Below are 62558 nucleotides of genomic sequence, written 5' to 3' on the forward strand. Positions count from 1 at the left end.
TGTACGCGGACAATGTTTGCTCTATCCGAGTGTGCGACAGCGGATCTATCTTTTTTCTACATACCGGTGGCCTCGTTAAAAATTAATTGGATGCTGAATCGGTAAATCGATTGGAATTAATTTCAGTCCGGCTCGTTAAATATCGTGCGGCTCTCCTGGCACCACTATATCGGCATCGGGACGCAGCCGTGAATTACGCAACGTTGAACGGAGAATGACGTTAGCAATAAGGTACTGTTGAACATTAATTTACCGTGCGATATCGCCGAACGAGAAATATCGACTCTGCGTCGCTAGGCTGCCAGTTCTTGTATCACCATCCGGGTATAATTCATATCTGCTCGCATGATGATTAATTAACCATATTATTCATAGCACGCATTGTATTAATAATAATTGGTCGCCACGCCATCAGTTTGATAGAACAACGCGTGATAATTTGTTTAGGTTGTTCGCTAATTCAGCGAATTCTATTTTGTGTGCGTACAGCTAGTTTGAGTTATACCGAAGCTGTACGCACTATTTTGGATTGTCGAAATTTTCCCTGGATTAAGACCCTGGATCTGCGACAAAGATGATTATATGATGTGATAATATTATTTTTATTTATATCAAAAGAATTTTAAATTATAGCAAACTGATTATTCACTGCATCAGTGTTGAAATGTTTAAGAAGATCAAAAAATAAATCATAATGAATTTTATTCTATTATCTTTCCTTTACGAGAAGTCACGTGACCAAGAATTTAATCGCTATAAATTTAAGTGAGTGTTAGGTATCATTGATACACGTTAAAAATTAATTTGTTCTTGCATAAATGATACAAAAGGGAAAAAAAAGAGAAAGCTATGATGTGATAATATTTTTTTATTTATATCAAAAGAATTTTAAATTATAGCAAACTGATTATTCACTGCATCAGTGTTGAAATGTTTAAGAAGATCAAAAAATAAATCATAATGAATTTTATTCTATTATCTTTCCTTTACGAGAAGTCACGTGACCAAGAATTTAATCGCTATAAATTTAAGTGAGTGTTAGGTATCATTGATACACGTTAGAAATTAATTTGTTCTTACATAAATGATACAAAAGGGAAAAAAAAGAGAAAGCTAGAAGGCAAAGGAGATAAGGGTTAAATAAAATGTGACAGAAATGGACAGTCACCTTCATTTTCATATTCCCTCGCCTCGCGTCTTGTTGCAACGGTTTCCGTGCGTTTTGCATGGCTGCTAGCAATTACTGAGTGGTCTGTAATCTACACGCAATCATGGTTTACAACGCCAAAGCTCGGCGCTGAATTCTCTCTGCAGTCGCTCGCTACCCCCGAGCGGCCCCTATATATCGCCCTCTCCATCCCGTTCCTCTGTAATCTGTCCAGTAACCGAAAGGGATACGCAATATCTGCACGTTTTGTTGCTCACCCAACTATAGGGATCTGCCCGCCCGTTTAATTATATCTACACGAAAGGTGTCCCGCATATATCACTACGGCTGCGTAGTAAACTCATCTGCTATGCAGTAATAGTGATTGTTATCCGTTTAATGCGCGACATAATCATACGTACTTATTATTGTATTCGCTTGCTCTGGCAAAGATAAATATCGTAAGATTTTCAACGATATAGTGTGATAGCATAATTCATAGAAAATAGAATATTTAAATTTACTACAATTGGAAAAATATAAATATACTATAACATATATGTATGTGAAAATGAAATATTCTTCATAATAAGAATAATTGTTATTTTGTTTAGATGCGCATGTGCTAAATATAAAATTTTTCTTACTAATTAATTTCGATATTCTTATTTATGTATTTATTTTAGGCTAGATTATGTTGGAACCTTTTTTTGCAATGCCGCTCTTAAATTCGGGTGGTTATAATCATCTGATATCTCAATATACTAATAATTTAATAACAATTGTAAAAAATGAAATCATTATTACGACGATGTGAATAAATACAATAGAATGCGATATCGTGAAAAATTGGAAAAATGCGTATTCCCGCAAACTGCGTGAGGAAAACTAAACTTTATATGCAAAATAATCAACTTTATAGAAAACGTCATTTTGAAAAAAGATATATTATTTTTCAATATTATATAAAATATTTAAATTTCTCTGAAAAGAAAGCAGTTTGTGTTTTCACATTCATTAAATTTACTTTCAATTATTTATTTTATTATACTCAGTAACATAATCCATAAAATAAAAATTAAAAATCTATAATCACATTACAGTCATTTGATAAGCTCATATTTAAATAAGATTTATAAAATTCATTTTTATCTATACATATATGTATGTGCATATACCCCCCCTTCTCTCTCTCTCTCTCTCTTTCGCCATATTTTATTAGGAGAAATTTGTATTGATTAATTAGCAACAGTATTCTCTAAACAAATCTATGAGAACATAGCTTTTGCTATGAAAGTTTTTATTACAACTTGACATATTAATACAACAAAATTTGCATGCGGATACGCACAGTTGCATCTGTCATATTTGTATAACAGGGACGAACGCTCCTGCAGTGTAGTTTAAATTCTACAGTGACGTTTATGTATATAATTTTCGTATATGCACATTAAGTTCTGCTTAAAATTTCTTTTCATGCATAGTTTTTTGTGCGTGCTTTTTCCGTTTCTGATTTTTTTTAAAAGATTGATATTAACTTTTCTGATTTTTTAAAAAAATTGATATAAATTTTGCGAATAAAATAAAGTCGAATAAACTTTACAATAATAATATTGAACAAACGGTACTCAATGACAATATGTCAATATGTAGATAATAATAATAATCAACAATATTTGAGAGAAACTTATATTAATAACTATCATAATAATTATAGAAAAAAGTCTTGCTGAATTTTTACAATAAGAGTTTTATTTCAAATCTTGAAATTAATTTTCCTTCAATAACTATTTCGTAATATAAGTTTTCCTTAACATCAAACATTCAATTCCCTGAATAATATTCAATATGATCAAAATACTATTAAAATCACGAAATTTAAAACAATACTGATATTTAATAAAATATTTTTGATAATATCAAACGCGCGGATTATACATATATTATTATTATTATTATTATTATTATTATTATTATTATTATTATTATTATTATTTTAGATTGTTTATATTATTATTAAAATAAAATATATATATATATATATTTATATATATTATTTTATTTTATACATAAATAATCTAAAATAATAATAATAATAATCAGGTCTTATCACCTTTGCGGATGGAGGAGGGATTTAACAAGAATTAATATGCACGATGATATGAATTAATATATCCCATTAAAAGTTGTCACAAGAAATTGTAAGTTTCCGATCGACTGTTGAAATTAGAACTTACTTTGTAAAGGACTTAGCCTTTATAGTCTGTGTAGTCTCTGTTAATGAAGAGACGTCTCTTTTGAGAACTTGTTGGGAAAGTATAAGTAAAATTAAGAACATATTCTGTATTTTACATTTATATCACACATACACACTCAGAAATACAGATGCACATATATGTCTTTCTATTTCCTTCTCTAGTATTCACTCCATTTTTACATGTAAAACTTTAATTAATTAGAAAAAAAATTATATCGTGATGTAACATATATTACTTACGAGCATAAACAATGCGCGGCGCTGAGTATAAATCTGGAATTCAGGATGGCACCCCCACAAAAGTGTCCACCCTTTCTCGTTATGCTTACGAGCCATGGAAATTCACGTGGCGTTGCGTCCTGACCTCCGACAATTCTCGCCTCCCGTATCCCGCTTCTACCGCATGGAACATCTGCCACTAATATCAAATACGGATTTCCTCGTTAATGCTCGGTAACGATTAATTGCCTCGGTGATCTCGTTGCAAGGTCTGGCGCAATATATAAAGCCATCAGTGTCGCATTGATCGATTGCGACATGATCTTAGGTGTCGATTTCTTTTTCTTTTTGTTGCGCGAACGAAACGAAGATGAGTATCGACACATTGAAAGTGTCTAGAGAGTCGCTAAATTGGATGACGTCCTGTATAATTTAATGATACTTTCAATGTTTCATCTTGTCAGTGTCGCTCTTTTTTTTTAACTTATTATAAAAACTAACTTATTTTAAACTTTTTACGAGATTAAGATATTGTTTCTTCTCATAGTAATATTTTTTCTGCCTTTTTTTTTGTATATTTTTATGCAAATTTTGTATATTTTTATGCAATTTACTACCATCCGCAAATTCCTACATTAGAAATGTATAAGAAGATTCTATGTTTCATAGCTTCTATCCTGTATTTTATTTATTATTTTATGCTTTATTTATTCTACATCTAATCGATGACAAACTGTTTGCAAGTTTATAAGAGAAATTTAAAAAACTAGTAGAATCGCATTTGCTATTGGATACTGATAATATTGTCACATTATGTTTTGATTATTCCGAGTTACCGTTTGTTCATGAGAGCATATTGACAGCTTATTGATCGTCTTCATCTCATTTGATAATTAATATTTGTGATATCGGCCTCAATAGATAGAGCGACTTGTGCGTATGATAAAAATCTTGACAGACAATTCAATGATATTATGATCAATTTTAAAGATAGGTGTATACAAAATTTTAAACAAAATTTATTTAAGCAAAATTTATCGATAGTAAAATAACTTAATGGCGAAATTTTGTTGGAAATATTTTGCGAGAGTTAATATTTTTACGAAATAACAGCATATAATTTTAACTATATTTATTTGTCTGATTTATTGTTTTAATCAAAATTTAAAAATAATATCGGTTGTCGTTCTTAGAAAAATTTTAAAGAATTTGATTTATTTTTTATTTATTTCAATTCCTTTCGCTTACATTTAATCTATTGTTATTATCAAAGTATTTACTTAAAAACTGCAGAATGAGAAGAGATTTATCAATATATTAAGATTAAAGAAACTTAAAAAAATATATCAATTATATAAATATATATTTAAGAAGAAAAGACAACCATTTTTCAGTTTAAGATGCAAATAAATATTACGATAAGTGAATGTTACAATGTGATAGATGCAGTCAAAATGCAATGAAGATATATTCAGTTGCAATTGGCAATTATACATATATCGTTATCATTATCCAATAGCAATAATCATAAATTGTTATCATTATTAGTACGCAACAATTAATTAGTATGCACAATTAATTTACACCAATTACACCAAATTGTAATTGACTCGATCGCTGTAGAAGGACGCAGAAGAGTCTTTATAATAGTGTTTATTATTAAATTTTTACTTTACACATATTGCTGTACATAAAAATCAATATAATTTTTGGATCATAATTAGTTACATATTAATTTTTTAATAATTGCTATATGTTCAAATTTCTATACAAATATTTTAAAAATATTTTTTAAAAAGGTAATGAAAAGAATTTCTCTGATTTGTTGGAAAATTGAGAGATACATACCCTTATAACCGATTCAATCATATTCTTGAAAACGACTCAGTATATTTGAGGAGAAGCATCGTTTTGATAATAACGCATTATTGATTCTTCCTCATTTTTTCGAATAAACTCTCGTAGAAGTCAATGGGATTACGTTCTTAAAATCTGCCCCGGTGCAGCGCGATGGGGTCTGTTAACGGCGTTGCATTTAATTGAAACCCGAATCGCTGCGTTACCGGAATGTTAACCGATTCGAATGAATTCTCTCTGATGGCGGCACGGCGTTGGCGTCGCGCGAATTTAATGCCCCGAGCAGATAGGGACAGATACGGCGGATCTGTCACTACAATCCCTGCGACACCCCCGCTCTGCGTCCCCGATTCCCTCACCCGCCCTTCTCCCTCTTAAAGCTCCCCTCCGAATCAGCTCCCCCGCTCTCGTTTCACGCCCCGACTGATTAATTGGACCTCTACGCCGGCACCACCGCGTTTCCCATCCCCGTCGCTCTTCCACAACGGACGAGGAAAGGACGTCGAAGCGGCCAGGACGGCGGGAGGGCGAAGCGGGGGGCATAGAATTCGAAGTCGCCTCTATTCCGAAACGCGTAATAGATATGTCAAAACCAGCCCGGGGACGCGATCATGATAATACGAGTCGATGCCTCGGTTTGGTGGCTCCGGGATGAACGCGGAGCTGCCCCGTTTATCCTTCCTGCCTGGATCGGATTGTGCTCAGGGAGTGTCGAAAAAAGACCACTCTCTTTTCGCGTGTTTTCGGGAAAAACCTGACCGTGGCTATAAATCGGCGGTATCTTGGCAGCCGAAGTCGCAGTGCGCTTGTGTTGTATTGGCAACCTGGATTCTATGCGGATCTGTGAGGTCATATAATACGCGAGGAACATTGCCATGTCGGTCGATCGCTTTTATAACTGATTGAGACGATTGATAGAGGAAAATTTGAATGGTACACTATTTCTCTTAATTCCACAAGTTTCACTCTGCTCAGTGACTTGTGCATCCTTCATAATATCCTTCTTCTATCTTGTATATCTTAGATATGAATGAGATTAAGTTGTACTCGATATTGATTCTCTGCCAACGATAAGATAAATCTGGAGGCTAACATGGACACCCGTCGAAACAATTTCATGCTCGATATCTCATCTGAAAAATTAATCGAGATAAAAGTTGCTTACTTGGAGATTATTCTCTGATTATATATCTAGCTTTTATTTGTATCAATTTGAATCGTTAGAAATATGAAATTTGTTATCGTATTATATATCGTAGTGCACATGACATATTGTTAAGTGTATTTTACGAGCAGGTTTTTACTTTTAATATTCCGAATTAAGAACAACGTAATTATACAATCTCACCGATAATTCGATATCCGTCCTATAAATCTCATAATTCGATATTGCTCCTACAACAAGTTTCCTGTTAAATGTATGTACTTATTATTAAAGCGACATTCGATAATAATAAAACAGAGAAGACTAAGAAATATAAAATAAAAATTTGAGACATTTGTAAATTTTTTCAGAAAAATATAATAAATTTTGCACGTTTGCTAAAGAGTCTCCATAATTTGCATTCATATCACTGAAACGCAGAGCAGTAAAATATATATTCCTATCTTTTTCTACCGATAAGTCGTAGATTTACTGATATTAGAAGTTTAGCCTTCTCGTGACCTCGTACGGGTTAAAAGCCTTCCAGATACCATTTGTCACGATTTTGACATTGAAACCATCGCTTACAGAGTATGGAGAATTACTGAGCTACGCCAAGATCGCGTACTTGCCAATTTTTGGCCTTTGGCAAGGCTATCCACATCTATTCTTCTATTCCGTACGCACTCACCTTTCGCTTACAGCAGATCTCGATATTTCGAAAACGCCTTTTCAAATAATGTTTCAATTATTTATACTATCTAACTATTATTATTTAAGCAAGTTTATTTCTTCAAATTTATATTATCAGTTGTGCATTGACATACATTTAATTTTAATGCATGTAAACTACATTTTTTCCGATTTTCAATATATTTATGTAACGGCTGTATATGCAGACAATCGTAACAGGCGAAGTAACAATAACGTAATTTACGCGGTTATGTAATTTATTTATCGAACGAAATAACGGTAACGATCCGTGAGTCGAATAGTTCATGCGAGGAATATATTTTTCCACGCAATACTGATTATCTTTTATTTATAAATCGTTGGATTTATAAAACGAGTCATCCATTTCTGAAATTCGGCAAAATATTTTAATAACGTTCGGGATATATATATATATATATATATATATATATATATATATATATATATTCGCGTAAATAAATAACACATGCGCAGAGAGAGTTTGAGGAATACGATTTCAAACAACAATATAATTTGTTTAATGGGCGCCAGATGCTGATTACGATCTGTCGAGTGATAATAATTATCAAAATTTTATTCAGTAAGCGGCAATATGAAAGATTAATTATTTTAAATGTTGCACCATCCCCTCCGCATAACCTCGCGGTTGATTACTCAGTCACGAAGCGTAAAATTAATGCCCATAATGATCAGTGTAATTGTTCAGTGAAGGAATAGTTGGTAGGCAGCTGTCGATGTGATGAATAAACCATCGTTGCTTCGCTTTCACATAATATAGTGCTTAAATATTTGATGGAAACGAGCGTTTTATTGCCGGTAAAACAAATAATTAGCTATATTAAATTCACCCAGTCGACGCGCTCCGTCTGATATTTCGCATCAAAGAGTGAATTGTAAACGAGATAATGACACTCTATACAATCTACATTATACACCAGGACGTGTTATTCAAATAATCTATCAACGTGCTGTCGCTGGCACGAGGGCTTTTTAGGACGTAAATCAACATGGGAGACAGTTTTTTGCGGCGCGTTAATTCCATCATTTTTTCCAAGCGCATGCATTTTATTCCGATCGTTCGGCTGGTTGGTCGATGAATTCTCACACGCGGAATAAAATATTTAGCCGTTCTTGTATCTATCTGTTTGAATAAGTGGAAATTTCATCGATATTAAAAGACACGTTATACACGATTGCCAAAACTAGCGAAAAATATGTTTCATATGTAAAAGGCTATCTCTAAAAAAGGAACTATCCTATTAAAGGAATTAGCTTTGGTCTCCAAATATATACTCATTGATAATTCTGATTTACACCGAAATGCACAAAATTAGCGCTTTAATAATCTGAAAGCTTTTACTTTGTCACGATAGAATACATATAGGAAATCAAATAAAATTTAAAATTTATTAAGAGGTATGGATTATATATATAAATAAGTAATAAGAGATATAATGTATCTATACAGCCGGGTAAATTGCAATTATATGATAAACAAGGTCTGTTAATTATATTAGATCAATGGATGTAATCCTCGGCACATATACTAATGCTTAGCCGCTTAATTGTCATCTGCCATATCAAATATCTAAACCATAATTAGCATAATAACCGTAAAAGCGTAATCTCGCAAAATATTCCCTCGTGTATTATCCAATCAATTAAAGATAAATATCGAATTTCACTTCGTTTGACTAAACTATAATTTATTAACGTAATTGGTATTACTATTAGTGATGTTGCAATATGTTAATCGCAAAATATTCCCTCGAGTGTTATCCCATCAAGTAAAGATAAATAAATATCGCTTTATTTTTGCAATAGGTTAACCGAAAAAGATCAATTTAAATTATACGAAACACAAAAAAATCAATTTAAATTATATGAAACACAACATCTCCTATTACACTATTCTACATCTATTATTACTGACGTTACTTGATTAAAGCGCGAAATAATCGCCAGTACATTTAACAAATATTTTTTGAAACTATATATTTAAGAACATCGAGCCATCCCCTCCGATATACATAATTGATTATATATTTTCTCCCGCTTTACATCCCCTTTTATTCTCTCATTTAGTCTCTCTCGTTAAGTCATTCCCGGATTATTGGTTGGAAAGCAACGACGAAGCGAACGTTCGCTACGCTAAAGCCGAACACTAAATTCGGTTTATTAACTTCCGGTGTTGCAGCGTAATCCGCAAGCTCCTATTCCGAATTCTCCATTGACTTCCGCTCACCGTCTAGTGCCTCTACTTCGGTTAAATGGACGCCACCCCACAGAGAAACACGAGAGCGGTCGTCGTAGCGGTCGAGCTTGTCGTTGAGAGACGGCGGCAACGAGCCAGTTTATAAAATGCGCATAATATTATGCATCCATTGTTCCAATTACCGGAAAATACATTTTCGATATTTCCTGCGTCGATTTTTGAAAATAACAATTGTCGATTTGCAAGCCGTTTACGCGTACCTCGTTACCTATTTACTTGTGCCAAGTACTATTGGCGCCATTTTAAGCTTCATCATAATATACTTTTTTACAGCTAAATCGATATTTACATACGAATGCAATCGGGAAATGATACGTGCTAAAGTCAAAGAATAATTGATCTGTTGTATCTCGTCGCTTTTCTTTTCTGTAAGTAATCTGATAATCTTGTTATTGATTGAATCGATTATAAAAATATGAAAGATAAAATCACATTTGAATAAACGATTTTATAATTTGCAATAAACTCGTATGCTTGACATTGTTTTCTAAAAGAAGGATATTTAAAGTAACCCTGATATGCTATTTTGTAAATTAATATTTTCATATTTTATGTTTAATTGATTATAAGTAAAAATATAAATTATGGAATTGATTTGAGAGATCGTGAGATATCATTCATTAAACAGCATAAAGATTAAATTAAATTGTAATATATAATAACTGAGAAGAAATGATTATAAGATTTGAAAAGATAATTATCTGAAAAACTCTATTATTAACATAGAAAAAATCGTTAAAAAATCATTAAAGAGTCACTTTGATTTCTGACATCTGTGTAATGGATAAAAAAATACACAACTGGCGTAATTGAAGTTAAGGCAACACAATTACTCGAAGTTCCCGGAATAATATCAAAATGAAGTATGTTGCATAATGCACCACGCAGTAAATAAGTTCTCGAAAAATTAATTGCAACAGGAATAGTTGGCGAGCTTCTCAGAGTTTCGAGGGAACTGACTAATACAGAGTTTACTATAGATGTTGTAGTTTGATAAAGTAAGTTTACTACCTAAACTTTGAGAACCACAGAAGAGGCCTTAGGTTTCCACTTCACGGATAGCTACGAAAATAAGTGCGCAGGAGTACATTCTGCGTGTGGTAGTACATACTTTATGTACATTTCGTTATTACTATTACAGCGCGTAATAAGACACAGTACGCGGCATCATATTTCGAGTTGCAGCGGGAAGTAATATTCGCATAATTGGAAAATAAGAAATGTAATATACAGAATTAAAAATATAAAATATATATAATTTATATGCTAAAGAAGTCATTTAAAATTATTTAAATGATTATTTCATGGTATAAAAAAAGCAGTAAAAAACAATTTTTCTTAAAATTAGGTCTTTAGCAATAATATATTAGTTGTATGCATTGTTAAAAATTAATGAAAGTGCTTTTTTTTATAAATTGCAAAGTTTAAAGTCAGTTTAATGATTTTTTATTTAATTACAGAAGAGTAGTTGTTATATATATTGTAATATTTATATACATTCTCTCTCTCTCTCCCCCTCCCCCCCCTCTCTCTCTCTCTTTCTTTTTCTCTCCTTCTCTTTTTTTTTCGTCATTTTTAAGTAATTCCGAAATAATCATAAAATTACTTCGCTTCTATAGGAGCACATATTTTTTCACCATATTAAAAATGGTCTTAGAAGTTTGAGAAAATAATAAATAAGCAATATTCTCTCTTTCTTTATGGTTACTAAATTTTTTAAATTATTTTCATAGGATATTAACCATATTCAGATATTTCGTATATATTCTATGTTTCGTGTGTTTTTTACCATGAAGCGAAATTATTTTTGCAGAGGCATAATAATCTGTGTGTGTGTATGTGTGACATGATAAAAATATATCAATATATTCAGAATCTACTCACGATTAGTATATTCGGCTTGAACTCGCGTGAAAATCCCAAAGAATAGCACAAGCGCCAACATAACGATTGGATGCACTGGGCTAATCATCTCGTTTCGAAACCGCTGCGCCTTTGTCGGTGAGCAATCGAAAAGTGTCGCACTCTCGTCGGTGCCGGCGCTTCTTTATACATCGTGCAACCACGATCGTATCTTTTCTCGCCTCGATTTTTTTCTTTGTCATTGCGCTCAATCGCCGCCCCCGCCAACGCCCTTGCTGTAGCTTTCCGTACGTCGTACATGACGTTGATAAGACCGTGAACTTCGCCTTGAATTCGTGGCCATTGATACACGTGGTGTCACCCGCGTGCTTCGTCGATAAAATCCGACGCAACCCTGACGTGACTTTCAAGGCGAAAGTTTAATATGAGAGATTGAAAGAAGAACAGCAAACTGTTCGAAGGTTGAAGGATCAATAATCGGGTTTAAAATGCGTCCATACATATGTGTAATTATTTGATTGTATAATATATGTGAATATAATATAGTTGGAAGCAAAATTGATTTAATTTCCATCGATTGTTATCGACTGTATCAAGATTTGCCGTTGTAATTTTTTAAATTTGTTTTGATTTCATTTACGGGGTGCGATAAAGTTAATGTGAAATGTGTTATATAATATAATTATAATATATCTATGTTTAATAGAATATTCATCAAAGAAAACCATCAAAGTTTCTCTTTTTTCAAAAATAGGTCTATTAAAGCATAAATATGTGGAAATTCTAAACAATCTGAAATTAAACTTGAAATATATTCGTTCATGAAGTATTCATATTTTAATATTATTATATTACAAATTAAAAAGATATTAAGAAAGAACTTATATATAGGGTGAGACACTTAAAATATTACAAGCCATTCCTGAAAGTACACATTGTACCTAGTGAGAAATACAAAACATTATGTTTATTAGATGTTTAAATGTCTATAGATATCTAATAGCCATCTTTCCAACCTATCATTTCTCACTGGATAGCAAAAATTGTTTTAACTAAAAGGTATTTCATTTAAAGGAAAAAAATAGGAATATATAGATATTAGTTTGACTTTGGGGTGTAAGTGCCAAAATCATATTAAGATCAATCTAGATTTTTTAAACCACTCCAATTTTTTTATATAAATTGATTCGTCACAATATTTGGCATAAAAGGTTATAAAGATACGATGGCTAAAAATTGAAGTTTAAAGAATATTATATATTTCAATTTGACATAATTTTATATAAACTGTGAAATACTTCGTAAAATATTTATTCTTCCATTTTATTTTACTTTAATATTTTTATGTATGAAATAAAAGAATCAATTAGAGTAAATAAAGTATATAATTGTTTTTTAAAAAATATTTTAAAAGTTATTTTTAAAATAAACATGAATTTGCAACAAGCAATTGTATATATATTTTTTAAACTATGTTCCATTAGCAAAAAGAATTAAAGTTGACCTTTACAAAATTTTAGCACTTACATTTAAGACCAAACTAATATCCTTATCTTTTTTTCTTGCAAACGAAATAGTTTTTATCTAAAACATTTTTTGTCATAATGCATTTTATACGAAAATGGCTTGTAACACTTTAAATGCCTCATCCTACATAATACATTCAAAAAGATATTCTATAATACGAAGAGAATTATCTGACACATTCAATCGCAACACATGTGCATTGATTAAATTTAATGTGCTTTCTACATCTATAATTTGCGTGATGCGCTCGGTGATGCTTTTAGGCAGCGAGATATATGCTGCGCATCGTAGCGTTCGACAGCATCGGAGATCGTGATTGCAATCGTGAACTTGTATATATTGCCATTACGGATGAAATGCACGTACATCGCGGTTCCAGATCTTCGGATGGTCAGGCGCCGGTTACAGCGGCGAATAAACATGGTCATCGTGTGTAATCATAGCTTGCACGTGCATACGTTCTGTACGACGTCGCCTGTCATCGACAAACGGCGATCGGATTATGTATCTACGAGTAATCGCTGTGACAGGTGGCCAGGATAATCAGGGGACGGAACTGTCGTTCACGAGAGTTTCTGTTATTAGTTCGCACAGCAATAGAATAGCGTAATTGTACCCCAGGGGACTCGAAATTTCAATTTCTATTCCTACCTTCGCTGCCGCATATATATATCGGGAGTTCCATAATACAATCAAGTATTTAGCGTTGTCACTTCGTCAAAACTGGACCACAAAAATCTATGTAATTGTAGATAAAAAATATGTTCGAGCTATGATAACATTATAATTATAGTTGCAAAAAATTAGATTACGTGTTTTGATGATGATCGTATTATATAATGAAATATGTAGAGATATTCTAGTTAATAAATTTTCGTGAAAATAAGCTATTTAAATAATTTGTATAAGGTAATTATTTTTACGAAGAAATTTACATGAAAAAAATGCTGCTTGAATGCAAACTATATAAAATCGTAATTGGAATTTTGCTCATATTGAATAATTTTGAAAGACATTATTCACGAGTTATATTTTTTATTATTATATTTTTTTATTATTTTTATTACATTTTTAAAAAATTTATATTATATTATTTTATTATTTTTATTATATAGCCTGTGTGTATGAATTTAAAAGTCCAAGACACATGAGTAGAGTAGCTTATTGTGTCAAATGGAATCAGGCACAAGATTGATACGATGTACGTATATGAGAAGAACAAAACTCATCGGTATATTAAAATTTATCTCGTGCCCATCTCGGCGCTAGCAGAAACCTTCGATTTTTTGCTTCGGTCCACCTACTGGACTTCCAAGGATGAATCCATAATCTTACGAAGGTCGATAGGACTTTAGGAGAAACTATTTCCGACTCTTATCTCCCGCGGTCGACGACAACCAATGAATGTCAATGAAAAAAAAAGATTGCCCGCACGGCAGAGATCAATTAGGAAAATGTAGAACGTCACGTACTTGAATAAATAATCAATGGCCGAATCGATACATATCTTTTTTTGCTTCGCAGTGATATTTATAAACCTCAGCCTCTTTCTTTCGCGACGAAAGAAAAAAGTATTCATCTGTCTGCTAAAGATAACGATGAAATAAAGATGCTTCAAACGCACGCGGTGAAAAATGTAAAAATGGAGAACGGAGGAAAGCACTCTTCTGTAAGAACACTCTTCATATTATTAAATTCGAGTGATAAGCTCTGTAGAATTTGATGATCATATATAAAACGTATTTAATAGTTCCCTCCAAGTGCAAGATCTTATATTAACGAATGAAAGATGAATATTTTCTGTATAAGCAAAATTATCTTATTAATTTCTTTTTCGAATTCTCTCCGTTCGAATATTGGAGTGAAGAGAAAAAATGCGAAGCAAATTAATAATGTGTTATAATAATAATTTGTTCCGATAGTGTCATTATTTAAGCACGAGCAATTGTGCTTAAATAATAAAATAATTTTGATATTTCGTATATATAAATCAGCAAAAAAGCGTTTTTTCCTATAAAGAGCTGTGTGCACGCGTCGCAAATGTTTACTCGCGCAAGTGTATGTGGGGATTTTAGTATATACTAGAGGGATCTTGGGGGATGTGGTCACTCTACGGCGTTGTGCTCGTCGGTGCCGTTTTATACAGAAGGCCAGTCGGAAGCCAGCATGCACGCGAATACCTCCACCGGCACTTATTTGGTCAGCGAGCGACCTTTCAGGGATCCTCCGTGGCAATCGGCATTGCATCCATCGAGTAAGATACCAACATCGCTCTGGAGTCGCATATCACTGTGTTAAAAAGCAGCATTAGGTGTGAGGTCTGGATAGCTCAGTGGTCTAGAGCAGTTGCCCGGAAAGCGAAAGACTCGGGTTCGATTCCCGATCCAGCCACTTGCGCCTCACATATTTTTCTAGTCTGCGAATATTGTTTTCTAGCAATTATTCGTTAGGCTGAAAAATGTGTGAATGCTCTCTCCACAGGATATGCGTCAATGCCGTTGCCACGGATGGATTCTGTCGCTCGTTGATCAAATGGGCGTAAAGACACGTCCGACCTCCTCCCACATACATCCCTATCTTTCTCTGGTGTATGTGTGATCCACAGGCTGCGGGGACTTGAAAGTGAGAGTCCGGTATTACTCTATCCATATTCCACTAAACTTGACCCAGTCTTTGTCTCATGATACGATATCTATATACATGATACGGCATCTATACACAGTAAAAAATAAAATGTTAATTATAACATTTTTCACATGTCCCAGAAAATCCACTCTAAATTTTAAATTAAAATAACTCATTCGTCGTATGTTTCTTATTGCCAAACTAAAAATGTTAAATAATTGACACAATATTTTACATTTATTTGTGTTAATTTGTAGTTTTGTTAACTTTAAGTGTAATATAAAAATAACATACAAATTAATTAAAAATTACATGAAAAAATAGTTACAATAACTCATAAGAAATGTTGAGGATATTAACATATAATAGTAATTATTTTAACCTATTCAGACCTGAATTTTTTCTGGTAATGTAAAAAATTATATATTATTATTATTATTATTATTTTATTATTATTTATTTTTTTTTATTATTATTATTTTTATTATTATTTAGTCCACCGAGAGATCGCAGGGAAACTAATTCTAAAAAATAACTATTTCACATGATTTTAAAGTTTTTGTGCATAATTATGTACATAGGGTCCGAATGGGTTAATTTAAATTATTTGTAATAGAAACATTTGATTTAAGTAAATTTGATTATTTTTGTATGTCAAAGTTCAAGATTATTTGAAGAGTCACTTAAACTTTTCTTAGAATGTTAAACTGACTTTGAGACATGTTGATTGTTTAAAATGATTATGTTCAAAATACTCAAAATAATATTCCATTTCTAAGAGACATATACAAAGTGTTAAGTTATGAAGGTGATATAAATGTAACACATGAAAACGTTATAAAAATAATAATATATAGGTTGTATGTTAATTTTACATTTAAGTACTAATCAAAATGTGGTAACACAAGAAAATTTTAACATATGGACGCACAATTTTTTACTGTGTAACGTCGCGTACATTTGCATCATCTCACCTCCTTCTTCATTGAAGCCTACCTACGCGGTTGATCACGCATATAAGTTACCTGCATTCAGCACAGATAACGTGACATGTTCCTGCAGCTAGGTAACTAGGTCAAATTCATCCCGGAGACGAGATAATATAGTAGACACACGGAAGTCTTATTTCACGGTCACAATGCTGAAAAGTTATGTAATATTTCCACTGCATTTATTGAGAGTTAATGATATTTATTGCTTTTAATTAGAATTTTTTGTTGGTATAATTTTATTAATAAAAAATTCTGATAAATATATTCACCTTTATATATGCTTCCCACCACAAATGATTTTTATCTTGACATATGTTGTCAAGGTCATGTCCCTGAGTAATATGCAAAATAAAATGTGTTTTAATTTCTTAGGGTTTTAATTATACTGGAGGTAGGGTTTTAATTGTCTTGCAAAGATACTCTATGCGTTTGTATTATAAGGGTACTTCATGCATGATTATAAATTTTCTTATCGCTCTGCAAATCTGAAATATTTAAATCGTACTATTAATTGTGCAAATGAGAGAGTTATTTTTTAATACGTAGATTAATATATTTTGTTAATATTATAAAAATAAGCTGATTGCTGGATCCTTACTATAGTAACTCCATACATATAAAATTATATTTTAATATTTATTTATTTATTTTAACATCTCTTAAGTTTTTTATTATATTAATAAAGTATATCAATATATAAACATGTAATATAATATAAAATTATTATGAATGTTGTATATAATAAAATATTATATGTGTAATTAATATTATAAAATACTGTACATATAATTAATATTTAAATATACCTACTTGTATATAAATATTAACAAATTAGTGCGTTATATTAATATATGTTATTAATATTTTAAATCCTATAAAAATTATTCTTGATGAATATGTTTTATTAATGTACTATTAATGGTTAATTCAATAATAAATTATATGGCACAATTCTTGGAGCATGCTATCTCCATAATATTTCTATTCCACATTATGAATAAAAAATCTTTCTCAATTTAAATTTAAAAATCTGCTTCGTTATGAGAAAGACATGATTATTGATTTGATCGATTTGAGGGATTTCCTGTTGCTTTATTCATAAATCCAAATAAATTTGAAAGAGCTCGTGAACAAAAATTTAATAAATAATATTTATTTATTATATTTTCCTATATACGATACTGTAATATTATACTCTAGTGTGAATAAGTTACGTTTTTTCGTTAACTTGTTTAAAGAGAATTTACCGATACAATCTCGTAATAATATAGTTTTTAAAATTTTATTTGAATGTATATTGTAAATTATAAAAATTCTCAAATTTTTGGTAAAGGAATATATTACTTTTAAATAGTATAAAAAAATTCAAATATATATATATATATATATTTGTATATATTTATAGATTTTTGTATTCTACGCGACGGTGACCTCTTTTGGTTTAGACCGGCACGAAATAGACGGGCCTGCTTTCTTATGGCGCTCAGCCGCTAGCACGCATTTGGAGTAGGAAAAACGGCACCATGCTTTGCTTACATACCATTTCTCGATCAAAACGTCTGTTAACGACCTCAGAAGTTGTGTGTTTATGACATACGTATTTATTACAATATCGCGTACCCCAAGTGTTGTCAGTCTTTGGAAGGTTCTCGAGATATTAAGAAGTCATAACTGCACATATATTTTTCATCTTACAATGATGATAGTGGATAAAACATTGATTAATTGCAGCTAATTATTATAACGAAACATACACTTGGATAGAATTTGTGGTATACCTCAAAACACAGTAAGTCATTAAAAATTATGTTTACTTCTCTGTATTATCTTATTTCCTTCTTCTATTAAATCATGATAGAGACAGTGCTGTGTTTAAGTTTGTACTTTCTAAGAAAAATATATTTTTACAGATATCTAAGTAGTATCATGTTTCTAAAACTATTATTAAATTTAACAATCATCATCGCATCAGCCTTTTCAATGCACTATAGCACATACTTACAATCATCCTATATGATACCGAAACAAAATGATATCATTCTTACATCACATGTTAAAGAGGATACTTTTGTCGGCAACTATACTATGAGTATTCAGATATTACAATCAAGGCGAAGCATACACTTGCAATTAGACGTAAAACGTGTTATCGATATAACGGTGATTAATGATCCAAAATATTTAGAAATGATCGTTTATAAACCGATAAAATCTTTGTATAATAATGATATGAACGTTACTGAATATATATTCATGAATGACCTAATGCCGGGAGATTACGTCATAAAATTAGTCTATAATATAACTGATGATGCAGGCCTAAAAAGGTTTTATAAAAGAGGTGAACGACAATGGTAAGTAACTATTAAAATGTTAAATATATAATAATTACAGGTTCATGAAAGAATCTTGATACAGCATTCTATTTCAAAAAGTATTTCTTAAGAAAAGACATTTATATAAACATGTGTGTGTGTGTATCTGAAAAGTTCCTATTCCTAATTATATATTTCCTAAGATCTTAGTAACAAATTTTGCAATTTATTATTATTATTATTATTATTATTATTATTATTATTAAAATGAATGTAAACTGCAAATAAAAATTAATTTAATTAAAGTAATCAGCAATACTACACGTCTTATATATCATTTATCGTCAACAGTCAGACAAATTCAAATATTCCGGTAGTGTTTCGAATTGTTTCCAAAATCTAAATAATATAATTCTGAAGGATTTATGTTTATGTTTATATAGAACTTATTTTTATTTGGTTTAAAATTTTGGCAAATATTTAATTTTTATACTGTTTACTAATACCAAACTTCAGGAAATTCATTACAGATATCTAATGAAGCCTATTACCGGGGCATTACATCATAAAATTAGTCTGTAATATAGCTGATGATATAGACCTAAAAAACTTCTATAAAAATTATAATAATTCGGAACAAAAATATTTCTAGACACATGTTTATATGAATTTGTTTATTCTTATAGTCCATAGAAGTCATTAACAAAATTTGATTAGATGAATGAACATTTACTCAATTTGCATAAACATTTTATATATAAAATTAAATATATAAGTTATACTTATGCTGTTTCATGTATTTAAACGTGCACATACATGCACGCATAATATTATTTAGAAACAATACAATTTTCGCTATAATACGAGAATAACTAAAGTTATCATTAAAATATGTAGTTTCTCCAATATATATAAAATTGTGTATGGAATGATTAATAACATATCAATTAAAATCAACTAAAAAAAGTTTTTATTCTAATATTGTTTTATATTGAAATTTATTTTAATTTTATTGTGTGTGTGTGTGTGCGTTAAAATTTTGTTACTAAAATACTAAAATATTAACTATTAAATATTAACTATTTATTTTGTATCTGTATATTCTAAAATAAATATTTTATAACCATTATGTTTTATTATGTCAAAATTATTATATCAAAATTGTTATTAGGTTATATAATGTTATATAAGATATCGAGCAAAAGAGTAAGAAGAAATCTATGCCGTAATTTTCTATATATATATATATATATATTATTCTTATAAAAATTACATCCGTATATCTTCTCTTTATATAATTTTTAATATTACTATGTAATTGTCGAAAATTAATTCATATTTGTAAATGTAATAGGTTCGCAGCGTATGTTGATACTGTTGGGATCGAACACATAGTTTCACATATGCCCAAATCTTCGACAGCCATCTTGCCCTATAATATTAGTATAGAATATTATCCAAACTATAGAGTTTTATCAAATATACCGATAAAAACAAAAGAAATGAATGAAAACAAAAACATGATGATGACATATTTTAGTGCTACACTCGTAAACCCTAATTATTTTGTATTTTTGACTAACTTAATTCTTATACCTGGTACAAATGAAAGTGTCAGAGTTGATATGTGGTGTAGAATGGACTGCGCATTTGCACACGAATTTGCTGAAAATATAACACTGTACTTATTTTATGAATGGAAACGGCTGAATGAAACTTGGCAAATAAATCACATTGTAATTCCTGATTTTCAAAACGAAAGCATCGTAAATCTGGGCCTTATTCTTTTTAGGTAATTATAAAATTAAAAAAAATTAATATGTTTCGGAAAATGAAAAAAAAGATAACAATTCTTCGTATCTAAAATTATCTACATATCTCTCTTTTGTCTACTTTTATATTTTAAAAAATAATCAAAATCGAATATATTTAAAAAAAATAAGTAAAATCGAATATGAGAAAATGAAAAAAATATACCTATAAACATTTATTATATATTCAATGTAAATCAATTTATACGAAAAATAATATTAAAATATTGTATATATTTTATAATCACAAAATTAAAACTTGCAAATTAAGCAAAGTATTATATTAAAATTTATTATATCAAGGTTATATAATATTTTTTATCGATCAATAATTAAAAAACTTATATATATATATATATATATATATATATATATTGGAAACGAGTATTTATTTTGTCATTCAGTGAGTCATTCATATGCGCAGACATTATAAAACATTAATATATAATTAATATGTTAATTTATAGAATTATTTAATTATAAATTTGCTAGTACAATATTTTCAACAAAAATAAGCATTCTATAAAATATATTTTTAATTTTCAGAGAAGCAGATATTATTTACAATAAGAATATAGATTCTGTTGCGAGTAAAATCAAAGTTGCCCACTTCATAGCCCATAAAATAATACAAGAATATTTTTATTTTGAAAATCCACTTTGGTTGTCAACTGACGCTTGGTTAGCTGAGGCTTTTGTAACATTTCTTGGATTATATGTCATCAATAAGGTTACTTTAAGCATCCTTTAGCGCAAAACTTGCTCATCTGCAAATAATATGATAGTTAAAGATATATATATATATATATATATATATATATATATATATATATATCTTTAACTATCATATTATTGATTAAAATGGTCTACCCTCTATATATACATATATATATATATATATATATATATATATATATATGTATATATACAGGGTAGACCATTTTAATCAATACACGCGAATATCTCAGAAACACTGCATTAAATCGAAAAATGTTTCAGATATAAGTTGTATGGCTTGAAGGAGGACATAATATGGTACCATTGGTTTGACCTTGGGTGGCGTTATCAAGGTCAGGGCAAGGTCACTTTGGATTTTTTAAATGGAACTCCCTATTTTTTATTACATATTCTGGTAGCTCATCTGGAGAGCTTTCCAAAACACTATAATTAAGTTAGTTTTCATTAAGTACTTTCCGAGTTATGAGGCTTGAAATCATTTCTGAATTTTACATAAACCGTAAAATATCTTGTAAAATATTTATTTTTCGATTATCTTACCTTAATACTTTTATGTACAAAATAATGAGAGGAATCAATTGGTGTAAATAAAACACATAGTTGTTTCGAAGAAAAAATATGTAATTTGCAATTAACAATTACATATTTTTTCTTAAAAATAACTATGTGTTTTCTTTACACCAATTGATTCTTCTCATTATTATGTACATAAAAGTATTAAGATAAGATAATCGAAAAATGAATATTTTACAAGATATTTTACGGTTTATGTAAAATTAAGAAATGATTTCAAGCCTCGTAACTCGGAAAGTACTTAATGAAAACTAACTTAATTATAGTGTTTTGGAAAGCTCTCGGGATGAGCTACAAGAATATGTAATAAAAAATAGGGAGTTCCATTTAAAAAATCCAAAGTGACCTTGCCCTGACCTTGACAACGCTACCCAAGATCAAACCAATGGTACCCTCTTATGTCCCCCTTCAAGTCATATAACTTATGTCTGAAACATTTTTCGATTTAATGCAGTGTTTCTGAGATATTCGCGTGTATTGATTAAAATGGTCTACCCTGTATACAATATATAGCAATATATATATATATATATATATATATATATATATATATATATATATATATATATATATATATATATATATATATTGCAAAAATTCTTTTTATAATTTTTTAGCTTTATCATAACATAAAAATTTTTTATGAATCAAAATATTACGCGAAGATTTTATATCTACAAAGAAAAATGATAATTTTTTTAAAGATGCTAATTTTTCAAGTAAACCTGCAACATACATGGATAATATAATTTAAAATATTCTTACATTTTTATGTTTCTTTTATTTGTCAAAGTTGCTATATTATATTTGCCCGACAGCTTTAAATTATTATATAAAATAGAAGAGAAATTATCATTCAGATCATATAAATTATACATAAAATTGTTATAAAGTTATGCATGTATACATATCAAATTGTAATAAGATAATTTTGCTATATAATATATTATAAATAATTCTAGAAATATTTAATTTAAAAGTTACATCGCGTAATCATTTTTATTATTAATATATGATATTTTTGGTTTATTTATTCTATATTTTAGGAGTATAAGAGTAACAAGTATTTTTACGTAAACGTAGAAAGTAGCAGCTCTAACGTATATTGCTATTGTGTGTTAAATCTAATATTAATTAAGTAAATACATTAAAACTATTTTCTATAGGCTCACCCGAGTACCCGCATGATGGACTTGTTTGTGGTACAAATTCAACACGAATCCTTTCATTTCGATACTAAATATAATACATCACTTTATAACACACCATTCGACAGTTCTTTTGAAATTCCCCATTACATTAGAGGTATGATAATATAATTAAGAACTGATCATGCGTAAATATTGATTATAAATATTTAAAAAAATATATAGAATAACTGATAAAAAATTTAATTTTATATATAATAGCTTCATTATATATATATATATAATTCATAGATTTATGTATGTACTTGACATTATAAGCTTATACATATAGATTTAAATATACAAGATATCTTTTTAATTTTACACCGTAATAACTCGAGAATATGGCGTTTTAGAAAAAAATGTCTCAAATAAAAGTTGTAAGGTTTGGAAGAGGAAAGAAGATAGGAATATTAGTTGGACCTTGGATGTAGGTCATGTCGAGGTCAACTTAGTTTTTCTAAATGAGACTACCTAATTTGTTCTAGATAAAACGATTCCTTACAATATTTAAAAAAAAATTAAAAGGATAATATATTTAAAAATTGAATAATTTACAAGATATTTTATACTTTAAGTCAAGATGTTATAAAAATCATAAAATATTTCGTCAAATATTTATTTTTCGATTATCTTACATCAATATTATGCACAGAATAATGAGAGGAATCAATTGATAAAGAAAACACAATTGTTAAAAATGTTTAAAATTGTTAAAAAAATATAATTAAAAATTAAATCGTAATTGGCAAATTAGAGCCACAGCGCGGTAGTTGGAGTGTAGGGACGAAACAACACTTCTTTCTTTCTGATTACTCGTATATTTATCAAGTTAAAAATGATTACATTAATAAACAACGAACGTTTCATCTTTTGATCCCTCTTCAGCGCAATGTTAACAATATGTATTACAAAGTATTATACGGTGACGCATTATAAAAATATCTATCCTCGATGCATAGATGACTTTAAATTTTCTCGCAGAAATCTGGTAAGCATATTGTTTCCAATAGTTTCTCAAATTATTATAATTGTACTGTGCCAATGTGTTAAGTCACAAGAAATCGGATTTCTGCGTTTTTTGCAATTGATAACGGTATGATTATGTATGGTTCTCTCATGTTGGTTTGAGATTCAATAATGAAACATTCGTTTATTGTGAAATATTTTTTTCCAAAAAGCCATATTTTCGAGTTATTACGTGTATGAATGTTAGAGTGGGACACTTTGTATATACTTATCGCAGGTATATTTAACTATATGTATATATATATATATATATATATATATATATATAATTATAGTAAAAAGGCGTAGGCAAAACTCTCAGCGAGGATTAAGATTAGAGAATTAATTTCGCTTTGTCTTACAAAGTATATTGCATGGACGCAGTGAGTTACGCCCCTTCCCGCACCTTTATGGAAAGGTTTCTCTTCCGGAAGATATAATGCAACTCTATTTCTGATTTAAAAATAAAATTTTGTTTAGATTACATTTTATAAATAAAAAAATATCTTATTATAAGTTACTGTATGATAAACAAACCTTATATACATACACAATGTTTTTAATATCACTTTACAATGTCTAAAAAAAGCGTTAAAATGATCAAATTTTAACTTGTTATATTTTCTAAAGTAACGCCATCCCCCACTTATTTTTTGAAATTACTCAAGAGAACCTCCTCTATAACATATTCAAACAGCGATAAAATCGGTGATGTAACTCTCTATGCATTTTTACTACAATTATTAACTATTATCTACTATAACTATTAACTTATTCATGTTCTGATAAAAATTATATAATTTAAATTATGTAATTATAGCATCCAGTCTATTGCGTATGTTGCAACACATGCTTACTGAAGAGATATTCTGGCAGGGTGTCCGCATAGAAGGAAAGGATGAGTATATGTAAGTAATATACTGTACTACTATAATTACTATATTACAGAATAGTAAACATGATGATTGATTGATTATAGATTTTATAAAAGTTTCAAATATTACGAGGGTGGGGTGATAAGTTTCCGGCCTGATAAAGAAAAAAACAGTTTTTTGGATTCTTTTAAATTTTATTTTTCAACATAATCTCCACAAAGACTAATACATTTTTCATAACGGTGCTCTAATGCAGTGATACCAATTTTACAGTGCGATTCGTCGACTTCCTCGTTGCTCTTAAATTTTTTTCCACCGAGCCATGTTTTGAGGTTAGGGAATAGATTATAGTCGCTGGGTGCTAAATCTGGCGAATAAGACGGTTGGGGAAGCAATTCGAACTTTAATTCGTTGATAGAAAAAAATTTAAGAGCAACGAGGAAGTCATTAACGCTGTAAATGGGTATTTTGAGGAGCTCGACGAATCGCACTATAAAGTTGGTATCACTCCATTAGAGTACCGTTATGAAAAATATATTAGTCTTTGTGGAGATTATGTTGAAAAATAAAATAAAAAAAAATCCAAAAACTGTTTTTTTCTTTATCAGGCCGGAAACTTATCACCCCACCCTCGTATGATTATTTTTATTTAAACTTACATCGTTTCTTTCAAACTTTATTATCTAACTACACAATTCCTTTCACCTTTAATGTTATTAAATATGCAAGATTCTTTCAATTTATATATATAATTATCTTTTAAAAGTAATCAGAGTTGGCCATTCCTAGTTAAATTATAATTTAAACTAAAGCACCAAATATTTATATAAAAACTATAAATTATATAAATAATTATGTAATTAATTATATATTTAATTAAATATAAAATAATTAATGTAGCAATTTTATATATTATAGTAATATTTCTCATAATACCTTTCGTCGACACATTACTAAATTTTGCATAAATTTCGTTTTAATTTCAGCAACCGATATTCCGACTATTTTAGTGAACTTATGAAGAACCTTATATTTACAAATGTACCTGGAAACATTTATAGTGCTGTGGGCTATATAATTAGAATTTGGACAAAACAAAAGTATTATCCTGTATTGAAAATAACACGAGATTATAATTATCCTATAGAATTGATAGATGCAGTATTGATAAATGTATCGATACACAATTTAAATAATTTGAAAAATTTTTATATACCTGTAACGTATACTACACAGACGCATCACAATTTTGTTGCTGATTTTGATAGTATTTTTTTGCACCGTTTTTTGTCTTCTGGATTAAGGGTCTATAAAGTTAAAGAGGATGGCTGGATACTTTTTAATATACAACAAACTGGTATGTTTGCAATAAATTATTATATATTAAATATATGATAAAATTATATGATAAAATGTAATAAATTATTACATAATTTATTACATTTTATCATATATACACATTAAAGAGAAAAAGTTTACTTTATTAAAAATATTATTATTTATTATGTATTAATATGTATTATTATTATAACATAATAATAATACATATTAATACATAATAAATAATATTTTTAATAAAGTAAACTTTTTCTCTTTATTGTGTTTTTGTGTACATTGTGTATATATATATATATATATATATATATATATATACACAATGTACACAAAAACACAATATACAGGTGCCCGATAATAATCACCGAACCTCTCGTGTGCAGATAGAGTGGATTAAACTGAGTAGAAGAATCCTTTATCGTTTTGCGATCTTTGCAATAAATTAATGAAATTAATAAATGAGAAATTAATTGAAGAATCGGTTTAGAATATTAGTATCAAGTTACAGTGGGATGGCTCTCGTTGCTGCGTGCTTTTTACTCGCTTGCATTGGCCGATCATTTTTAATTAATTTTTCATAAATTATTACGAAGATTGCAAAACAGTAGGGGACTTTTCTACTCAATTTAATCCGTTCTAATTGTACACGAAAGGTTAGGCGATTATTACCAGACATCCTGTATGTGTATGTATGTGTGTATATATGTATGTTTATGTATGTATATATGTATGTTTATAAATAAATTTTTATTTTTTAATAAAAGATCTATTACTCTCTCTTACTATACTATATATTAAATAATTTACTATATTTACAAAATAATTTAATTTAATAAAACAATAATAAATACATATCATTGATAATTAATATAAATATTGATTAGAGATACAAATCTTTGCCGCCCTAATGTAAAAGTAAATTCCGAAAATACGGGAAAATATTTAAAACATTCCACGACCACTAGATACCAATAATAAGTGATGAAATTTTGAGTGACATAAAAAGCAAAAAAACTTTAACTCACATAAGTTTGCAATTTTCCATGTGAAGCGAAATGTACCATATCTCGGACATAGGTGGGTTAGTTTTTTTTGAGTTGATGTGCAAAGGGTAGGAGCGGAATCCTATGCCTACGCGTTTAATTAAAGAGTAAACTATTTCATTTATATAAGTTACTAATATAACCTGTGTAGAGTTGTTATTAATCTTTTCTTGTTAGTCTTTTTTTTGTAATTATTTTTAGTATATTGTAGATTCATCTTTAATAAGGCGAAGACTTAATATATATATTCAAGTATTATTTGTAAGATGTTGTTTTTTATGGAAAAAAAAATTTCAGTTTCTCGTCCCTGTTTGGATAATGATTTATTTACATTTATGATAAATTCGAGATTAAGCGTGTATTCAGCTTAGGGGAGAAGTATAATGGCTATAACATTGTTTATTAATGTTATCTATTAGTCGTAGAATTTTTAATTTTTCTCGTATTTTTCGCTAAAAATGCTTTCGGAATTTATTTTTACTTTATGGGATTTATCTTGTCTAAATCCTGCTCTTTCTATACAATATATTGAATAAAGAAATTATTAATTTTTAAATTATTAATTTTTAAATTACTAATTTTTAATGTTTAGTAATTTAATAATATCTTTTGCATTAAATTGAAATGTGCAATTTTACAATTTCGTAAAATTTTTGAGTTTGCAATGCATTTACATATGCATTCTTCAATAAAAATTCCATAAAATTATGTTTTTTATCTTATTGTTAGTATATGCTTAGGCATCATTATTTTATTTAAAATTTAATTACAACAAAGATTTTCTCTTTACTTTGCTTAAATCGTTTCTTTAAGTGCACAATATTTTAGCTCTTTAAAATAAGACAATATATATATATATATATATGTATATATATAGTTCTTATATTCGTTCACATATATACTATATGTATATGTATGTGGACGAATATAAGAACTTATTTTATGATTAATAAATCATTTGAAAATTTAATCGACTCATATAGAAATTATTGCAAATTAATTTTATTATTTCGATCATATATATACTTTATATTATTAAATTGCAATTGTGTTTATGCAATTTTTTATTGGTACATACGAATATTCTTTAGTAGATTATATATACGATGTTACGCTACATGATTTTGAACTATTTAAAATACTCCATCATATATAATTTATCATAACATAAAAAATAATGGTTATATGAAATGTAATTAATAAAAAGGCTTTTTTAATATAGTTTCACATGCTTTTATGTCAATATGTAGATAATAACGAATAACGTTACATTGTATTATGTAATATAATTTGATATTTATAATCAAAATTAGTTTAGTTTTATATAAAATTTCTTGTACAATTATTATAAGCACTCAATCTTAATTCAAAATAATTTTATATATAACATTATACAATTTGTATTTCTATTTATGTTCAATTTTTTTTATCTGTGTTAATATGTACAAAAATATAAACGGATACTATAACTATTGATAGACCCTTTGAAAGAATTATATATGTATATATAGTCGATACAATTTATATATTTATTTTTGGTAGGTTATTATCGAGTCAATTATGATATCGAGAACTGGAGAAGAATTGCAAGTTATCTAAATTCTGAAAATTATACAAAAATACATGTTCTTAATCGTGCCCAAATTATCGATGACGCTTTCCACTTAGTGATAATAGACCAACTTAATTCCACTATATTCTGGAATATTACGAAATATTTATCACGAGAAACAGACTACATCGCATGGTATCCTATGTTCAAAGCCTTAGAATATCTGTCCAATGTCTTCTTCTTTTCGGAAACAAATTTTGAAAACATCAAGGTAAATATTATAAATCGTCAATAATGATGTTAAATATACTAAAACTCTTTAAACGTACTATAAAAAATGTTTTACTTATTATATATATTAATAAAATTTACATATATTAATAAATTGTGTACTTTTATAACAATAATTATCACATGCTTTCCAAAAAGATACAATAAAATACATGTAGATAAAATTATATTTTTTAAATATATTCTAGATGAAAAATAAATATCTACTTATAAATTAATATTCGAATACAGTATGAACTAATTATAAAAGGTTGGAGGGAAAAAGAGAGAAATTTAAAAATTGCTACCATTTTTAATCACAGCCCGATGTTCATAACGACTAAGATAATTTAAATATTATTAATTTTGAGAGAAATAGAAAATTAGTAGGAAACATATATTAGTTATTTATGTGTGTAATACACAAACAGTTAAAAAGTTATTAAATTATTATATATATTATATTATACATTATAATGTTTACATGTAGGATATATGCACTTCTGTATTTATGTGTATGTTATATGATATGGATATGTATAAACGGCATGTGTGAATGTGTAGAAGAATACAAATCTGTGTGTAAATTTATGTATAAGTATAGCTGTGTAACAGACATCTTTAGAAAAAGGAAGTGAGAGCTATTTAGTAAGACAGAACGTTCTAATCATACAGGGTGTTCCTAAACTCGCGATAAATATTTTAATGACAAATTCTTTGTAACATTTTAAGATGAAAAGTATAATACGAAAATGTCGAGGCTACAATAGTTTTCAAATGGGAAAAGTTTAAAGATCACGAATGACAGAGCTAGAGTTTCGCGCGCTCAGGCGTGACAAAACGGTTAAAGATGCTTCCATGAATTGAATACTTTCGACACTGCTGAAATTATTGTGAAATTATTCAAGAATTTCATAGCCTCGACATAGAATTTTTATAGCCTCTCATTTTTTATAGCCTCAAGATTTTCGTATTAGACTTTTCGTTTTAAAATGTTACAAAGAATTTGTCATTAAAATATTTCGCGAATTATCGCGAATTTAGGTACACCCTATATCAAATCATGTAAAATACAGTTACACAAAATATTTTTTTATACAGCAAAAATATAACGCAAGAACCGAAAAATTTAAAATTTATATCAAATAACAATATATATATATATATATAGATATATATATATATATATATATATATATATATTGTTATTATATGTTATATATATATGTATACTTTTAGGTAATAATAGGGAACTTATTGCACGAGTTACTTCGAGACAAACTTGGATACGATGAAGTTTCTAATGAAGACGATTTTAAAAAGAGTTTAAGAATGGAAGCTGCAAAATGGGCATGTTCTCTTGATGAACCCAAATGCAAAGAAACAGCCGGTCATATTTTAAGACGACATCTCGTAAATTCCAAAGAACACACGTAATTTTTCTTACATATTCGATCATTTTAGTTTAATTGCCTTATAGATATATGTGCAATGTTTAATAAATTTATTGAATATAAGAAAAATATAAGATTAATATGTGCAACACTTTTATAATTTATTATACAAAAATTTATTTCTTGTCGAATTTTCCATAGACTCTTGCCATGGTGGAAAGAATGGACACTCTGTCAAGGTTTAAAAACGTTGTCCTATTCTCTTAGCGATGAAGATTCTCCTTGGTGGAGAGTATATCGTCTGGGAAAAGAAAAATTTAAAACTAAACTTTTAAAATATCTGGCTTGCTCTGAGGATCCACATTTTATCAAAGACTATTTAAATCTAATAAAAAATGATAGTACAACATCGATTATGTTTTTAAAAGATTTTTCCGATAAAGATTATATTAATTATTTTCTTTTTACTATCGCGAAGCACGCGAGGAATTCTGTAGTACTCGACTTCATATTAGAAAAACTTGAGAATATAAGACCCAGGTAATACAGGTTTCTCCGTAAATATATATCTCATTCAATAGTTTATGTATATATCAATAAATTTATTATTTTATTGTTATAGACAAGTCAGCAAATATGCAGCATTTACTGTTATTATTAATCATGTGTATTCTACGAAACAACTCGAAAAGGTAAAAATTGCATGTGCTTATATATGTGTAAAATAAATAATCATGATGCGACATAAATATATTATTTAATATTGTTGTTGAATATCAAAATAATCTGTTTTAGATAAACGATTTCTTAACAGATAAACTTATTAATGTAACTAAAGTTGAATTAAATGAACATAAGAAGATATGGATTGCATATACGGAAGAGAGAGATATGAAAGTAAAGGTAAACTTTATGAATAGCATTATACTAATATATATTCGCTTATTAATCGTTGATTTTTTGTTTTCATACAGAATATATTAATATCACAGTATCTCAAAGATGGGACAAGCAAAAATTAATGTCATCTAATTTCTTTTATAAAATAATCATATTTTTATTTCTAATTTACGAAAATATACTGTTTTCAAATTATTGAAATTTTTAGTGAATGAGAGAATGAGAAAGAGCGAACGAGCAAGCGAAAGGCAAAAGAGAAAGAGAATTTTTTTACTTGGAAATTTTAGTAATCTTAATAAAAACCGATTTATATAAATTTTAAAAAGAGAATTTATAAGCTTTGAGATGTTTAAATATCTCTTAGTTAAATAAATTTAAATTTTTTCAATATATGATTGAGAGGATTATTGCGTAATGTGTAATTAGCATACTTCAATATTATATGATGAGTTCAATATTATATGATCTGTTTATTAAACTAAAAATTTAATAATGATAGATTATTATAATATAATGATATTTTCTTTGTGATAGCAATAGCTCTTATAGATTTCTAATTTTATTTTTAAAATCTCTAATTCTAAATTCTGTAAACTTTTATTTGTCAAGAAGGTTACAAAATATTATTCATAAAGATTCGTTGCAGATAAAAGAATTATTAAATAAAATAGTGCAACACTATACACATAACATAATAGAACACATAGTACAATAGAATAATGATTTTATTCTCATTTCAGCAACTTTATCTCGATATTTCTTCGCCTACGCTTTTTTAAAGCGATCAGGAATGACTTATTTTAATAAAAATCTTGAATTGATATTTATTTAGTTATTTAGTATCGCATCGAGAAAAAAATGTATTCCATGTACAACGATTTAATTTGAAAGAAAAATTAATTTTCTCTGAAACTGAGGCACTACCACATTCGCATCTGGCTCTCTCTTACTAGTTCGAAAAATTTAAATTTAAATTTCACATTTAGTACTTTATTAATTTCTTAAAATTCATGTCACTTTATTCGCTTGCTGACAAATTTTTTTATGAAGATGCAAAATCATTATATATTTGATTTAAAATATTTACAATCTTATAAATCGTTTTTAGGGTAACTAAAATTTTAATTCGGAGAAGTTATAATTTTCATAATCTATAATTATTACTTATTCCAATTATATTTAAGATTATTATTATAAATTAAATATTTGTGCTATTATATTTAAATAAAATGTTTAGTATATACAGGGTGTTACCTAGTAATCGCCTAATTCCTCGTGTGTAAGTAGAGTGAGTTAAACTGAGTAGGAAAATCTTCTATTGTTTTGAAATTTTCGCAATAATTAATGAGATATTAATTTAAAAAAGTCAACGACCATCATGTTTTGGAGAGCGCCCTGTCCACCACTTCGTCTTGCCCCTAGTATCAAGTTACAGTGGGACAGCTTTTCTCGCCGCGTGCTCTTACTATCCGATTTCTTTAAATTAATATCTCGAAATTGTACATAGTTGTTTACAAAATAGTATAAGACTTACTTTAATTCAGTTTAACGAGATCTACTTATGGTTTTTCTTTTGGCAGATGTTAGAACGGACATCCTGTATATATATATATATATATATATATATATATATATATATATATATATATATATATATGCACACATACGAGATATAATTTAATATAACATTTATTGATAATTGATTAGTTGCTATTCACCAATAATTAATATCGATATAATTTGTTTTAGACAAGGGAATTTAGACAAGTGAATAGAATTAGCGAAGAGTACAAAAGTATGAAGCAATATGTTTTAAATATTCAAAGCAAGATACAAACACGTCTTTTCGAAATCAAAAGTCAAAAGAATTACTTTCAAAATTTTGTAAGGTATCGAATATTCATTTAATAAAAGTAGTTTAATAAAAGTAACAATTATGACGCGAATACATTTATATATCTTTCTTATAAATAGCTTTTTATAAGGTTTATAGTTATCGATTTATTATTTATGCTTATGTGCGTTAATAATATATAATTCAATGCACGTGCACTTACAAAAATATTTTTTGGCGTTAACCGATATTTCCATTTCTTTATTAACATGAAATAATACAAAGTGTTAATTATGTTTATAATTATAAATAATTGTAATTAAATTATATTATAGTATATGAATAATTCTAATTATATAAATGAGAAAGTATCTGCAATATTTGACATTATATTATTAATGTACCATCTAAAAATGTATTATCTAATTTAAACTGTATTCTGATTTATTTTTTAAGTTGTATTTGATTTGTTCGATATTTGTAACTTTATTTGTTAATATTTATTAATTTTATTATCTTGAATCAAATTCTTAATATATAATAATGCATATTAATGTTTAAATAACATCTAAAATAAAAAATTTATAAAACATATTATTACAATTCTTTAATATTTGTATATACATAATAACAATTTTATATTTATATAATAAATTGTTGTTATAAATTTAATATGTATTATTAATATTTTAAATATATATATTATTAATTGTTTTGTACTCATGATCTTTGTAAATTCTATATAATCTTTGATTTATAATAAACCACATGGTACAATTTTCTTATACATCTACATGTATATTCCTCTATACTTCTTCTTATATATATTTAAAGAAATGTAATATATATATATATACTCGCATGCATTTGTGCGAATATTTACACACTCACGCACGCGCGCATGCACGCACTGATGCACACAAATTAATTTGCGCCTACTATATAAGCAAATAGCGATATTTTTAAATAAAAGACAAATTATATAATCATAAATCATTTATTTCTATAATGACAATATTTCGCAATAATTAATGTTTTATAATGATAGAAATTATCAAATTTAATTCACTTGATGTCATATAAAAGTCACAGCTTTCTATTAGAGTGATATATGTATATTCGTGAACCGCTAGTAGTGCATGTGGCTATATACTATCCGATTTCAATCCGAGTTCAATTTACGGATGTCCGTTTAAAAAACGGCGTTAATTATAAATTTATTTAATAAGTTTCTCTTTTCTGAAGCATCATAAAATATAAATAACCCACGACATTTAAATTATTTGTCATCAAGGAATATTATATGTTTGTTTAGTTCTCTTTGGTCTAAGTTTAATACTACGTCATATATCGTATAGTAGTATCATTACATAGATCATTACATAGATAAGAGTAAAATGTTGGTTTTGTATGTATGACCATATCTTTTATTCGATTGAACAGCATGACATTATAATACAGTCAAGTAATTATCGTTGTCACATTTTCATCAAAGTAGGACCGCAAAAATCTATATAATCATAGATAAAATATATGTTCGAGCTATGATTTATATTCTCTCTATATTGTAACGTTATAACTATAGCTGCAAAAAATTGGATTTTTTGTTTATAATTGCATTATATCGTGAAATATATATGTAGAGATATTCTAGTTAATAAATTTTCACGTAAATGTGCTATTTAAATAACTTTTGTAAAGTAGTCATTTTTACAATGAAATTTAAATGAAGAAAATGCAAATTATAAAATCATAATTGGAATTTCATTCATATTGGACAATTTTGAAAGGCATTATTCACGAGTATTTTTTATTATTATACTTTTTTATTATTCTTATTATATTTTATAATATTTATATTATATTTTCTCATCAATTTTATTATACACATATCCTGTGTACGAATTTAAAAATCCAAGAAACCCGAATTGAGTAGTGTGTCAAATGGAATCAGGCATGATCAATACATATACACAAGGAACAAAACTCATCGATATGTTAAAATTTATCTCGTGCCCATCTCTGCGCTAGCAGAAACCTTCGGTCCGCCTACTAGATTTCCAAGGACGAATCCACGATCTTGTGAAAGCTGGTACGATTCTAGAAGAAATTATTTTTCGACCCTTATCTCCCGCGGTACCGACGACACCCAATGAATGTCAATGAAGAAAAAGATTGTCCGCACGGCAGAGATCAATTAGGAAAATATTGGAATGTTATGTACTTGAATAATTAATAGCTGAATCAATACGTATTTTCTTTGTCTCGCTATGATATTTGTAAACTTCAGTTTCCTTATTTCACGGCGAAAAGAAAAAGAATTCATTTATCTGCTAAAGGTAACGATGGAATAAAGATGCTCCAAACGTGCATGGTAAAAAAATGTAAAATAGAGAACGGAGGAAAGAACTCTTCTGTAAGAACACTCTCCATATTATCAAATTCGAGAGATAAGCTCTGAAGAATTTGATGATCATATATAAAACATATTTAATAATTTTTTCAAGAGATCTTATATTGATCAATGAAAGATACTTTCTAAGCAAAATTATCTTATTAATTTCTTCCTATTTTAGAATTCTCTCTGTTCGAATATTGGAGTGAAGAGAAAAAATGCAGAGCAAATTAGTAAAATGTAATTGGTTCTAATAAGTGTCATTATTTAAGCATGAGCAATTGTGCTTAAAATACTTTTGATATTATATATATATAAATCAGCAAAAAAGCATTTCTTCATATGAAGAGCTATACCCTGTGAGTACACGCGTCGCAAATGTTTGCTCGCGGAAATATATGTGCGATTCATAGGCTGCGGAGACATGAAAGTGAGAGTCCGGTATTACTCTCTTCATGTTCTACAAAACTTGATCCAATCTTTGTTTCATTAGACGATATGGCATCTATAACGTCGCATACCTTTGCATCATCTCACCTCCTTCTTCATTGAAGCCCACCTATGCGGCGGATCACGCTATCATATGAATAACCTGCATTCAGCACAGATAACGTGACATATTCCTGCAGCTAAGTAACTAGGTCAAGTTCATGCCGGAGACGAGATAATATAGTAAACACACGGAAGTCTTATTTTATCACGGTCACAATCGCGCTAAAAGGTTATATAATATTTCCGCTAAATTTATTGATGAGTTAATGATACTTATTGCTTTTAATTAGAATTTTTTATTGGTATAATTTTATTAATAATTCTGGTAAATATATTCACCTTTATACATTCCCACCACTAATGATTTTGATCTTGACATATGTTCCCAAGGTCATGTCCCTGAGTAATATGCAAAATAAAATGCGTTTTAATTCCTTAGGGTTTTAATTATACTGGATAGGATTTTAATTGTCCTGCAATGATACTCGATGCGTTTGTATTATAAGAATACTTCATGCATGATTACAGATTTTTTTATCGCTCTGCAAATCTGAGATATTTAAATTGTACTATTAATTATGCAAATGAGAGAAAGTTATATTTTAATACGTAGTTTAATATATTTTGTTGATATTATAAGAACAAGCTGATTGCTGGGTCCTTATTATAGTAACTCCATACATATAAAATTATATTTTAATATTTATTTATTTATTTTAACATCTCTTACGTTTTTTTATTATATTAATAATATATATCAATATGTGTATATTAGTATTGCATTAATTATTACTTGCTAATACACATAAATTAATATATGTACATTATTGTGTAATGTATATATATATGTGATTTAATAGTGGATAATATTACAGTATAGATTATAATTTTAATATAATGTAAAATAATTACGAATGTTGTATATAATAAAATATTATATGTGCAATTAATATTATAAAATACTGTACATGTAATTAATATTTAAATATACCTACTTGTATATAAATATTAACAAATTAGTGCGTTATATTAATATGTTATTAATATTTTAAATCCTATAAAAATTATTCTTTATGAATATGTTTTATTAATGTACTATTAATGGTTAATTTAATAATAAATTATATGGCACAATTCTTGGAGCATGCTATCTCCATAATATTTCTATTCCACATTATGAATAAAAAACCTTTCTCAATTTATATTTAAAAATCTGCTTCGTTATAAGAAAGACATGATATTGATTTGTTCGATTTGAGGGATTTCCTGTTGTTTTATTCATAAATCCAAATAAATTTGAAAGAGCTCGTGAACAAAAATCTAATAAATAATATTTATTTATTATATTTTCCTATATACGATACTATAATATTATACTCTAGTGTGAATAAGTTACGTTTTTTCGTTAACTTGTGTTTAAAGAGAACTTACCGATACAGTCTCGTAATAATATAGTTTATAATAAAATTTTATTTGAATATATATTGTAAATTATAAAAATTCTCAAATTTTTGGTAAAGGAATATATTACTTTTAAATAATATAAAAAAATTCAAATATATATATATATTTATATATATTTATAGATTTTTGTATTCTACGCGACGGTGGCCTCTTTTGGTTTAGACCGGCGCGAAATAGACGGGCCTGCTTTCTTACGGCGCTCGGCCGCTAGCACGCATTTGGAGTAGGAAAATCGACACCGTGCTTTGCTATTACATACCGTTTCTCGATCAAACGTATGACCTCAGAAGTTGTGTGTTTACATGACATACATATTTATTACAATATCGCGTACCCCAAGTGTTGTTAGTCTTTGGAAGTTTCTCGAGATATTAGGAAGTCATAACTGTGCATACGTATACTTTCCATGATGATAATGGATAAAACAGTGATTTATTGCGGCGAATTCTTATAAGGGGACATACATTTGCATACATTTTGTTATATATCTCAATATACAGAGTAAGTCATTAAAAATTAAGTACATCTATATGTTTGTCTTTATTTCTTTTCTCTCATAAAACTTTGAGTAGAGACAGCATTGTATTTAATTTGTCCGTTTGTTCTTTCCAACAAAAAATGTTTTTACAGATATTTAAGAAAGTAGAATCATGTTTGTAAAACTATTATTATGTAGCAGTTTAACAATCATCGTATCGGTCTTTTCAATCGACAATCAGATAAGAAAGCTAAATGAAATAGACACATACATGCAATCATCCTATATAATACCGAAAAAATATGATATCATTCTTATCACATTCCTATCACATAAAAGGGATATTTTTGTCGGCACCTGTAATATGAGTATTTTGATAACACAATCAATTCAAAAAATACAATTGTATTTAGATGTAAAAAGTGTTATCGATATAATAATGATTAATGATTCAAAATTTACTGATGGAAAAATAAGCGTTTATAAACTGGTAGAACCTTCTTATGAGATGAACATTACCGAATATTTATTCCTGGATAATGTATTGCCGGGATATTACATCATAAAATTAACCTATGCTATAACTGATGATACAGGTCTAAAAAAATTTTATAAAAGAAATAAACGACAATGGTACGTAACTGTTAAAATATTAAATATGTAGTAATTACAGGATGACACAATCCTGGTACAGCATTTCATTGATTAAAAAGTGTTTTCTAAGAAAAGACATTTATACAGGGTGTCCTAGACCACCCGTACATCCCTTTTCTTTCAAAAACTAAGCAATTTAGAGAAAAACGTTTTCGACAAAAATTGTATGGTTTCGAGGGGGCCATAAGATGGTACCATTGGTTTGACCTTGAAGAGTCATTTGAAGGTCACGTGAAGGTCACTTCAATTTTTTTAAGTGGAACACTCTATATATTTTTGCAGATTCTTGTAGCTTATCTCGAGAGCTTTCCAAAACACTATAATTAAGTACCTTTTCGTTAAGTACTTTTTGAGTTATGAGGCTTGAAATAATTTTTTAATTTTACATAAACCATAAAATATCGTGTAAAATATTCATTTTTCGATTATCTTACCTTAATACTTTTATGTACAAAATAATGAGAGGAATCGATTGGTGTAAAGAAAACACATAGTTGTTTTTAAGAAAAAATATGGAATTGTTAATTGCAAATTACATATTTTTTCTTAAAAACAACTATGTGTTTTCTTTACACCAATTGATTCCTCTCATTATTTTGTACGTAAAAGTATTAAGGTAAGATAATCGAAAAATGAATATTTTACACGATATTTTATGGTTAATGTAAAATTAAAAAATTATTTCAAGCCTCATAACTCAAAAAGTACTTAACGAAAAGGTACTTAATTATAGTGTTTTGGAAAGCTCTCGACATAAGCTATAAGAATATGCAATAAAAAATAGGTGGTTCTATTTAAGAAATTAAAGGTGTCCTTGACCTCACCTTAACGATGCCATCCAAGGTCAAACCAATGACACCATCTTATGTTCCCCTCAAAACCATATAATTTTTGTCGAAAACGTTTTTCTCTAAAATGCTTAATTTTTGAAAGAAAAGGGATGTACGGGTGGTCTAGGACACCCTGTATAGACATGTACCTATCTGAAAAGTTTCCATTCCTAATTATATGTTTCTTAAGATCTTAGTAACAAATTTTGCAATTTATTATTATTATTATTATTATTATTATTATCATTATTTTTAAAATGAATGTAAACTGCAAATAAAAATCAATTTAATTAAATCAGCAATAATGCACGTCTTATAAAATATTTTATCGTCAACAGTCGGACGAATTCAAATATTTCGGTAGTGTCTTGAATTGTTTTCAAAATCTAAATAAAACAATTCTGAAAGATTTATATTTGTTTTCATAGAACTTGCTTATTTGAAATTTAAAGTTTTGGCAAATATTTCATTTTTACACTGTTTACTAATAACAAACTTTAGGAAATCATTATTAATATTTAATCATTATTAATATTTAATGAAGCCTATTACAGAAGCATTTATAACATGAAATTAATCTATAATATATATAGCTGATGACATAGATCAAAAAAATTTTTTTTAAAGTTATAATAATTCGGAACGAAAACATTTCCAGACACATGTATGAATTTTTGTATGAATTATTTGTATGAAGTTTATATGAATTTTTTTGTTCATATATTTCATAGAAGTCACTAACAAAATTTGATTAGATCATGAACAATCACTCAATTTTCATAAACACTTTATATATACAATTAAATATAACTATATAAAATTAAATATATATATATATATATATATATATATATATATATGTATATATAAGCTATATTTATGCTGTTTTATATATTTAAACATTCACATACACGCGCACACACAATACCCATTTAAAAACAACTAAAAACATATATATGATTTATTTAACAAATTATCACTAAAATATGCAGTTTCTTTAACATGTATAAAATTATATGGAATGGTTAGGTAATATATCAATGTCAATAATCACAATATAGTAATTAAAATCAATTAAAAGAAGTTATTGTTCTAATACTGTGTAATATTGAAATTTATTTTAATTTTATTAAACAAAATTTTTTTTATTTTAATTTTATTGAAATTTATAATTTTGATACTAAAATATTAACTATTAAATATTAATTATTTATTTTGTACCTGTATGTCCTAAAGTAAACATTTCATGACCATTACGTTTTATTAATGTCAAAATAATATCAAAATCATTATTAGATTACGTAATGTTATACAAAATATAGATCAAAAGAGTAAGAAGAACTCTATGCCGTAATTTTCTATATATATTATTCTTATATATAAATTGCATCCGTATATCTCCTTTTTATTCAATTTTTAATATTTCTATGTAATTGTCGACAATTTATTATCCATTCATATTTCTAAATAGGTTGGCAACATATGTTGATAATATTGGGATCCAACACATAATTCCACGTTTGCCCGAATTTGCTATATCTTCTTCGCCTGCCTATAATATTATTATAATACATTATCAAAATTATAGAGTTTTATCAAATATGCCAATACAAAAAATGGAAATGAATGATAATAACATGACGGAGACACATTTTCATACTACGTTTGTAAGGCCTAATTATTTTGTATTTCTGTCTAACCGGATTAATATATCTTTCATGTCTGGTTCAAGTAAAAGTAAGGTCAAGGTTGATATGTGGTGTGGAATGCACTGCGCATTTGCACACGAAATTGTTCAAAATATAACTCTATACTTGTTTCGTAAATGGGGACGCCTGAATAAATTTTGGCAAATAAATCATGTTGCAATTCCGGATTTTCCGGAAAACGAAAGCATCATAAATCTGAGCCTTGCTATTTATAGGTAATTATATTATAATATAATTAAAAAATATTAATATATTTCGACAGATGAAAAAAGGATAATAATTCTTGATACTTAAAATTATCTACATATTTTTTGGTCTATTTTAAAAATATTATTTGAATATATTTGAATATATATTTTTAAAAAATAAGTAAACTTGTATGAGACAATGAGAGAAACATATCTAAATATTTATTATATCTATAATCTGTATCAACTTATACGAAAATAATATTAAAATATTATATACAGGGTGTCCCATTTTAAAAAACGCACCTCGATAATTCTTCAACGAAGCATTTTCAGCAAAAATGTTTCAGACAAAAGTTATATGGTTTCGAGGGGGCCATAAGATGGTACCATTGGTTTGACCTTGAAGAGTTATTTGAAAGTCACATGAAGGTCACCTTCAATTTCTTAAATGGAACTGCCTACTTTTTATTACAAATTCTTGTAGCTTATTTTGAGAGCTTTCCAAAACACTATAATTAAGTTAGTTTTCATTAAGTTCTTTCCGAGTTGAGGCTTGAAATCATTTCTTAATATTACATAAACCGTAAAATATCTTGTAAAATATTTATTTTTCGATTACTTTACCTTAATACTTTTATGTACAAAATAATGAGAGAAATCAATTGGTGTATAGAAAACACATAGTTATTTTTAAGAAAAAATATGTAATTTGCAATTAACAATTACATTTTTTTTTCGAAACAATTATGTGTTTTCTTTACACCAATTGATTTCTCTCATTATTTTGTACATAAAAGTATTAAGATAAAGTAATCAAAAAATGAATATTTTACAAGATATTATACGGTTTATGTAAAATTAAGAAATGATTTCAAGCCTCATAACTCAAAAAGTACTTAACGAAAAGGTACTTAATTATAGTGTTTTGGAAAGCTCTCGAGATAATCTACAAGAATATGTAATAAGAAATAGATGATTCCATTTAAGAAATTAAAGGTGACCTTTATGTAACCTTCAAATGACTATCCAAGGTCAAATTTTTGCCACCGTCTTCTGTCCCCCTCGAAGTCAAGCAACTTTTATTTGAAACATTTTGTTGTACATTCAAAAATAAAAAAGTTATTGGGATGGGTAACTTAAAATGGCTCACCCTGTATATATATAAAGTAAATATCGTATTATTTCGTGATAAGTCATTCATACGCACAGACATTATAAAACATTAATATATAATTAATATGTTAATTTATAGAATTATTTAATTATATTAAATTTGTAAGCATAAAATATTTTCAACAGTAATAAGCTTTTTATATACAGGGTGATTCTGAACAAACGTTTGTCTTTAAAATATCAAATTCTTGAATGAATTCTAAGACGATTTTTCCTCTTGCAAAATTTTGCTCGGAGCTTAGTTTTTATACTATAAAGGAAAATAGTTAACTACTTACGGAACGAGTACAAGAGGTAGGCAGGGACGGCGCGATATAGGCGATTACTGGAGCACTCGCCGCGATCAGCTGATTGCTATACGCAATGACTGTAACAATCAGTGTGTGTGTGAGAATGTGTACACACACACACACACACACACACACACACACACACACACACACACACACACACTGATTCTTACAGTCATCGCGTACAGCAATCAGCTGATCGCGGCGAGCGCCACACGTAATCGGCTATATCGCGCTGTCCCTGCCTACCTCTTGTACTCGTTCCGCAAGTAGTTAACTATTTTCCTTTATAGTTTAAAAACTAAGCTCCGGGCAAAATTTTGCAAGAGGAAAAATCGTCTTAGAATTCATTCAAGAATTTGATATTTTAAAGACAAACGTTTGTTCAGAATCACCCTGTATAAAGCATTTTTTTAAATTTTCAGAGAAGCAGATGTTACCTACATTGAGAATGTCGATTCTGTTGCGAGTAAAATTAAAGTTGCTCACTTCATAGCCCACAAAGTAGTACAGGAATGTCTTTATTATGAAAATCCACTTTGGTCGTTATCCTTTTCGTTAAATGAGGCTATTGTCGCATTTCTTGAATTATATATCACCGATAAGGTAATTGATTTAATCATTCTTTAACGCAAAACTTGCTCAGTTGCAAACAATATGATAGATATATATACATATCTATTATATTGTTTGCATATATATATATAAGTTGCAAGTAAATCCGAGCACTGATATAAAATAAAGGAGAAATTATCATTCAGATTGCACAAATTATATATAAAGTTATTACAAAGTTAAGCATTTGTATGCATATGGAAATTGTGTAATACGATAATTTTGCTATATGAGATATTTGCTATATGATATAAATAATTCTAGAAAAATTTAATTTAAAAGTGATATCGTGTAACCATTTTTGTTATTATTATTAATATTATTTTTGAATTATTTATTCCATATTCAAAGAGCGAGAGCGGGGGGGGAGAGAGGGATGGAGAGAGAAAGGGAGAGAGGGAGGGAGAGAGGGAGGTCGAGGGAGAGAGAGGGAGGGAGAGAGAGAGAGGGCGGGAGAGAGAGAGGGAGGGTGAGAGGGAGGGGAGAGATAGGGTGGGAGAGAGGGAGGGAGAGTGACAGAAAAAGAGGGAGAGAGAGAATAAGTAACAAATTTTTTTTTACATATACGTAGAAAGTAGCGGTCCTAGTACATATTGCTACTGTGTGTTAAATCTAATATTAACTAAGTAAATACATTAAAATTATTTTCTATAGGCTCTCCCAAATAACCGAGTAATGGATTTGTTTGTGGTACAATTTGAACAAGAATCCCATCATCTTGATACTGAATATAATACATCGCTTTATAATACATCATTCAACAGTGCTGTCGAAAATCCCTTTTACATTAAAGGTATGATAATATAATTAAGAACTGATCATGCGTAAATATTGATTATAAATATTTAAAAAAATATATAGAATAATTGATAAAAAATTTAATTTTATATATAATGGCTTCATTATATACTTTCCAAAATACTATAATTAAGTACCTTTTCGTTAAGTACTCTTTGAGTTATGAGGCTTGAAATAATTTCTTAATTTTACATAAACCGTAAAATATCTTGTAAAATATTCATTTTTTGATTATCCTACCTTAATACTTTTACGTACAAAATAATGAGAGGAATCAATTGGTGTAAAGAAAACACATAGTTGTTTTGAAGAAAAAATATGTAATTTGCAATTAACAATTCCATATTTTTTCTTAAAAACAACTGTTTTCTTTACACCAATTGATTCCTCTCATTATTTTGTACATAAAAGTATTAAGGTAAGATAATCGAAAAATGAATATTTTACAAGATATTTTACGGTTTATGTAAAATTAAGAAATTATTTCAAGCCTCATAACTCAAAAAGTACTTAACAAAAAGGTACTTAATTATAGTGTTTTGGAAAGCTCTCGAGATAAGATACAAAAATGTGCAAAAATATATAGGATGTTCCGTTTAAAAAAATTGAAGTGACCTTCACGTGACCTTCAAATGACTCTTCAAGGTCAAACCAATGATACCATCTTATGGCCCCCTTGAAACCAAACAACTTTTGTCTGAAACATTTTTCTCTCCCGGGCTTGGTTTTCGAGATATTCGACTGAAAGGATTAAAATGGGCCACCCTATATATATACAGGGTGTATCAGACCACTCGTGCCAGCAAAATATCTCGAAAACCAAGAACGACAGACAAAAATATTTCAGACAAAAGTTGTAGGGTTTCAAGTAACGTATTATATAGTAATATTGGTACGATCTTGAATAGTGTTGTCAAGGTCACGTGAAGGTCATCTTAAATTTCTTAAATGGAACCCCCTATTTTTCATTACATATTCTTATAGCTTATCTCGAGGGCTTTTCAAAACACTATAATAAAGTATTTTTTCATTAAGTACTTTCCGAGTTATGAGGCTTGAAATCATTTCTTAATTTTACATAAACCGTAAAATATCTTGTAAAATATTCATTTTTCGATTATCTTACCTTAATACTTTTATGTACAAAATAATGAGAGGAATCAATTGGTGTAAAGAAAACACAAAATTGTTTCGAAAAAAAATATGCAATTGTTAATTGCAAATTATTTTACGGTTTATGTAAAATTAAGAAATGATTTCAAGCCTTATAACTCAAAAAGTACTTGAGGGAAAAATATTTTATTATAGTGTTTTGGAAAGTCCTCGAGATAAGCTACAAGAATATGCAATAAAAAATAGGCAGTTCCATTTAAAAAATTAAAAGTGACCTTCACTTGACCTTCACGTAACTATTTAAGGTCAAATTAATGACACCATCTGATGGCCCCCTTCAAACCATACAACTTTTGTTTGAAATATTTTTTTATTTAACGCACTGTTTCGGAGATATTTGAGCGTATTATTTAAAATGGGACACCCTGTATATTATTGTAGATGATTTCAATAAAGTGTATTTATGTAAATCTATTAAGGTAAATATTAACTTATACAGTTTTACAGGGTTGGGAAGTAACGCGTTACTTGTAACGCCGTTACCGTTATAGTTACTTTTTTTTGGTAACGGACTGGTAACGGCGTTACATTTTTTTTTCTGTAACTGTAACGATAACGTAGTTACATTTTTTTAGTAACGATAACGAATTTAACAGTTACTTTTACCGTTACTTTCATATTTTGAAAATACTTATGACATCGTATTTCTGTCATATTCAATTTTTAGTCATCGACCGACATTCATATAAAATTCGATAATATTTCGGATGAAATTTATTGCTCTGAGAGGTGTCTGTGAAGTTGACACGATAATCTACGAATTTCAAAAAAATACTATGAGTTCTGATAGCACTTTTCATAGTTCTACAGTTCCTGATAAAAATTAAAGAGTTCCGCATTCCTTCTATTAAAAAGTCGAAATTGAAAAAATGTCGTGCTAACTTTACGAATCTAGCACGACACTCTTCCCTCTAAAGAACCAAAACGCGTCGAATATTATTATTTTTAGCAAGAGTTCCCAATAATTCTGCTATAGTTCAGCCTATATATGCAATTTCAGACCGATATTTCAATAATTAATAATTTTTTATGAATTTTTAATGTCCTCGACCAGCACGACACTTAGTAAAAATGTGTCGTGCTGATGATTTTCCGTAGTTTTAACGGCAGTTCTGGACAGTTCTATAACAGTTCTATTCTTTAGAAACATTTTTCAAGCAGAGAGATTTTTTTAAATAATTATTTATAAAATAGTAAACGGTCGGAATGGTCTAAATGTCATGCTGGTCTAAATGTCATACTGCTCAAGAACATTAAAATTCGTAGATTGTCGTGCCAGCTTCACAGCCACCTCTGGAGCGATTAATGACATCATTGGTCAATCACAGTTATTTCATTCGTCTGAGGAATGGATGTGATTGGTCAGCTTTTAAGTTTGAAGTAATATCGGACGAGAGCACAAAAAGAATGCAAATTTAGCTGTATTTATAAATTTAATGAAAATTAAAATTTTTTTATTTACATGTGAAGTTACATGTTAAGTGCTTTAAAATCTATATCTCTTTAAATTTTTTACGGTTTTGTAAATTTAAAATAAAGAATTTGTTGCTTTTATATTAACATTTTAATAAATAATATTACCAAAGTAAATTTTTTATTTAATTCTATCTTGTTTTAACATTAAAAGTAACGGGAAAAGTAACGAATCGTTACTTTTGAAGTAACGGTAACGGTAACTAGTTACTTTTAAAAATAAGTAACTAATAACGGTAACGAGTTACTTTTTTTATTCGGTAACGAGTAACGGTAACGAGTTACTTTTAAAAAGTAACTTTCCCATCCCTGCAGTTTTACTATGACTCTGTTCAGCAGAAAAAGCAACTTATTTGCAACTGTTGTAAGATTCTTCAATACGATTAATTCTTGTCGAAATTCTTAGCCGTTCTTGCCCTTAGTTCTTATCGATCTAAATGTAATAAATCAATCATATAAAAAATTTTATAACAGTTGCAAAGCTATTTTTTCTGCTGAACGCAGCCTATTAGTCTTGCTTGGGCATTGGTGGGCATTACTAGGCATTAGTAAAAAATTTAGCAGTAATGCCCAGGAATTGGACATTAGTAGGCATTAGTGTACATAATTTTGATCAGCGGTTTGCCCCTCGCCTCAAAAACTATTGCAGCCTCAATCTTGTTGTGTCTCCGAATTTTCGTCTCTGTCTTTGCTCAGGAATATGTTATTAAAATTTCAATTGCAAATTGTGAACACCGTGTATATATACATATAATTAATAATAATTTATTACATATATATACACGTAGTGTACATATATATAGAGTTTATTTTATTTACCAAATTAAATATGTTTAAAAATAAACATAATAATAAAATAATCTTAAATATATTTAATATTTACATGTTGATCTTTCTTTCTCAATATATTTAAATATATATATAATTATAATTATTATTAATTTATAAGTATTATTATCTTATATTCTGATATAAATTATGTAAATGTAGGATTCGGTGTATTGCGTTCGTTACAACAAATGGTTACTGAACAAATATTTTGGGAGAGTATCCGCAAATATGTAAGGGATAAGTAAGTAATATACTGTACTACTATAATTATTGTACTACAGAAAACTAAATATGATGAATGATTAATTATACTGGGTGTTAAAAAAGTCTGGACACGGTCGAATATCTCGATAAGGAAGAGTTTTACTAGAAAGTGTTTCAGACAAAAGTTGTATGGCTTCTAGGGGGCCATCAGATGGTGGCAATGATTTGACCTTGGAGAGTCATTTGAAGATCACGTGAAGGTCACCGTCAATTTCTTAAATGGAACCCCCTATTTTTTATTGCATATTCTTGTAGCTTATCTCGAGAGCTTTCCGAAACACTAAACAAAATATTTTTTCATTGAGTACTTTTCGAGTTATGAGGCTTGAAAGCATTTCTTAATTTTAAATAAACCATAAAATATCTTGTAAAATATTCATTTTTCGATTATCTTATCTTAATACTTTTATGTACAAAATAATGAGAGGAATCAATTGGTGTAAAGAAAACACATAATTGTTTCGAAGAAAAAATGTAATTTGCAATTAACAATTATATTTTTTTTCTTAAAAATAACTATGTGTTTTCTTTACCCCAATTGATTCCTCTCATTATTTTGTACATAAAAGTATTAAGGTAAGATAATCGAAAAATGAATATTTTACAAGATATTTTACGGTTTATGTAAAATTAAGAAATAATTTCAAGCCTTATAACTCAAAAAGTACTTAAGGAAAAAATATTTTATTAAAGTGTTTTGGAAAGCCCTCGAGATAAGCTACAAGAATATGCAATAAAAAATAGGGGGTTCCATTTAAGAAATTGACGGTGACCTTCACGTTATCTTCAAATGACTCTCCAAGGTCAAATCATTGCCACCATCTGATGGCCCCCTCGAAGCCATACAACTTTTGTCTGAAACACTTTCTAGTAAAACTCTTCCTTATCGAGATATTCGACCGTGTCCAGACTTTTTTAACACCCAGTATATCATAAAAGTCTTTTATAGTTATTTTTATTTCAACTTATATCGTATCTTTCATACTTTATTATTAACCATACACAATTTCTTTTATCTTCAATGTCATTAAATATTCAAGATAAACTTTCAATTTACACATACACTTTCCTAGTTAAATTATAGTTAAACTGTAGCATATCAAATATTTATGGAAACTATAAGTCATATGATTAATTACATTATTATTTATATAACTAATTCAACTAAATAAAAAGTATAATTAACGTAGCAATTTTATATATTGTGTTAATATTGTGTTAATTTTATGTTTTTATAATACTTATATGTTGCTTATAATACTTTTTGACACTTTGACAATAAATTTTGGACAAATTTTGTAACTTTAGCAAGCCTGTTGACTATTTTGCTGAAATTATGGAGATTAATTATCCTTCCACACAAAAATCTGCAAACAATTTGTATCTTATATGGCTGATAATTAAATTTTGGAGATTAATATTATCACAAAAATATTATCCTGTATTGAAAATAACACGAGAATATAGTTCTTATATAGAACGGGTACAGGTATCAACGCACAATTTAAATAATTTAAATAAGTTGGCGAATTATAACGTACCTATAATATGTACTACACAGACGTATATTGATAATTCATATAAAATTTCATTGAACGATGTTCTACAATTGGGAATACTTCTTAGTTTTGAAGAGGATGGCTGGATACTATTTGACATAAAACAAACTGGTAAATATGTAACAAATTTATCACACTTTATAATGTTTATAATATAATGAAAATTTTATATTATTTTAATTATATATAAGCTCCTAAATTATCTAAACATTTTCACTTGTTATATATTCAAAATGATTGACTGTAGAATATAATGATAATTATTCTATTACTCTCTAAAAGTGTGAATCAGTGTACTATTATTGAAAAACAGAAAATAGTCACTGATATTATAGCAGTTATAAATACAGCATTGTAAATCACTAACATTTCACTGAAAGAATTAGTTATATTGACTGTCTGAATCAGTATCGGTAATATTTTATTTATATTTATTATATTAAAAATTTTATTTTATTTATATTACATGCATGTTGAACTTGTTGTCTTAAATATAATAGATAATGAATGGATCATTTTCGTTTATTCTCCAGACATTTATTTGTGTCCGACTTATAAAATCGATTTAATATCGGAAGTTCCTCTGTTCAGATTGTATCAGAAATTAAATCAAAGTAATATTTTTACTTCTATCTGTCGCCCTTTGCAAATTTTAATTCTCATTATTAAAACTTAAATACGAAAGGGATAGCGCATCGTAGCGATAAACGAACGAACTAGCGATTATTAGTTTTACAGTGAAATTTACTTCCACTGACCATAATCAGTGAGATATAAGATGAAGTAACAAAAAATAAACGTTTTCACTGAAGAGGGGCGGGGGTAGGGGGTTAGTAAAATACTCATTGATTCTCTTGTCAATGAAATCTTATTTTACTGTTTAAATTAGTGATATTTTCATTGATTCACTTTTAGAGAGTACATTATCATTTGCAAGGAAGATAAATACTTCTTTTTGTATAATATTAAATAACAAAGTTATTTATTCTTACAATGTATAGTAAATTTAATAATATATCTTCTGTGTTAAATTTAAATAAGTAATTTCAGAATTTCATTAAATTTTTGAGTCTACAATGCATTTAAGTCTTCAATAAAATTGTGTTTGTTTTGATATTGTATATTATTACGCATGGATATTTTAATTAAAGTTTAACTACAGCAAAAACTTTTCTTTTATTTTGCTTAAATAGTTTTCTTAAATGCATAATGTAATTCTTTAAAGTAAGATATAATTTATATAGATGCATGTACATATAAAAATAAGAATTTTTTCTATCTAATTAATAAATTTATTATTTGATAATTTAGTCAACTTATTTACCATGTAAAACAAACTATTGCAGATCAATTTTATTATCAATTTTATTACTTTGGCCATACATACATTTTATATTATATAGCATTATTAAATAGCATTTTGTATGTGCATGTGCGTGTAAATTTTAAGCTACATAATTTGAAACCATTTATAACCTACCGTTTAACACAACATGTAATTAATGATTATAGAAAAACTTTTTTATGTTAGTTTCAGATTATGTTTTTATATGAATATATAGATAATAACAAATAATGTTATGTAATATAATGCAAATTGATCATTATTTATATAATTAAAAAATTGGTTTAAATTTATATAAAATTTCTTGTACAATTATTATATATACTCAATTTTAGTGCAAAGTAATTTCATATATATAATATTTTACAATCTGGTTTTCCTATTTATTTACAATTTTTGATACACTTTTTCATCTGGGTTAATTTATAAAAACAGATACTTATATTGATAAATCTATCTGAAAGAATTATAATCGTTATATATTCATTTGTTACCGATAGGATATTATCGAATCAATTACGATATCGAAAACTGGCGAAGAATTACAAGTTATCTAAATTCTGAAAATTATATGAAAATACATGTTCTGAATCGTGCCCAAATTATCGATGACGCTTTCCACTTAATGATAACAAACCAACTTAATTCCATTGTATTCTGGAATATTACAAAATATCTATCACGAGAAACAGACTACGTGGCATGGTATCCCATGTTCAAAGCCTTGGAATATCTGTCCAATATCTTTCTATTTCAGGAAAATGTATATTTTAATATCAAGGTAATAACAAATATTATAAACAATGTCAACAGTGATGTATTAAATATATTAAAACGCTTTAAACATATTACTTATTACACATATTAATATTATGTGCATTTATAACAATAATTATTAAGTACTTTCCGAAAAGATACATACAATAAAATACATGTAGCTAAAAAATTTGATTACGATTTTTAAACATATTTTGGATGAATGATAAGTATCTATTTGTAAATTAATATTCGAATAGAGTATATACTAATAAAAAGTTGGAGAGGAAAATGGAGAAAAATAATGGAAAAAATTGTTACCATTTTTAATCACAGCATAATATTCATAATGACGATTTAAATATTATTAATTTTTAGATAGAAAATTAGTAGGAAACATATATGTACATTAGTTATCTGTGTGTTTAATACACACACAAACAGTTAAAAAGTTATTAAATTATATTACACATACAAACAGTTAAAAAGTTATTAAATTATATTATACGTATAATGTCTACATGTATGTCTATATGTCTACAAAATATGCATTTTTGTATGTATATTTTGATATGGACATGTGTGCATGTGTTAAGCATGTGTGCATGTGCACGTAAGAAGAATTCAAGTTTGTGTAAATACGTATACAATATAAGTATAGCTATATAATAGATATCTTTATAAAAAGAAATTTAGAGTTGTTTACCAAGACAAAACGTTCTTAATATATAAAACCATGTAAAATACATTTCCGCAAGATATCTTTCGGTATGGCAAAATATAATGCAAGAATCGAAAAATATAAAATTTATATCAAGTAACAATATAAATACATATAAATATATATGTATATATATATATATTTATATATTTAGAAGAAAATGAGAAACTTACTATACAATTTGCTTGATAAACTTGAATACGATGAAGTTTCTAATGAACACGATCTTACAAAGAGATTAAGAATGGAGGCTGCGAAATGGGCATGTAATCTTGATGGTCGCATATGCATAGAAAATGCCCAACATAATTTAAATCGACATCTCGCAGATCCCGAAAATAACACGTAATTTTTCTTATATATTCTCGGTTATTTTAATTTGATTGTTTTGTAGATACATGTGCAATGTTTATTACATTATTTGATCAAAATTTAAATTTATTATGTTATGTTATGAAATTATAATTTGTTAAATTATTTAACCAAAATATAAGATTAATATGTGCAAAACATTTATATTAGAATTTGTTTTTTGTTAAATTTCGTAGGCTTTTGCCATGGTGGAAAGAATGGACATACTGTCAAGGTTTAAAAGTATTGTACTATTCTCTTAGCAATGAAGATTCTCCTTGGTGGGGAGTATATCGTCTGGGAAAAGAAAAATTTAAACCTAAACTTTTAAAATTTCTCTCTTGCCCTGAGGATTCACAATTTATCAAAGACTATCTAAATCTAATAAAAAATGATAGTACAACATCGATTATGTTTTTAAAAGATTTTTCCGATAAAGATTATATTAATTATTTTCTTTTTACTATCGCGAAGCACGCGAGGAATCCTGTAGTACTCGACTTCATATTAGAAAAACTTGAGAATATAAGACCCAGGTAATACAGCTTCCTCCGCAAATATATCTATCATTCAATAGTTTATGTATATGTCAATAAATTTATTATTTTACTGTTATAGACAAGTCAGCAAATATGCAGCATTTACTGTTATTATTAATCATGTGTATTCTACGAAACAACTCGAAAAGGTAAAAATTGCACGTGTTTATATATGTATATGTAAAATAAATAACCATGATGCAACATAAGTTATTTAATATTGTTGTTGAATATCTAAATAATTTATTTTAGATGTACGATTTCCTAACAGATAAATTTACTAATGCAACAGAAGTTAAATTAAATGAATGTAAGAAGGTATGGTTTTTTGTGAAAGAGAGAAATAGGAAAGTAAAAGTAAATTTCATGAATATTGTACTAATATTCTACTTGTATTCACTTATTAATCATTAATTTTTTGCTTTCATACAGTATATATTAATGTCACGGTATCCCAAAGTAACAAGCAAAAATTAAATGTCATTTAATTTAATAATGTCATTTAATTTCTTTTATGAAATAAGCATTTTTTATTTCTAATTTCCGAAAATATACTATTTCCAAAATATATAATTTTTAGTGAATGACAAAGTGGGAAAGAATGAGTGAGCAAGTGAAAGCAAAAAAGCAAGAGAATTTCTTTACTTGGAAACTTTAGTGATTTTAATAAAAATCGATTTATATAAATTTTAAAAAGAGAATTTATAAGCTTTAGATTTAAATCTTAGTTAATCTAGATGTTTAGCTCTTAGTTAAATAAATTTAAATATTTTTCAATATGATTGGGAGAGTATTACGTAATGTGATTCGCATACCTTAATATTGTACGAGCCATTTGTTTATCAAAAATTTAATAATGATGGATAGGTTAACATGAACTAATGCAATAGTCTGCTAGATATATCAGTTATTATGATATTTTCTCTGTGATAGCCGTAACTCGTATAGGTTTCTAATTTTATTTTTAAAATCACTAATTCTAAATTCTATAGATTTTATTTGTCATTACTTACAAAATTATTTGTAAACATTCCTTGCAGACGAAAGAATTATTAAGTAAAATATAATGCAATACTATGCACATAATATGATAGAACACATAGTACAATAAAAGGATGATTTTTGTTTCAGTAATTTTCTCACGATATTTTTTCGCCTATGCTTTTCTATAGGGATCAGGAATGATTTATTTTAATAGAAATCTTGAATTGAGATTTACTCAGTTATTTAGTGTCGCGGAAAGAAATGTATTTCGTGTATAATGATTTATTTAAAAAAAAAAATTAATTATTTCTGAAACTGAGGCACCATTATCCGCATTTGGCTCTCTCTTAAGAGTTCGAAAAATTTATATTTATATTTCACATTTAGAGCTTTACTAATTTTTTAAAATTCATGTCATTTTATTCGATTGCTGAATTTTTTATGAAGATGCGAAATCTATATAAAAATCGGCATTAATTGATTAAAAATGTTTACAAACTTATAAATCAGTTTTTTTTTCGGGATAACTAAAATTTTGACTGAGAAAAAAAAAGTTGTAATTTTCATAATGTATAATTATTATTTATTCCTATATTTAAGATTATTGTGTATGTATTATATACAGGATGTATCTAAAATGACGCACTAAACTTTAGGAGCGTATTCTGGAGGTCAAAATAAGACTTCTTTTTCCTATGAACATAGGTCCACAAATGAACCCCCCTCCGAGCTAGAGGCCCCTAAAGTTTAGAGAAAAAATTGAAAATTAGCTGTATTTCAGAAAAAAAACAAAATGGCAGAAGGTTGAAATTTGGTATAGCCCAGTCAATTATGAAGTAAAGTAAGCCACTAAAATGAAAAAATAAAAACGTATCATGAAAACATTAATTTGCCAAGCTGGCAAGTTCGAAGACTTTTTCAGTTTTTAAATGATGTTACTGTTATCTACAAAAATTGCGTTGCGGGTGTTTGATCAATTTAACACATCTTCGAATTTTAGCTCGGAGGGTTCATTTGCGGACCCATGTTCATAAGAAAAAGAATTCTTATTTTGACCTCTAGAATACGCTCCTGAAGTTCAGTGCATCATTTCAGATATACCCTATATATATGACTGAAACATTTTTGCCGAAAATGCTTCGTTCAAGAATTATCGAGGTGCGTTTTTTTAAATGGAACCCCCTATTTCTTATTATTCATATTCTTATAGCTCATCTCGAGAACTTTTCAAAACACTATAATTAAGTTAGTTTGCATTAAGTACTTTCCGAGTTATGAGGCTTGAAATCATTTCTTAATTTTACATAAACCGTAAAATATTTTGTAAAATATTCATTTTTCGATTATCTTACCTTAATACTTTTACGTACAAAATAATGAGAGGAATCAATTGGTGTAAAGAAAACACATAGTTATTTTTAAGAAAAAAATGTAATTGTTAATTGCAAATTACATTTTTTTTTTGAAACAATTATGTGTTTTCTTTACATCAATTGATTCCTCTCATTATTTTGTACATAAAAGTATTAAGGTAAGATAATCAAAAAATGAATATTTTACAAGATATTTTACAGTTTATGTAAAATTAAGAAATTATTTCAGCCTCATAACTCGGAAAGTACTTAATGAAAACTAACTTAATTATAGTGTTTTGGAAAGCTCTCGAGATGAGCTACAAGAATATGCAAAAGCATATAGGGTGTCCCATTTACAAAGTTGGAGGTGACCTTCACGTGACCTTCAGCTGACTCTTCAAGGTCAAACTGGCACTGTCTTATGTCCCCTTCGAAAACATACAACTATTGTCTGAAACATTTTTCCCAATCTCTTTTACTTTAAGAGATATTCAGCTGCATCACTTAAAATGACACACCCTGTATATATATATATTAATATAATTATATTTATATATATACAGGGTGACCCATTTTAACTTAGGCAGCCAAATAACTCGAAAAATAAGCAAGATAGAGAAAAATGTTTTAGACAAAAGTTGTATGGTTTCGAGGGGGCCATAAGATGGTATCATTGGTTTGACCTTGAAGAGTCATTTGAAGGTCACGTGAAGGTCACTTCAATTTTTTTAAATGGAATACCCTATATATTTTTGTACATTCTTGTAGCTTATTTCGAGAGCTTTCCAAAACACTATAATTAAGTACCTTTCCGTTAAGTACTTTTTGACTTATGATGCTTGAAATAATTTCTTAATTTTACATAAACCGTAAAATATCTTGTAAAATATTCATTTTTCGATTATCTTACCTTAATACTTTTATGTACAAAATAATGAGAGGAATCAATTGGTGTAAAGAAAACACATAGTTGTTTTTAAGAAAAAATATGGAATTGTTAATTGCAAATTACATATTTTTTCTTCGAAACAACTATGTGTTTTCTTTACACCAATTGATTCCTCTCATTATTTTGTACATAAAACTATTAAGGTAAGGTAATCGAAAAATGAATATTTTACAAGATATTTTACGGTTTATGTAAAATTAAGAAATTATTTCAAGCCTCATAACTCAAAAAGTACTTAACGAAAATGTACTTAATTATAGTGTTTTGGAAAGCTCTCGAGATGAGCTACAAGAATGTACAAAAATATATAGGATGTTCCATTTAAAAAAATTGAAGTGACCTTCACGTGACCTTCAAATGACTCTTCAAGGTCAAACCAATGATACCATCTTATGGCCCCCTCGAAACCATACAACTTTTGTCTAAAACATTTTTCTCTATCTTGCTTATTTTTCGAGTTATTTGGCTGCCTAAGTTAAAATGGGTCACCCTGTATATATATACACATATATCACAGAGATCATATTTAATATAATTATTACTGATAATTGATTATTGGCTATTCACATTAATACTTAATATCGACATAATCTGTTTTAGATAAGCGAATTAGCAGAAAGCTGCAGATGTACGCACCAATATATTTCAAATATTCAAAGCAAGATACGAACGCGCATTCTCGAAATCAAATGTCAACAGGATTATTTTCAGAATTTTGTAAAATATCAATAATATCCGTTTAATGAAAGTAACAATTATGACGCGAACACATCTATATATCCTTCTTACAAATAGCTTTTTATAATGTTTATACTTATCGATTTATTATTTATGCTTATGTGCGTTAATAATATATAATTAAATACACGTGCATTCACAAAGATACTTTGTGGCAATTAACCGGTATTTTCATTTCATTATTAACATGAAATAATGCAAAGTGTTAATTATGTTCATAATTATAAATAATTATAATTAAATTATGTTATATTATATGAATAATTCTAATCGCATAAATGAGAAAGTATCTAATATTTGACATTATATATATATATATTATTAATGTACTAAAAATGTATTATCTAATTTAAATTGTATTCTAATTTATTTTTTAAATTGTATTTGATTTGTTTTATATTTGTAACATAATTTGTTAATATTTATTAATTTTATTATCTTGAATCAAATTTTTATTGTAGGCATAATATAGGTATAATAATGCATTTTAATATTTAAATAATATCTAAAATTAAAAATTTATAAAACATATTACAATTCTTTAATATTTATACATATAATAACAATTTTATATATTTATAATAAATTGTTGTTATAAATATATATATTAAATATATATTATTAATTGTTTGAAATTCATAATCTTTGTAAATTCTATGTAATCTTTGATTTATAATATAAATCACATGGCACAATTTTTTTATAAATCTTCATGTAAATTTCTCTATATTTCTTCTTACATATATTTAAAGAAATGTAACATATATACATTCGCGCGCATAATAATCAAAACATAAAATATAAATAATTCACGACATTTAAATTATGTGTCATCAAGGAAATGATATCATATGTCTGTTCTCTTTGGCTTAAGTTTAGTTCTACGTTTTATATTGTATAGTAGTGTCATTTATATTGCACTATTGAACCTAGATCAAAATTAAAGATAAAAAGTGGTGACATGACGATTTAAGCGACAGATTATTAGCACGTACTGTTGTAAAAAAATCTGGGAAATTATGTAGAGTAAGCAATTATGCAATTTAAAATATTAAAATCTATTTAGAAGACAAATAAAAAAATTGATTGTGCGCAATAACTTCGCGATCAATTATTTTGGGTTTTTTGCTTTATGAAAGATAGATAAGTAAAATGTTGATTTTGTATGGCCACATCTTTTATTCGTTTGAACAGCATGACATTATAATATATTCAAGTAATTATCGTTGTCACATTTACATCAAAGTAAGACCGCAAAAATGTATATAATTATAGATAAAATATATGTTCGAGCTATGATTTATATTCTCTCCATATTGTAACGTTATAACTATAGCTGCAAAAAATTGGATTGTTTATTTTGATGATTGCATATCGTGAAATATATGTGTAGAGATATTCTAGCTAATAAATTTTCACGTAAATGTGCTATTTAAATAACTTCTGTAAAGTAGTCATTTTTACAATGAAATTTAAATGAAGAGAATGCAAACTATATAAAACCATAATTGGAATTTCATTATTATTGGATAACTTTGGAAGACATTATTCACGAATATTTTTATTATTATATTTTTTTATTATTTTTATTATATTTTATAACATTTATATTATATTTTTTCATCATATTTATTACATCATTTTTATTATATCATTTTTATTATATAGGGGAAACCGGGGACAATAGTAACAGTGTTATGAAAGTAACAAGCCTACTAAACTACACAATAATGCTTGTTTTTCATATTGAATAATTTGTACTACATGATCAAATGCGTACGCCCCGATTCTCTTCCTTCTTAGCTAATTGTTGTAGAATGATCGCGCTGGTTGCACATGCAGGAGTGAAATTAGTGTATTTGCATTATTTATCTAAATATTCCTTGTTTTAGTTTTTTTCTATCTATGCCTAATTAAAGTGTATATATTGACGTAATTATTTGCCGGTGCATTCTTCTAAAATGTATTTATAAGATTTTATAGTTTATTTGGCTAAGTCTTGCATCATATTTAGATTATAATGCTTTTATTCTAAAAAATGTGTTTGAGGGCAAAAGTAACACGACCCTCTGTGGACAAAAATAACATGTTTCAATGCTTAGAGTGCAAGGGCTGGTTCCATAATATCTGTACCAAAGGCGATTCTTATTACATATGCCATAATTGTGATTCGGAATAGATAACAATTTCTTTTGTATAAGTAGTTATCATACAATTTTTACACTATTATTTAGAATTAAACCGTTACTTAGACTTAAAGAAGTATAAAACTGATGTGATATTAAGTATAATTATTTTATGATATTACTCATAATTATTTTGCTTAACGAAGATTATTTCTTTTAAGTTTTTCAAAGATGATAAAAATAAATATTTATTTTATTTTTTATTTTAATATAATATAATACGAATTTATAATAAAAGTTATCTTGCTTAATAAAAGATTATAATGAAAGTTGCCTTAAGTTGAAAAAAGTCATATTTATTTTATTTTCCCGAAAATAAGAACTGGTACATTTATCCCCAGACTATGTTACTTTCGTCCCAGGCCCCCAGGATAAAAGTAACAATCAACGTACTTGCGGAAAGCTATAGTAGTTCTTTAAATATTTATCATTTGAGATTGAAACATAGGTATAATAATAGAACAATAAATGGAGTTTTTTAACATATAATCTTTTTTGTTATATCTCTAAAAAATTAATTAGTGACCTATAATACAAAAAATGTTACTTTTGTCCCCGGACTCCCCTATCCTGTGTATAAATTTTGAAGTCCAAAAAACGCGAATATAATAGAATAGTGTGTCCGATGGAATCAGGCATAATTGATGCATATGCAAAGGAAACAAAACTCATCGATATGTTAAAATTTATCTCGTGCCTATCTCCGCGCTAGCAGAAACCTTCGGCTTTTTGCTTCGGTCCACTTACTAGTCTTCCAATGATGAATCCATGATCTTGCGAAGGCTGGTACGTCTCTAGGAGAAATTATTTCCGACCCTTATCTCCCGGCGACAGCTAATGAATGTCAATGAAAAAAAAAGAATGTCCGTACTGCAGAGATCAATTAGGAAAATGTAGAATGTTACGTACTTGAATAATTAATGGCGGAATTAATACATATCTTTTTTTGCTTTGCTATGATATTTGTAAACCTCAGCTTCCTCCTTTCGCGGCAAAAGGAAAAATAATTCATCCGTCCGCTAAAAATAACAATGGAATAAAGATGCTTCAAACGCGCGTAAAAAATGTAAAAATAGAGAACGGAGGAAAGCACTCTTCTATAAGAACGCTCTCCATATTATTAAATTCGAGAAATGAGCTATGAAAAATTTGATGATCGTATATAAAACACATTTAATTCCTTCCAAGAGATCTTACATTGATGAATGAAAGATATCTTCTAAGCAAAATTAAATATTACAGTAATTTTTTCCTGTTCTCGAATTCTCTCTGTTCGAATATTGGAGTCAAGAGCACAAATGCGGAGCATATTAGATGTGTAATTAGGTATAATAAGTGTCATTATTTAAGCACGAGCAATTGTGCTTAAAATACTTTTGATATTGTGTATATATAAATCAGTTAAAAAGCGTTTCTTCATATAAAGAGCTGTGGGCATAAAAGCGTCGCATGTTTGCTCGCGCAAATGTATGTGCGATCTATAAACTGCGAAGACATGAAAGTAAGAATCTAGTATTACTCTATCCATGTTCCACTAAACTTGATCCAGTCTTTGTCCCATGATCTGGCACCTATAACTTCGCATACCTTTGCATCATTTCACCTCCTCCTATCGAAGTTCACCTACGCAACGGACATTAGCTGTCATAAGAGTTACCTACATTCAGCACAAATAACGTGACATATTTCTTAAATAGGTCAAGTTCGTTCCGGAGATAATATAATAGACGGAAGTCTTATTTCATCACGGTCACAATCGTGCTGAAAAGGTATGTAACATTTCCGTTTAACATTTAAATTTACTTGGAGTTAATGATATTTATCGCTTCTAATTAGAATTATTTGCTGGTATAATTTTATTAATAATTGTGATAAATATTAATTTTTACTTCCCCACTACTGATTTTGATCTTGATATGTGTTGTCAACATCATGTCCCTGAGTAATATGCAAAATAAAATGCGTTTCAATTTCTTAGGGTTTTAATTATACTGGGTAGGGTTTTAATTATCCTGCAATGATACTCGATGCGTTTGTATTATAAGAATACTTTACGCATGATTACAGATTTTCTTATCGTTCTACAAATCTGAGATATTTACATTGTACAATTAATTATGCAAATGAGAGAAAGTTATTTTTTAATACGTAGATTAATATATTTTGTTAATATTACAAAAACAAGCTGAATTCTGAATTATTAATATAGTAACACAATAACTATAATAACTATATTTATTTATTTTAACTTCTCTTAAGTTTTTTATTATATTAATAATGTATATCAATATATGTACATATATTAGTACATATATTGCATTAATTATTTCTTGCTAATACACATAAATTAATATATATATATATATTAATGTGTAATATATGTGATTTAATAGTGAATATTATTACAGTATAGATTATAATTTTAATATAATGTAAAATAATTACTAATGTTGTATATAATAAAATATTATATGTGTAATTAATATTATAAAATACTGTACATATAATTGATATTTAAATATATTTGTATATAAATATTAACAAATTAGTGCGTTATATTAACATATGTTATTAATATTTTAAATCCTATAAATAGTATTCCTTAGGAATGTGTTTCATTAATGTACTATTAATATTTTTAATTTAATTATAAATGATATGGCATAATTCTTGGAGCACGCTATCTCTATAATATTTTCATTCCACATTATAAAAAAACCTTTCTTAATTTTAATTTAAAAATTTGCTTCGTTATGAGAAAAACATGATTATTGATTCGATCGATTTGAG

The 62558-nt window shown here is 27.8% G+C and overlaps 3 protein-coding genes across 4 annotated transcripts in view; 2 read left to right on the forward strand and 1 right to left on the reverse strand.

Annotated features, from left to right (window-relative positions):
• The window catches only part of LOC145961743 (clotting factor G beta subunit), a 17731-nt gene extending 6146 nt beyond the window's left edge, over positions 1 to 11585 (reverse strand). The window contains exons 1-2 of the mRNA XM_083082211.1: positions 11498 to 11585; positions 3645 to 3822 (exon numbers count right to left, since the gene is read on the reverse strand). Of these exons, the coding sequence (XP_082938337.1) occupies positions 3645 to 3822; positions 11498 to 11585 (266 nt within the window). The remainder of the gene's footprint in view (positions 1 to 3644; positions 3823 to 11497) is intronic.
• A 6615-nt stretch (positions 11586 to 18200) lies between these two features.
• LOC145961347 (aminopeptidase N-like) lies at positions 18201 to 34033 on the forward strand. 2 transcript variants are annotated; one of them, XM_083081448.1, is made up of 14 exons: positions 18201 to 18409; positions 18531 to 18974; positions 20290 to 20727; positions 21293 to 21476; positions 23224 to 23362; positions 25073 to 25160; positions 26114 to 26484; positions 29048 to 29328; positions 30567 to 30760; positions 30923 to 31261; positions 31344 to 31413; positions 31517 to 31624; positions 31696 to 31869; positions 33371 to 33459. In XM_083081448.1, exons 2-13 carry the CDS (start codon positions 18547 to 18549, stop codon positions 31741 to 31743), a joined length of 2688 nt encoding a protein of 895 aa, XP_082937574.1. In that variant the 5' UTR covers positions 18201 to 18409; positions 18531 to 18546; the 3' UTR covers positions 31744 to 31869; positions 33371 to 33459. The 2 variants fall into 2 exon arrangements, with proteins under 2 accessions (XP_082937574.1, XP_082937571.1); XM_083081445.1 differs by lacking the exon at positions 31696 to 31869 and having other exon boundaries at positions 33371 to 34033.
• A 4189-nt stretch (positions 34034 to 38222) lies between these two features.
• On the forward strand, positions 38223 to 58076 carry LOC145961390 (aminopeptidase N-like). Its single transcript, XM_083081526.1, has 12 exons — positions 38223 to 38307; positions 38437 to 38917; positions 41240 to 41692; positions 43557 to 43737; positions 44401 to 44539; positions 48181 to 48262; positions 49594 to 49955; positions 51690 to 51970; positions 52821 to 53011; positions 53215 to 53553; positions 53636 to 53705; positions 57445 to 58076. The coding sequence occupies exons 2-12, from the start codon at positions 38457 to 38459 to the stop codon at positions 57574 to 57576; spliced, it is 2691 nt and encodes an 896-aa protein (XP_082937652.1). The 5' UTR covers positions 38223 to 38307; positions 38437 to 38456; the 3' UTR covers positions 57577 to 58076.
• Positions 58077 to 62558: the final 4482 nt, after the last annotated feature.

This window comes from Camponotus vicinus, unplaced genomic scaffold (genome assembly GCF_025532165.1).
Source record: "Camponotus vicinus isolate PSW18456_S1 unplaced genomic scaffold, iyCamVici1.0 SCAF_11, whole genome shotgun sequence".
Taxonomy (NCBI): Eukaryota; Metazoa; Arthropoda; class Insecta; order Hymenoptera; family Formicidae; genus Camponotus; species Camponotus vicinus.

Coding starts and splice junctions, on each gene's coding strand:
- LOC145961347 (XM_083081445.1), top strand. CDS start 18,547: ATGTTTCTAAAACTATTATTAAATTTAACAATCATCATCGCATCAGCC. Junction 21,477..23,223: donor GATTATATGTCATCAATAAG/GTTACTTTAAGC, acceptor TATTTTCTATAG/GCTCACCCGAGTACCCGCAT. Junction 23,363..25,072: donor AATTCCCCATTACATTAGAG/GTATGATAATAT, acceptor ATGTAATTATAG/CATCCAGTCTATTGCGTATG.
- LOC145961390 (XM_083081526.1), top strand. CDS start 38,457: ATGTTTGTAAAACTATTATTATGTAGCAGTTTAACAATCATCGTATCG. Junction 38,918..41,239: donor AAAAGAAATAAACGACAATG/GTACGTAACTGT, acceptor ATTTCTAAATAG/GTTGGCAACATATGTTGATA. Junction 44,540..48,180: donor AAATCCCTTTTACATTAAAG/GTATGATAATAT, acceptor ATGTAAATGTAG/GATTCGGTGTATTGCGTTCG.